We start from the raw sequence: 72,089 nt of genomic DNA on the forward strand, positions 1-72,089 counted from the left end.
TTCATTCGAGGACTTATGACTCAGTTATATTATTTAATTATTATTATTTGAATATTCATTTGAGGACTTATGACTCCGATTATTTACTAAATAATATTCTTTATTTTATTAAAGAATAATGTTTCGATAATCAAACTTATTTTCGATTATTCAAATAAAGATAGTACTTTCGTATAAGTATATTTTGGTTATTTAATATTCATTTCAAGTATGAGTTTTAAAACTTCTACTTCAAATTATTTATATAGAGATTATCCTTATGGGAATATTATTTAAATAATAATATTCAGATATTTTCTAATATATCGGGACTGATTTATTTCATTAAATCAGCATTACTCCAAACATTCTTAAAAATGTTTGCGAGTTTTCAAAATGATTTTAAAAGTTAGAGCGGATCCCAAGACTCATTTTTATATTTAAGATCTTCCTTTCAAAGGGGATGTAAATATTCGCTCAAAACCTGAGGGATCCGGCTCTGTGGTGTATTTTATATTCGCAACGAGGTTGCTGTTCTGGTAAATGAATTGATTACTTACCCAACGTTCGGGAAGTAAGTCCATATATTGAGTTGGCATAAGCAACATGGGCTCAGTGGGCGTCCATGAAAGTATAAGTGGCTCAGTGGGAGTCCATCAAATACGTAAGTGGCTGAGTGGCAGTCCATCATAAGGTCCTATTGCGGCCAGGGTGATGACCAGTGGGGAATTCGTCCATCTACTAGTAGAAAAGGTTTCTTATTGGTATCTTTGCCTGATCAGCAAGATATCAGGTTTATGCCAAGGTTTTCTCCTTTCCAAATTCATTGGATATTACAACTCTGTTTATAATTTTCATAACAGAGGTTTTCAAGGAGTGTATGAAATGTATATATATATAGGTGTATATATATATATATCAGAACTTAATGAAGTATCTCGTAACTTCATTATTTATAATGATATTTCAAAGATAGAATCTATTCAAGTCTTATCTTGTAGTCTCATCAGTGTGATGAACTTTTGAAACTGATTATAACTTGAACGGTGGTAGTTCAAGTAGTATTTGGAAAAGATATAAGTATATTGGAGTATCTTGTAACTTCATCTTTTAAACTTATATCTAGTAAATGATTATCTTATGCATGTCAAAGATTTTCAGAAAAACGTTGAGACAAGGTTAGATATATGAGATCACCTTGCAACGATATTTTTATACAGTTATAAACTGGAACTCTGTGTATATTATACATGTCAGAGGATTTCAAAGATTGTGAAAAGTATATATGTATATGTATACTGAATATTTTGCGACTTGGTCGCGTTAAAATAACAAACTTGGTTCATTACTTTTTGACCAAGACTTTCATTAGTACTATGAGAATGCTCATATATTGTTAATTATTATACACATTATTTCGGTGGGCTTGTTGCTCACCCTTGCTTTCTTCTTTCATCACACAACAACAGATAGACAAGATGAACAGGACTAAGCTCCCAATCTGTGAGCGGATAGGAAACGTTCCGCAGTTTCCTGTAGGCGTTGATGCCACTGTAGCTGAGGTAGAAATTACCAATAGTCTAGGCTTTCAACTTTTGTTGTACCAGACTTATGTATATTTATGAATTATAATAATGGAAAGGAAATATAAATTTATTCAGAAACCCTTTTTATGGTGAAATGGTTTATAATTGTGGAATAAAATGACATGCGTTATTTTTGGTATTCATCTCTGAGACTATAACTTGTGGTGTGTGTGTATATTGTGGGGTCACAGTACGCAGTAGTTGGTTGACTGTTAAGATTAAGTATTGATAAGGGAAATGGAACTCGTGACAACCCGAATCCCCGACCCCGGATTTGGGGGTGTTACATCATTCATCAAGTCCATGAAAGCAATAGGGGCGTTTTTCAAGACTAATGGCATGATGTAAAACTCATAATATTCGTACCTTGCCCTAAACGCTGTCTTTGGTACATCTTCCGGTTTAATCTTTAAGTGGTGATAGCTAGCTCTCAAATCAATCTTTGAAAAACAAGTGACTCATTTTAGTTGATCAAACAAATCATCATTTTTTGACAAATGATACTTATTCTTGATGGTTAACTTATTCAATTCTCGATAATCAATACATAGCCTCATAGATCCATCTTTCTTTTTCACAAATAAGAATGGTACTCCCCACGGGGACATGCTGCGTCGAATCACTCCTTTGTCTAATAACTCTTGAAGTTGAGTAGCCAATTCAGGGGCCATTCTATATGGAGCTGTAGAAATTGGTGACGTTCCCGGAGTGAGAACAATTGTATTTTCGATATCTCTATCAAGGGGTAACCCGGGTAGATCTTCAGGAAATACATCCTCGAATTCATTCACAGCTGAAATTTCTTCCAACCTGGGGGTAGAATTTTTTGTATCTATGACTTAGCGAGATATGCCTGGCATCCTTGTCTAGCATTCTTTTAGCTTGCAGCATAGTGAGAAACTTACGAGTTTGTTTCTGACCGCATAGAATAACTCTTTTATCATCGGGCCCTTTTAGAATAACTCTTTTCAATCTACAATTAATCTGAGCATCGTATCGAGTCAACCAATCCATCCCTAGTATCACATCAAATTCTCATAACTTAAAAAGGATAAGGTCAGCAATGAAGTGTTTTCCCTGAATCTCTATCGTATAATTAGGGCATACTTGACTAACGGTTATAACGTCTTGGTTCGCAATTTCTACCATCATATCCTCATCTAACAACAATCATACTAATCCCAACTTATTCACAACGTTCTCAGATATAAATGATCTAGTCGCGCCAGAGTCAATTTACACACAAGCATTCACAGTGTTCACTGGGAGCGTACATACAATCACATCATTATCAGCGATAGCATCCTTGAGAGCCATGTTGAAAGTATGTGCAGTAGGTTTGTTGTTGGTGTTGTTGGCGTTTCCTGAGTTATTATTGCCTCAAGCTGGGGGTGTCATAAGTTCGGGTACCGTACTTTACTTTGGGGCTTGGCGGCATTCGCGAGCGTAGTGACCTTTTCTTCCTCAACTGTGACAAGTTATAGCCTTCTCCTTGTAGTAATTCGCATAATGTCCCTTCTTTCCATATATGTAGCATATAAAATTCTCCTAGAGACACTGTCCGCCATGTTTCTATCCATAAGTCTTACAATCTGGAAAAGGAGGTCTTCCTTGAAGTAGATTTACTGTTTGAGGGGTTCATAATCTAGTCTCCTTACTTCGGTTGTCTTTGCGCTCAAACCTCCAATTGTCAATCCCTTGATCCTCTCATTTAATAGATGGTTTCTTTTCCTTTCTTCCATCAAACTTCCTCCCATAATTCCCATTATTGCTTGAAAACTTTCTCTTGATACCACCTTTGTCATTGGGATACAAATCATTCCCGCTTTCTAAAATAAAAGCATTATGCACAAAAGTCGCATAGCTAGAAATCTCAAGTACTGCTACTCGATTCTGAATCATGGTCGCAATTCTAGTTGGAATCATCTAGCTCTCTTCTCTTCGGTGCCAACATGATAAGGTATAAATCTGGAAAGTTCTGAAAACTTGTCCTTATATTCCGCAAAGTCATGTTTCCTTGCTTTAACTCTAGGAACTTTAATTTCATTTGTTGTTCCACATGCTTGGGAAAATACTTCTCAAGGAATAAAGCAGTGAATCTTTCCCACGGAATTACTGGGGTTCCCTCAATGGCTCTCTTAGCGTCCCACCAGTAATTAGCTCCTCCTTTTAACATAAAGACAGTACAGAAAGTTTTCTTATTCTCTTCCACTCCTAAAATTTCAAAGGTCTTCTCAATTTCTCTAAGCCAAATTCTACCCTCTATGGGGTCAGTCGTCCCTTTGAACTCGGGAGGATTTAAAAAATTGAAAGATTTGAAAGATACAGTAGACTGAGTCTGTTCTACTCGTGGCCTCCTAGGATCAGGGGGTGGATTCTAAGTATGTTGTTGTAGAAATGCAAGTAGAATAGTAGTAGGGTCATTATTATTTGGGGTGGATTCTGATTCTGCCCTTGATCTTGGTTATGTTCTTGTTGTTCTTCTTGTTGAGGTTGAGTGTTTCCACTTTCTTCCACCTCAGGGGTTGGTCTTGGGTTCTTTGGGGGTCTTCCTCTTTTATTTCTAGGTGGTGTCTTTTCACTAATAAGAAGGAAACATTGAGTTTGATTATATTAAACCCATAGGGTTTTATAGCAGTTATTATAACACCCTCCAAATCCGGGGTATAGATTTGGGGCGTTATTAACAACAATTACCAACTAAACCTGCACAAGCGGAATATAAATATAATAATTACCCCGAACTATCACTATTCAGGATCTTTTAAGGTCTGAGTTGAAAACAAGAACCACATACTACACTTTGTTACAAACCCAACTAAATAAAACATGTCTCAAGAACTCTCTTTGTTACAAAACTTTATTTTATCTACAATCTCACTACACAACTTTTATTCAAACTATACAAGACTTTTATTCAACCCAACATTACTACTTATCCTGCTACACCTGATCTGGCAATTCAAAGCTCTCTTCGGGAATAGGAAGGAACACTCTTGGTATAAGAGGGTCCCGCTGCTTGACTCGCTTCTTGACTATGCGGGTCCTGATGGGTTTCATTCTCTATCTTAACTGTAAAACAATAGGAATAAAAATAAAAAGGGATGAGCCAAAATTGCTCAACAAGCCTGCAACAATATATATAGTATAAAGAAAGAGAAATGAGTGAACCAATAAGCTGCTGGTTGGAACAACCATCTGAATCTGTATAGGATAGTAATTTGCCAATGCTGGCGAGTACCAAATGAAAAAGACTGGAAACAAGAACCAACATATGCACTATAACCTGCTGATCAGTCAGAATATAGTACGGATCTATACCCAACTGCATAGACCCAACCAATATAAGGAGTACTCAGGCAACTATGGCCTATTAAATAATGGTCTGGGTAAAACCCAGCCCGTATAGTAACCATCCAGTCCAAGGCTTAGCATCCGGAACAATCGGAATGCTATTGATATATCCCAACACCAGGATATACCAGAGTATATGTAACAAGGGTAAAGGAATTGAAATATGAATAGGGAATTCAATAAATTGGGTGAATCAAGCATTGAAATGAAATTGGAAACAAGCAATAATAATTGGATAACAGTGTATATGAACAATGATTATCAAAGAGAACTGATACGATAGAAAAGAAATATAAATCACTATTCTGAATTTAGAATAGGGGAAAAACTTGCCTTGCGCGTACTTAACCTGGTTTAACTCACCGCCTTCTGACCCTAGCTTGCTCTGCCTTGCTAACACTGAACAAATCATGGAAAGATAGGCGTTTAGATAACTTACTATATACGTGTATCTTGAATTGATAACACGCAACCTTATCGGTCTACCCATGCGTTTCTATCTGACTCGCATATATACACATACATTTATATAGCACATTTATTCACATAATCACGTAAAACACGTAGCACATAAAGCACATAATCAATTTCTAGACTTATAATTATTTTTAGAATCAATTCTGGACTCATATCTGCATTAATAGTCTTATATGATTTTATTATAAATTTTCAGGATTTATTCGGCTCAATTATACCCCTACTAGGACCTACGAACTATCAATTATCACCAAACCATTCTCTTTTCGGAAGAAATTATAACTTACAACTATTTTTATTCGATTCGTCTCATTTTTCTGAGTCTAGGGGTCTTCGTTTCGCTCAAATCGGACTAACGGTTGAATTATTATGAATTAAACAAGATTTAATTAATTAATAATTAATTATAAATAATTAATTATAATTAAACAATCCTTAATTATATTTTTAAATAATTAATTAATAATTATTATATTTTAAAATAATTAATCCCTAATTATTAGGAATTATTATTATTTATTACAAATTATTATTACTTATTCGATCAGATCGATTATTTACAAATAATCAATCGATTTAATTAACCGATACGCTATTTATCGAATAACTACGAATTACTCGAATTATAAACCAACTTAATGATTAATCACTCGTATAACTACGAGCTACTCGCAATTCTCATATAATTATCGAACTATTCTATTATTATTGCTACTCGTACGATTCGCTAAACAGATAATTACCGATAACTAGTTATACGATACGAATAATTACCACAATATTATTCGAATAACCAACGCTCGAATAATAATTCTAATTATCGAATCATTATTCGCATTATTAACTAATTATTAGATTATTAATTATATTACTTAATTATTTCTAATCTTTATTTATTAATTAATTACCTAATTATTAATTAATTACCCAATTATTAATTAATTAGATAATTAATAAATAATTAGATAAATAATTAAATAATTAATTAAATAAATAAATTCAAATTTATAATTTAATAAAATAATTCAGAAATTATTAATACTATTTTTCAGAATTAAAAACTAATTTTTAATTAATTTTTAGAATTATTAAAACTGATTTTCAATTACTAAAATATAAATAAATAAATAATTTAATCAGAAACACAAAAACAGGAACAGGGGTTGGACTTTTAGGATCAAACCCGGGTCGAAACCGGGTTGCAAACCGGGTCGTTCCCAACCCAATCGGGTCGGGAAGAACACCGCCCTGCAATCCCAGAATCCGACGTCGGCGGCTGATTCCGAAGAACCAAACGAAGGGCAACCAACACGATTACAGGCTCGTTCGGCTGCGTTTTTGTTCGATAATCAAGCCCAGCATCTCCCCTCGTCCACCTCCTTCTTCGTTTCGACGTCCCGACGCCGCAACCACAAGAACAGCCGCCATCGACGGCGGTTCTCCGGCGATACCAAAAACAACACCAACAAACTCAAACCCGGTGTCAATCGACTCCATAATCGACGATCTAAACGCTCGTGGTAACGAAATCATCAAACAACAATCAGAAAAATCAAACCCGAATTCAAGAATTAAACCCGAAAATACAAATCAAAAATCAAGAAATCAAACAACAAAAACGGTTACATAATCATAAACTACGAATCACCAGCTTCAATTTGACTACCTACATGAACGATTTGGACTCCGGAATCACCTTCAAATTCGCGATTGATTCTGCTGCTGTTCTTCACAAAACCCTAACCCTAATTCCCTTTTCTGATTTTCTTTTTATTTTCTGATTTTTAAGTATAATTAACTGATTTAATTAATAATAATTCAGGTATTTATATTTATGAAAATAATACCCCTAATTAAAATTAAGGGTCTAATTACACTCCTAATAAAAATATTTGGCCCGAATTTTTTATAATTTTTGGGTATTAATATTGAATTTTTAAATATCCAATAAATACAAAATAAATACTAAAAATTCCCAAAAATTGTGAAAATTACAAAAATACAAAGAAAAATGATATATGATAATTTCATGATCATATAAAAATAAAAATATAATTTTTGTGGGGTTTTTGGTACCCGAAGGGGTCCGGAAAAGTCGTTTTTCGCGAAAAAGGTGAATTTGTAAAACGTCTAGGGGTTCAGAATAGCGATATGGTATAGGGCATTTTTAATAAAATAGATCCAATGATTTTGTTTGAAATATGGGCTTTTAAAACATAGTTTTGAGCTGTACAGGTTTTAATATAATATATATAATTGACGATAAAACGCTCAATAAATATCCAAAACACGTTTGGATCAAAACAACCAACACATAACACATAGCAGTTAGGGTTTAACGACTTAACATATTTAATCACATAATAATACACATAATTTATCATTATTATAATATAATACAAGCGTAATTCCTCGGTCGTTACATTCTCCCCCCTTAACAGGATTCTGTCCTCAGAATCACACTATGCAAATAACTGAGGATACTTTTCTAACATTTCACTTTCAAGCTCCCAGGTTGATTCTTCAACCACTGGGTTTCTCCACAAGACTCTTACTAATGACACAGACTTATTTCTTAATACCCTCTCTTGCCGATCTAAAATCCTTATCGGCTGCTCTATATACGATAAATCTGCCTGAAGTTCTACTGGTTCATATTCTATTACATGCCTTGTATCAGGATTGTACTTCTTAAGCAAAGATACATGAAATACGTTATGAATGTGCTGCATATGGGGTGGTAGAGCTAACTCGTACGCAACCTTCCCAATTTTCTTCAAAATTTCAAATGGTCCAACATATCGTGGCTTCAATTTCCCTTTATTGACAAATCTGGTCAATCCTTTCCATGGCGATATTTTGAGCAATATGTGTTCTCCTTCCTGATAGTCCATATCCTTCCTTGTTAGGTCTGCATATTTGCTTTTCCTATTTTACGCTGCCTCGATCCATTTTCGAATAAGTTCAATCTTTTCTTTTCTACTCAACGCATTCGCTACAACATTTGCTTTTCCTGGATGATAACTGATTGTAACATCATAATCTTTAATCAATTCCAGCCATCGACGTTGTCGCATGTTCAGTTCCTTTTGCGTGAAGATATACTTCAGACTTTTATGATCCGTGTAGATTTCGCATTTTTCACCGTACAGATAATGTCTCCAAAGCTTCAATGCAAATACAATTGCTGCCAATTCAAGATCATGCGTAGGATATTTCTGCTCATGAGGTTTAAGTTGTCTCGAAGCATATGCAATGACGTTACCATGTTGCATCAACACACATCCTAGCCCGCGATACGAAGCGTCACTGTAAATAACAAAATTTCCTTGCTCGTCTGGCAGTACTAATACTGGTGCAGTCACCAACCGATTCTTCAACTCTTGAAAACTTTCTTCACACTTACTATTCCATTCAAACTTTTCACTTTGTCGAGTTAACTTGGTCAACGGTGTTGCTATTTTCGCAAAATCTTTGACAAATCATCGATAATATCCTGCCAATCCTAAGAAACTTCGAACCTCTGTCGGCGTCCTTGGTCTTTCCCAATTCAACACAGCTTCAATCTTTGCTGGATCAACTTGAATGCCTTCTCTACTGATGATATGCCCTATAAACTGCACTTCTTTCAACCAAAATTCACATTTTGAAAATTTTGCGTAAAGCTGCTCCTTTCGTAATATCTCCAATGTCGTTCTTAGATGCGCTGCATGTTCTTCTTCTGTCTTTGAGTAGATCAAGATGTCATCAATAAATACAATGATAAACTTATCCAGATACTTCTTGAATACTCGATTCATCAAATCCATAAACGCTGCAGGTGCATTTGTCAATCCAAAAGCCATCACAAGAAATTCGTAATGTCCGTACCTCGTTCTGAACGCTGTCTTAGGAATATCTTCGACCTTGATCTTCAACTGATGATAGCCTGATCGTAAGTCGATTTTCGAAAACCATGCTGCTCCTTTTAGTTGATCAAATAAATCATCGATGCGAGGTAAAGGATATTTATTCTTGATAGTTAACTTGTTCAGCTCACGATAATCAATACACAGTCGCATACTACCATCCTTCTTTTTTATGAACAATACTGGTGCGCCCCATGGGGATACACTTGGCCTTATGATTCCTTTGTCGAGAAGTTCTTGCAACTGCTTTGCTAATTCCCTCATTTCAATAGGTGCCATTCGATATGGAGCTTTCGAAATTGGTTCAGTCCCTGGCATCAAGTCAATAGTGAACTTGATTTCTCGATCTGGTGGAAGTCCTGATAGTTCATCTGGAAAAACATCAAGAAACTCACAAACTACAGGAATATCTTCAATCTTCGGATTTCCCTTATCAGCATCCCGTACATAGGCTAAGTAAGCTTGACATCCTTGGTGTAGTAATCTTCTCGTCTGCATTATTGATAGAAATTTCTGCTTTTGTTTCTCACCTTTAAATATTACCGTTTCATTTTCTTCAGTTTGCAATTTCACTCTCTTATTCGCACTCAATCTGAGCATTATTACTAGATAGCCAATCCATTCCTAGAATAACATCAAACTCCCCTAACCTAAAAGGTATCAAATCAACTGAAAAATGACATCTCCCTATCTCAATATCACAACTCGGGCATACTCTATCTACTGCAACCTGATCATCATTTGCTAATTTTATGACTAACATTTCATCTAACCACTAGATCTCACAATCTATCTTAGAGATAAAATCTTCATAAATAAAAGATCTTGTAGCTCCTGAATCAATCAATACTAAAGCATTTACGCAATTTACAGGGAGTGTACCTGCAACCACATTCGGACTCTGTACCGCTTCCTTCATTGACATATTGAAAGTCCTTGCTCTGGGCTGATTTTGTTGTGGTAGTGGAGGTGGAGGTAATGCTAAAACTCTTGGAATACTAGCGGCCATTGCAATTCCTCTGCAGTCTCTGGCGATATGTCCTTTTCTCCCACATTGGAAACAAGTAACTTCTGTTTTTCCCATTGAACATTCTCCAGAATAGTGTCCCCTGTGCTTGCACTTAAAACAAGTGACATTTGGCTTGTTGCAAATCCCCGTATGCTTTTTACCACACGTTCTGCAATCAGGTATAGGCGGTCGAATAAGCCTTTGCTGAGTTGGGGCAGGAAGTCGATTACCCATCCTCTGGTTGTTTTATTCCGGTCTCCTAAAATTTACTTTTCCTCGAGCTGGAAATCCCGGCCTTTTGTTAAAACGATTCTGAAAATTTTGTGGTCCTTTCTCTTTTTGAGCTGCTTCGCTTTCACCTTCAATAATCATAGCCTTCTGAACAACAGCCGTATAAGTTGTCAGTTCAAACACAGCTACCCTGCTACGAATCCATGGTTTCAGTCCTTGCTGGAATCTCTTGGCCCGCTTCTCGTCCGTATCCACTTGCTCTGGAACAAATCTTGCCAATTCAGTGAACTTGGTCTCATAATCCGCAACCGATAAGTTGTCTTGCTTCAGCTCCAGGAACTTGATCTTTATCTGGTTCTTCATAAAATGAGGAAAATATTTCTCCAGGAAAAGATCAGTGAATCTATCCCAGGTCACCACACCTTCTTCTTCCAAAGCTTTCTTCGATTCCCACCAGTAATTAGCTTCACCTTTCAGAAAGTAGCTAATGAAATCCGTCTTCTGTTCTTCCTCAACCTTTACCAACAAAAAAGCCTTTTCCATCTCTTTCAGCCAAGCTCTCGCTTTTGTAGGATCCATGGAACCCATAAATTCCGGAGGTTTTACTGACTGAAATTGCTTGAAAGTGACCGTAGGTGCTGCTGGTGGTACTTGATGTCCTGGATGAGCGGCTTGCTGTAACATCTGTTGCTGGAACTGCTGTTGTTGCTGCTGCATTTGTTGTTGCATCATCAACATCTGCTGTTGCATGAGATTAAACATCTGATCCATCTGGTTATTATTGTTTTGGCCCTCAGTGTTTCCATTTGATGAGTCGTGTTGTGCTTTTCTTTTAGGTGCCATCTTTCTGGTAAATAAACAATGGGTCTTCTTTAATAACAGTATATTAAACATATATTAAAATAGTCGATTTGGGAAAATAAAACAGCTTATTAAATAACTGAATAAATAAAACAGTATGATGTTTTTTTTTTTAAACATAAGGATACAACATGATCGTAAATAAAACAACATTTGTAAATATGCAATGGTCTGAAATAAATGTAAATGCTTAAATAACTGGAAATAAAATAAAGAAAACGTGCAAAAGATCATCTCATATATATAGGTAGAACACCAGCTACAGGTGTCAGTGCTTGATACAAAAACCTATGATATAACAGTCATACTGCTACTACCACTATCAGTCAAAGTCAGTAACTATACTCATACAAACTAGTCATAAAACACTATGTTGCCTCTATCTACAAAATATACATAATACCACACTCATCGATCTGCTAGTCTCAAAATCCTGGTGGCACGTGGCTCAACTCCTCCTGCAATGCCTCTAGCACTGCCTCGGTAAGTCCTAATGCTCTGCGATATGCTGTCTCCACACTAAGATCCTACTGTCTCAAATCAGTAAGCTGCTGAGAATTAATCTGGTGGATCTGATGTAGTCTCTCTCTCAGTATATAATCTGGTCGTAATGCTCTGACAGGACCATCTGCCTGCGTCTCATACAATCCAAGGATTTCTCTACACTGGTTCTGCTATCTAATCCTCTCCTCCCTCTCCGCCTGAAAGCGCTGGTAAGTCACTGTATGATGCTCACGAAGATCAGTGCTGGAACCTCGAGAAGGTAATAGTCCATCTACCACGATCTCATCCATAAACTCTGGCTGAGGAAACTGATAAACTCCCGAAACAGGTGCATAAATGGCTAATGGGGCAGGGATTAAGACAGGCTGCTCCATAGGTGCATATACTAGCGGCTCTGCCTCTGGCTCCATCTGTGGCATCTCTGGAATCTCGACTGGTGGCATAGGAATCTGAGGCTCTAAATCCTCCCACTGCGGAAGATCAACCATGTCAGGAATATCGAACATCGGAAACTCTAAAGGTGGAAAATCTGGTATCTCTGGCTCAAAATATGGAAAATAATCTGCAAAACCTGGTACCTCTGGGGGAAGTGGTATCTCTGGTGCTGGCTCAGGTGGCACTGGTGGAGGTAGTGGCAATGGAGGTAAGATCTGCTCTAACACTGGGGCTAATACCGGTGCATCCACTGGATCTGTCTCGGTCCTCTCCGTAGAGGATGATAAAGAAGCCATCTAATATACATAAAAATAATAACACAAAAACAATCAAATCACAATTCCTAAAACTCATAACTTCTAATCACATAAACAAACAATCCTAACACTCTTACTTCTATCCTATCTCATTTTTCTATCTTATCTTAGCCCTAACGTTCTTATTTTCAAAGGTCAAACCTAAGCTCTGATGCCAACTATAACACCCTCCAAATCCGGGGTATAGATTTGGGGCATTATTAACAACAATTACCAACTAAACCTGCACAAGCGGAATATAAATATAATAATTACCCCGAACTATCACTATTCAGGATCTTTTAAGCTCTGAGTTGAAAACAAGAACCACATACTACACTTTGTTACAAACCCAACTAAATAAAATATATCTCAAGAACTCTCTTTGTTACAAAACTTTATTCTATCTACAATCTCACTACACGACTTTTATTCAAACTATACAAGACTTTTATTCAACCCAACATTACTACTTATCCTGCTACACCTGATCTGGCAATTCAAAGCTCTCTTCGGGAATAGGAAGGAACACTCTTGGTATAAGAGGGTCCCGCTGCTTGACTCGCTTCTTGACTATGCTGGTCCTGATGGGTTTCATTCTCTATCTTAACTGTAAAACAATAGGAATAACAATAAAAAGGGATGAGCCAAAATTGCTCAACAAGCCTGCAACAATATATATAGTATAAAGAAAGAGAAATGAGTGAACCAATAAGCTACTGGTTGGAACAACCATCTGAATCTGTATAGGATAGTAATTTGCCAATGTTGGCGAGTACCAAATGAAAAAGACTGGAAACAAGAACCAACATATGCACTATAACCTGATGATCAGTCAGAATATAGTGCGGATCTATACCCAACTGCATAGACCCAACCAACATAAGGAGTACTCAGGCAACTATGGCCTATTAAATAATGGTCTGGGTAAAACCCAGCCCATATAGTAACCATCCAGTCCAAGGCTTAGCATCCGAAACAATCGGAATGCTATTAATATATCCCAACACCAGGATATACCAGAGTATATGTAACAAGGGTAAAGGAATTGAAATATGAACAGGGAATTCAATAAATTGGGTGAATCAAGAATTGAAATGAAATTGGAAACAAGCAATAATAATTGGATAACAGTGTATATGAACAATGATTATCAAAGAGAACTGATACGATAGAAAAGAAATATAAATCACTATTCTGAATTTAGAGTAGGGGAAAAACTTGCCTTGCGCGTACTTAACCTGGTTTAACTCACCGCCTTCTGACCCTAGCTTGCTCTGCCTTGCTAACACTGAACAAATCAAGGAAAGATAGGCGTTTAGATAACTTACTATATACGTGTATCTTGAATTGATAACACGCAACCTTATCGGTCTACCCATGCGTTTCTATTTGACTCGCATATATACACATACATTTATATAGCACATCTATTCACATAATCACGTAAAGTACGTAGCACATAAAGCACATAATCAATTTCTAGACTTATAATTATTTTTAGAATCAATTCTGGACTCATATCTGCATTACTAGTCTTATATGATTTTATTATAATTTTTCAGGATTTATTCGGCTCAATTATACCCCTACTAGGACCTACGAACTATCAATTATCACCAAACCATTCTCTTTTCGGAAGAAATTATAAATTACAACTATTTTTATTGGATTCGTCTCATTTTTCTGAGTCTAGGGTTCTTCGTTTCACTCAAATCGGACTAACGGTTGAATTATTATGAATTAAACAAGATTTAATTAATTAATAATTAATTATAAATAATTAATTATAATTAAACAATCCTTAATTATATTTTTAAATAATTAATTAATAATTATTATATTTTAAAATAATTAATCCCTAATTATTAGGAATTATTATTATTTATTACAAATTATTATTACTTATTCGATCAGATCGATTATTTACAAATAATCAATCGATTTAATTAACCGATACGCTATTTATCGAATAACTAAGAATTACTCGAATTATAAACCAACTTAACGATTAATCACTCGTATAACTACGAGCTACTCGCAATTCTCATATAATTATCGAACTATTCTATTATTATTGCTACTCGTACGATTCGCTAAACAGATAATTACCGATAACTAGTTATACGATACGAATAATTACCACAATATTATTCGAATAACTAACGCTCGAATAATAATTCTAATTATCGAATCATTATTCGCATTATTAACTAATTATTAGATTATTAATCATATTACTTAATTATTTCTAATCTTTATTTATTAATTAATTACCTAATTATTAATTAATTACCCAATTATTAATTAATTAGATAATTAATAAATAATTAGATAAATAATTAAATAATTAATTAAATAAATAAATTCGAATTAATAATTTAATAAAATAATTCAGAAATTATTAATACTATTTTTCAGAATTAAAAACTAATTTTTAATTAATTTTTAGAATTATTAAAACTGATTTTTAATTACTAAAATATAAATAAATAAATAATTTAATCAGAAACACAAAAAAAGGAACAGGGGTTGGACTTTTAGGATCAAACCCGGGTCGAAACCGGGTTGCAAACCGGGTCGTTCCCAACCCAATCGGGTCGGGAAGAACACCGCCCTGTAATCCCAGAATCCGACGTCGGCGGCTGATTCCGGCGAACCAAACGAAGGGCAACCAACACGATTCCAGGCTCGTTCGGCTGCGTTTTTGTTCGATAATCAAGCCCAGCATCTCCCCTCGTCCACCTCCTTCTTCGTTTCGACGTCCCGACGCCGCAACCACAAGAACAGCCGCCATCGACGGCGGTTCTCCAGCGATACCAAAAACAACACCAACAGACTCAAACCCGGTGTCAATCGACTCCATAATCGACGATCTAAACGCTCGTGGTAACGAAATCATCAAACAACAATCAGAAAAATCAAACCCGAATTCAAGAATTAAACCCGAAAATACAAATCAAAAATCAAGAAATCAAACAACAAAAACGGTTACATAATCATAAACTACGAATCACCAGCTTCAATTTGACTACCTACATGAATGATTTGGACTCCTGAATCACCTTCAAATTCGCGATAGATTCTGCTGCTGTTCTTCACAAAACCCTAACCCTAATTCCCTTATCTGATTTTCTTTTTATTTTCTGATTTTTAAGTATAATTAACTGATTTAATTAATAATAATTCAGGTATTTATATTTATGAAAATAATACCCCTAAGTAAAATTAAGGGTCTAATTACACTCCTAATAAAAATATTTGGCCCGAATTTTTTATAATTTTTGGGTATTAATATTGAATTTTTAAATATCCAATAAATACAAAATAAATACTAAAAATTCCCAAAAATTGTGAAAATTACAAAAATACAAAGAAAAATGATATATGATAATTTCATGATCATATAAAAATAAAAATATAATTTTTGTGGGGTTTTTGGTACCCGAAGGGGTCCGGAAAAGTCATTTTTCGCGAAAAAGGTCAATTTGTAAAACGTCTAGGGGTTTAGAATAGCGATATGGTATAGGGCATTTTTAATAAAATAGAGCCAATGATTTTGTTTGAAATATGGGCTTTTAAAACATAGTTTTGAGCTGTACAGGTTTTAATATAATATATATAACTGACGATAAAACGCTCAATAAATATCCAAAACACGTTTGGATCAAAACAACCAACACATAACATATAGCAGTTAGGGTTTAACGACTTAACATATTTAATCACATAATAATACACATAATTTATCATTATTATAATATAATACAAGCGTAATTCCTCGGTCGTTACAGTTATGAAAATGCAATATTGTTCCAATGTGTAAAAAAATTAGTCCCAATGGATTTTACTGAACTTGCTATATTCAGGGTCCTTTTCAAATAAATGAATTGATAAAAAAAACTTGTTTTATAAAACTTCTTTTGAAAACAGGGATAGAAAAGGTTTAAAATTGAAATCGTTGTTGTTTCGAAAACACACTTGGTTTAATAAACAGATTTCATAGTGAAAGAGCATTAAATATTGCTTGTCTGTAAAGCAGGAATAAATCATTCCAATTGTAGAGTAGATATTGTGAAACATTGTTTGGTTGTGTAACGGAAATAAATCATTTTAAATATTGAGTAATCATGGTAAAAGCACTTATTTAAGAAAATCTTGTCTATATATAGAAACAAATTTTTGGGTTGTTTCCAAAATAGTTTATAAAATGGTTTAGTTTAATCAAGTTTATACTCGAAAACATTTTATGTGTATGAAAACTTGAGTGTGGTTTAAAATAACGAAGACTTTTTGGAATCTCTATAATTTGACAAATTCATTACATTAAGATATACTCAAATGAAATAAAACAATAATAATATCATGCGAAGATATAAACAATAATATTTCAGGTTGAATGCAGAATCATTATATATATATATCTCATAATCATCATCAGTCTAGTACATCAATGCATAATATCAAGTTAGGCCCATAAATCAGGAATATCATCAATACATCTGAATGATCCATAATTGTGTGAAATATAATACATGGAAAGTCCCTACTACACAAATGATCTAGAAATAACAATTCAAAATATTTATGTCCAGAAACTCGGAACTGCAGCAAAGCAAAAAGGGTACAATCCCATCCGCATCTCAAAGTCATCGACTCTACTGTACTCAAGTCGGAAACATATATACATGTACCGGGTCAGCACAAAGGGTAGGAATGCGCAAGTGATAATATATTCCATTCCTCAAAAATAAAAGTCACGTCTACTAGGTCATATATATCACTATGGACCGAATAGCTCGTCCACCCTCCGCAAAAAGTCCTCTCTGGTCTAGTCAATTAACCTGGAAACATCAGTCATATCCACGGCTCCTAAACTCGTAGATGGTATCTCAGCAATCTCTGTCTGTACACTCGCAATAACAGTGGTAGCGGTCTGATGCATGATATCCGTAGAAAAACTCCTCCTAACAGAACCTGCCTCTGGTGAAGGTATAGAAGGTCTCTTGGAAATTAGTCACATCAAAGCATCTCGGGTAGAAAACACTTCCCAATACCTAACATATACCTCATCATACATCTTTCTAAGCTCCTCATACAGAAATGTCGGAACAGTAACCCCTGGGTAACCTCCCACATCAGCACTCAGCGATGGAAAAATCCCAGTGAATCCCCATAAGCTTGCAGTGGCAGGGGCAACAAAAATAGCAAGAGCAGGGGGTGCAGTATCACACACTGGCGTCTCAAAAGGAAATAGAACTAAACCTGGAGAAGGTTGGTCAAAATCCATGTCCAAGGGCTTAGAGACAGCAGGTAGCCCAACAGGTGCAACACTCCAGGTGGAAATATGCTAAAGATCAGCAGTTATTATGGTCTCAGAGTGGTACAAGTCAACGGTAGGCATAACTGGAGTACCTACACTCAAAGTTATAATCTATGGTAGCTCAAGATGAAAATGAGTCTCTAATTCAGTGGCCAAATGATCCTCCTCACAAGGAGACACAACAACATGTATCCCATCTGTAGCTGGAATCATATATGATGGTATCGGAGTCAAGTCAGATAGACTGGTGAAAATAGGGGTGACATCAGCAGGCTGGATCGCGGGCTCCTCAACAACAACAGGAGAACCAAAAGTCTCATCATGAAGCGGGGAATCAGTTAGGTCAATAATAACTGGTGGTGATCTCGGCGGTGCTGGTATCTCCTGAATAGACAAGTCCTCACTATTGCTAGATATAACTATATAGGCCTCAGAAGAGTCTATATCTGAACTGGAACCAACACCCTCTCCTGGAAAAGGAGTAGATGACCTATCTCAAGCGGCTCCGAAGTTTGACATCTGAGTTATAACAAAAGTAACATCATATGGTGACTTTTCAATATAGTAATCTTAGATAAAAGCTTCTAAGTCAAAGGGTTCATTATTTCGCAGATCCCTATCCTATCTTTGAGTTTTATATGCTTTATTAATTATAATTTACACTTAACTATACTCTCTCTCATAAGGTTATATTTCTAGGGTTCGTGTTCCTAGTAAATAAAACTACAACTCTGATACCAACTCTGTGGCACCCCCAAACCTACCCTTTTGTGGATTCAGGTTACCACGATATCAAGCTTTGCACACCTGTATTATTATTACAAACCATAATAAAATACACCATTCACTGTAAACGCCACTTCACAGATCTCAGGATCGAGTCTCTCGCACATACCTGTTTATTACATATATGATAGACAACCTACTACAAGTATGGGATTTAATACATTATTACAGACTATTATTATATTTAGCTAAATGGCTAAACACTGCCACAATGAGCGTGCTCCTTCCCTTTCCTCTACCTTTCCTGATCAGATAGGTCGTCAACCTCATTTTTCACTATTTTGGAGAATATAAGAATAGCAAGAGTGAGCAATCGGGTGCTCAACAAGTATAAATGACTACCAAATTATAAAATAATGACAATGGGTGCCAAGAGCAACAAAATTGTAAATTCAACAAGGAATAATCAACAACACTTCACAATTGTAATAAAGAAGCTCTTATCTGGCACAATTCCACTTCATTCAAGATTACTTGGTCATTTTCCATCCCTGGTACATCTATGAGGCGATCAACTACCACAATGTATCGTTCTCCTACGAATCTTACGCTCACCCTATCACGGCTCGTCGTAAGAACCTAACACACACTTGCTAGCATAAAAGAAGGGTTAACGTCTTAACTGTCGGCTGCACTCGAACCGAATAACATGTCCTCATATTGGATTGTCACAGTATATTACTATGGTTCAAATCCCACGTTGACCAGTATAGATGAATATATCCCGATTCATTTCTCACATCACATCACTTGTATATTCAGAAATATCACATATTCTGGATCAAATAATGAACCAGTATTCATTTAATAAGAATAACACTTTTGTTTCGATATGAACAATATATTGATAAACTTCAATCACAGGGATTATCTCCAACGATTGAGAATAATCATGTCAAACAAAATCTAAAATAGTGTGAAAGCATAAACAAATTCAACGGAGTTTCTGTAGGAATAGAAAGAAAGAATATTTGTTTGATTTATCATTCATAAATCTTGAAGGTGTCCAATGAATTGATAAAAGATAAATTCAAATTGGAAAGACATTAAATGATCGATCCGACTGATGAATTGATGTAAAACTTAAAAATAATTTACACAAACATAAAAATTTATATTCATCTGATATGAAAAAAAATAATTATCCTGAATGATAATAACAGTCAGGAACAGAAATACAAGTTATTATTTTGTTATAAATTGAGGATTTAACAAGGGTCTTGATTAGGAAATCCCATTGGAAGAAAATAATCACGAACGAGAGGTCTCCAATATTAAATCCGTAAATATTTACCATTAATAAAAAATATACAGATTTGTCAAAAATAGGCAGGGAGCAAAGAAAACTTGTCTTGCTTATGATATTTAGCGCATTAACAACAATATTTCACCTTCTCATTTTATTTAATTTCATCTCGGGAACATTTCTAAATAATAAATCACGTTAAAATATTTTAGTATAATTACCTCAAAATATATTCTCTTATAAACCATTAAGAGTATTCTTGTCAATAATTGGTCACTTAAACGTTTATTTTCTCGTATTCTAGTACTAGCAACTCGTATTTATTGAACTTAGAAATAAATTATTATCTATTGAGGGAATTACCTAGTCTTAGAAAAAATTACTTAATCCTATAAATAATCTATTGATATGCTTGATACTGGATAATATCTACCATATTATTTCTCTTTTTAAGTAGAGACAAAATCTGAAATTAACAAATAATAATTACCCACTAATGAAGATTCAATTTATCAAAATAGTATGCAATATCTGAAAATAACGCAACTATGGTATTTTAAAGGCCTGGAATTAATTCGGTTGTTATTTCGTTTTATAAAAAATTGTGATATATGATTTCGATTAACCGTTCTTTCTTATATTTATTTAAAAATTAAACACAATATAATAATTCTTCTTAATTCGATACTCCACTATAGGTCGGCTTACTATTTAATTATGCTCGTTTCAATATATATTAAATAATTCTCTTAAATAATTTTGTCAATATTTAATATTCTCTCATCACTACCAATTATTTAAATTCCAAATTATTCAAAACTACTCAATTCCACCATTTCCTATTTATAAAGTTCTAATTTCAATTCTCTTATTTATTTATCTATTTCTTTTTATTAATTTTAAGAAACCAGTTCATTAATTATTAAAAGACTGGTATGCCCTTACTTTCCATTCCTTCTCCCTCACTCTTCAACCCCCACCAGCAACCATGGAGGTCGTCGGAAGTGGTCACCGGCCATCGGATGTCCGGTCAAGTTCCACCCACGTCTGAAACCAACTTTCTTCCCCATTTTTTTATAACCCATGCCCCGATCTATACTTCTTCCCAATTAGTTTTTTCCAGAATCATTTCTGAATTCATTTTCTGATCAAACTTCGATCGATTATCTCTCTCTCTTCAAATATCTCCTCTCTCTCTCCCCTTCACTCTCTTGATCTCGTTTCTCTTTATTTCTTCCCTCTCTACACCGATCCTCCACCACCGTCGATGGTGGTGGCTCCGTTTTCCGGCAGCCCACACACACAACACACACAGCACACACACCACACATCACACACAACACACAGCACATCAAACACACTCTCATCATCATACATCAAAAAACCCCTTCATATCCCTTTATTTTCCGGAGATTACTCGCCGCCACCACCATTACCACCACCACTGTTGCGGTGGTTTTGTCTACTCCGATCCACAATCAATAATTCCTCTCCCACAAATTAATCCTAACCCCTCAATCACCAAAAACCCTCGATCAATTATCCAATTTCAATAATAAAACAAAAATACCAATATATTATATAAACCCTAATTACAAACAATGGGCTTAACCCATTTGTGGCCCATAAATAAAATAAAATCCCAACATAATTTTTATTACTATTTACGATTAAATTTAATCGATCATTTACATACTAATTAGTCGGATTTATCTGATAAACGAATATCAATCATATTGTATCACTAATAATCTAACAATTAATCACAAAAATCACAAACATCACCTTGTATACAATTTAAGGGACTTAGATACTTACCAATTAAAATAATGATTATAAAATCATTACCTTACTAATATTAGAGAAATTGATCCAACACCCAAATTGTGCTCCTTTTAATACCCCCTCTTAATCCTCTAGATTTTCCACCAAAAATCCACTTGCACCTTATTTTTGTACACAATTCACTAATTGATCACACCCTCACAATTTCCCCTCTTTTGTATTTATATATAATTATCTATAGTTCTTTGTGCTAATGGACTCAATGAATGAAAATTTGGGAGTAGAATAGGGATTATATAGGAGTGAATGTTAAGTAACTAATCAACTCACTAAGGTTAATTTTGGTTAAAAAAATTAGAAATTTTTAGTTTTCTATAGAATTACCTAGAGTTTATTAGATTACTCAAATCATGAATAATCTAATATTTATTTGCCACTCCCTTTAATAAATTTAATAATAAAAATACAACTATCTTCATAGTAAAAAAATTTCTAAGACAAATTATATCTTTTGATAATACCCTTTTTTATTTTAAAAAATAATAATAAATAAATAATATTAATTCGAATATAAAAACAAAATATAATATTCATTCGAAAGTTTTTTTAAAAATAATAATAATATTTATTCGATACATAATACCAAAAATAAAATATATAATTAGTAATATAGAATATATTTAATGTATCACTAACACATAATTATACAAATGCAATAATTAAAATATTGGAGAAGGTACAAATATTTAAGTAAACAATAATTTCTGAGATACTGAAGACATTGATTAAGTAATTTCACGATATTCTCGATAAAACAATCCTATAACCAACTTATAAAAATAACATTTCATCTCAAAATTATATTATTATTTTATTATTTAATTCGCTCAAACAAATATATATATGCTAATTCAGAAGAAAAATATCAAATAGTTCTATCAAACTAACCTTTGATATCTTATAAAAAAATTAATATAAAAAGTCTCTTGAAATAATATAAACAAGTTATAACAATGCGGTTCCCTCTTCCCGAGAATATGATTAACTAAATAAATAATTTACGAATACACATTTAAATTGACACACAATATTTAATGACACCAAAAAATAAATATCCAAATATTGTTGACTACTAATTGGTAATACTCTCACTTTAAAATTTAAAAGATATACACATTAAAGGATAAATATATTCAAAAGAGATAGATATCTAATATTATTTGAAGAATAACAATTTATGCAGCTCTCAATAAATACAAACCCTTTAAATAATCGATGTTTACACTCGCGATTCTTATGACTTAAAATATAACAAATAAACTAATTCATGCACTTACGCTCTAATAATAAATCGCGATAAAGATAGTTACTAACTTAAAATTTCTTGAGCGTTATATTTAATATAAAAATTAAATTGGTTAATTATTTTAAAATAATTAACTGAGTTATTTTATTTCCAAAAAAAATATTTTCTTCATTATTTTCAGAAATATAAATTTTATTAAATTATTTATGATTTATTTTATTTAATTATTTATTCATTTAATTATTAGATTAATTCATTCAATCGATTAATTCTAATTATAAATAGTTAAATAAAATCTAATAATCTATAATTGAGCCAAATAATGTATTAAAATAAATTTAAGGTTTTAAAAAAATATAAAGATATTGAATAATTAATTAATATTAATATTAATTGAATTATTCTTATTTAATTCCTAACATATAAACCGTTTGTCCGTTTAATACGAAACGAACGTGTTTAGACTCAAAAAAATATCCCGCTTCTATTAAAAATACTTTACATAAATCCTTTTATATCAAAAGTTCGCTTATTTTACAAGCCGTTCTGAGTTGGATAATCATTGAAAAGTTCTATTTCGACTCGATTTCAGTTTTAAATATACCGAGCCGAATATTTTAACAATCTGAATTACGTATTGCATGATTTATGTTATTATGTGTCATATGAATGATGTATTTACGTGCTATGTGAATTATGTGTGTACATGTTGTCAGATTCTTGTTTAATTGTTGTAATTGTGTGTGGGATATCGTATAGGTAGATGATAGAATTTTAGACTCGTAGTTCTTCAGATAAGTATCGTGATTAAAAATGTATTTTTTTATTATAGATTTGGGTCATTCAAGACGATCAGGTCCAGACTTTGGATAAAGAGCGAAATGGATTAGTATTGCATACCAAGTTTGCAGCAACCACGGGAGCAACATATTAAAGAATTTTTAGAACCGAAGTTGGTTATCTCATGATATAAGGGAATGAGACAATGTGTTATTGCGAGTGTGTGTAACTGCTAAAAAGAAAAGGCAAGTATTCTTTCTCTATTCTACTTTCTGAATAGTTAAATATTTTACTTATCAAAATGATTACTTCAGATAACGAAAATACTCCTTTCAGTATTCTACATTTCAGAATAGTTAGTTTACATATCCAGATGTGTTGAGTTTTAAATTATACAAGTATTTCTTTTCTATTCTAAGTTCGGAATAGATAAATATTCTACATATCACTCATATAAATTCTAGTTATGCAAGTACTCTTCTGATGTTCTAAGTTCAGAATAGTTAAGTGTTTTTACATATCCAAATTCTTGATTTATATATGTTTTAGATTTTGGGAAAAATGATTTCGTTTTAAAATTATTCCTGGCCATTTGAAATGGGGGAACAAAATTATTAAGATGTCGATTGATTGGGCTCCTTTCATAAATTGGTTTTAAGATTATATGGTTACTAGTTAGCATAGGTGGCCGATACACCGGTCCAGCGCGAGCTATATGTGCATTTTGGGATACCCTATAATTACGGTATGGTTGCGGGATACCAGTGTTATTTCATAACTGATCATGAGGAACATCATTGTGTATAATTGATTCTAATCTAAAATTGGTATTAACACCTATATTGTTGTTGACATCTAAACCGTCGTTGATAATCATAAAATAGATGTTTTTTCGTAAATTATTGTTGTGTGGTTTAGATCAAAAATTGATATTGATATTTTAATTTGCTGTTAATATAAAAAATTTGGTATTAAAATCTACGTTATTTTTTACTTCAGTATGGGATGTTGTCAGCATCAAAATTAGCATTGATATCTAAGTTAACCTTGATATCAAAATGAATATTAATATCATGATCGAGGTTTTAAAAAAAATTAATATAAATTTTATGATTCAGTCCATAATCATTGTTTCATATTGTTATTTATGATATTCCCGTAAATGCTTTTTTACAAGTTCTGATCCTTAATAAGTTTCAAATTATTGTTGAAGCAATTTTGCTCAAATATATCGAAATAATTTTGGATACGGTTGAGGAAACAATTATTGAATTTCTTAACTAATTTTCTTTTCTGGTTCAACAAATATTGTTATAATTTTCTGCTCCATTGCAGATGTCGGTTTTATATCAAAACACCATAAATATGATATATTGAACTTGCTGAGCATTTCTTTCGCTAGTACTTTTCTTTTATTTAACCTTTCAGTGTGGAATAACTTGCGAGATTTAGCCGCGTAGTTCAACAAAATTAGAGAAGGTGGCTATTATAAAGATGGTTGGTCCAGGATTTGCAGAATTAGAGTAAGTTCTATTGTATAAAGTTGTTTTATATATATATATCAGTGGTGTTATTGTATAGTTTGGCCTAGTTTATTTCTATTCGAAGTTAGACTAGTGATTTAAGTTTTGAGTTCAGAGATTTTTGAAAAAAGTTTTAGAAGAAAATAAAATTTTATTTATGGAATTTGGAAATTCTTGTTTCTAGAACTGTAAAGTAAAAGATCTTGGTTTAGTTAGGGTCGAAAAGTATATATTTAATTGTTGAGCAGTTGCTGACATTTTTTTATTAATTAAACATGTTATTTTATTTTGAGGTTTCGTCGGGACGACCAAATCTTCTGATTCCGGATTTAAGGGCATTACATTCATTCATGTGAATGAAACAGTGTCATCTTTAATAAACGTAATTGTACTATTGAGAATATTTTTAATTATTTTACACCTGTGCATAATTTTAAACAAACTCTTTCATTTCCCGTAAATGAATCCTAAGGCTAACAGTAGGGGTGAGTGTAGTGCGGGCGATGCGGTTTTCTCCTCAAACCGCAAACCAAACCGCACACGCGGTTTGATCAAATTTCGAAACCGCACCCACACTGCGTACCCTTAAAAACTGCATAAACCACATCACGAAATTGCGGTGCGGTGTGGTGCGGTTCACTGCGGTTTACTGCGGTTTACTGCGGTTTACTGCGGTTTACACTTTACAAGTTCGAAAAATTTAAATAAAATACAAAACTTAAATCTAATCAAATTTCCGAATAATATAACACAAATTCGTCAATATTCTTCAATGATACAAGTTGGAAATTATACACCGGAAAGTTTAACTTGTTTAGGAATTCAATTGAATTTAATTACAAAACAAAAATAATGGTTGACTCAGTTAGTTGGTTAAAGGGAGGAAAACTAACATCTTGGTCACATGTTTGAATCCCACGGAAGGAGAATTTATGATTATGCCTCTTGAGCCAGAGTCTGTCGCTTAAATGCGATTTACTTGGTTCACGTGGTTTCCAGGCTATTATGTGAACCCGTAGGGTTTACCCAGTGCGCACCCGAAGGGTAGCAGCTGCGGGTTACCTACGATAAAAAAAATAGTGTAAAAATGCAAAGTAAAAGACAGAAATAGTAGTTTCAAAATTTGGTCATCTGTTCTTGAAAGCTCCTCATGCAAAACTGACCCGAAAGGTTGACAAAACAAATGTACATTATTATTAAGTTTGACGATATAAATTTGTAAATAATGATCATGAATTGAGTTTAAGGCCAAATATTCTAATCACATAAGAAACAGTAAAATGTAATGTAGTCTTGGTACTAACTAATATTCCATTAATTGACTTGCGTCTTACATCACCAGAATACAATGCGATTTTTGTAATTTTTGCGTTTTTTGCGGTTTTCGTCTCACCCCTAACTAAGAGGGCGCGCATAGCATATTATACTGTTTTTTTTGGCTCACTCCCCTCCAGTTGGACAATATGTACTAAGTTCAAACATCCTGAATACAATGCTATTCTTCGGGATCGTCAAGGCACGACTTATTCCAAGTTGGAATATTTCTTTCTTACATACCTGAGTATGTCTGTCTTCCAACCTTTTACCACAAAATCAAAAACTTGAAAATGTACAAGGTAACTACCCTAGTACACTACATGATTACCTAAAATCCATCTTTCTCTGGCTCGCTCTTTTATTTACAAAAACAATATGGCAATAGGCAAGGGACGTACTAAGAGATCATCTGGAAGTTCTTGTGCCTCAGGTGTCACTACAGTGGTGTTTGTGGCTTTATGTGTTTTTGGTGTTTACATGCTATCCCCAGCTGGTAACCTACTTTCTTCGGACACAGCTAATCGAATGTCGTTCACCAGATATAATTTACAGAAAACCAATACTTCTAGTTTTCAAGACAATCCCGGTAAACTTCCAAAGGATGCTATTAAAACTGATGAAGATGATAATGCTAAGAATTCCTCTTCTGATCAAGTACTAGAAGTTAGTGCTGATGATCAGAAGCAAGATGGTCTGGCCCAGATTGTTGCCGACAAAAAAGATCAATTATCTGAGCATGCAGAAAACCTTGTGACCACTGCTGCTGCAGATCAGATTGAACATTTAGATACAAAAGGTCATCAGACTGAAGAAAATGTGAAGGGACAGGCCGATGCAGCTGTGGAAGAAAATCCACAAGGGTTGCAGGGTACAGTTTCTGAAGAGGAGCAGCAGAAACTTAATCAACATGAGGTTCACTTCACTGAGGAGAGTACCATGACACATAACCAAGAAACTGATCAAGAAATTTCCACAACAAAGTCAGATGATAAAAAACAAAGTGATTCTAAGAATTATGGGGCCAATCAGGGTGAGAGTAAGGATAGTAGACATATTCGAAAACCTTTGAAAGGTTATACACAAGTAAAGCAAAATGGAAAGAATATGAATACTCAAGAGGAGAACAAAAAGGAAACCTACTCTGAGAGCCAAGAAAATTTAAAAGACACCAAAATCAAGTTATCAGAAAAAGAAAACGAACAACAAATGGAACAACAGCAAAGGCAGGAAGAAGACTCGCAAAATAATGGGATTGCTACTGATCGTGAAGGGGCAACAAGCAAGGATCAAATAGAACATGACGAGGCAGCTATTGATTCCACTGATTTAAGTGATCAGCATAAGAGCAGTCAGGATACAGCCGAAGAAGAGAAGGTTCAAACTCAAAAGCAAGATGCCCAGAATAATCAGCTCCCTGGAACCAAAGAAAATGACAAGGACAATAAACATCATCAAAGGAAGCGAAGGAAAAAACAACGTAGGCCGTCTAAGCCATCAACTGTTGAAGATCATTCGGAGAGCGGATTACCAGAAGAGTCAAAAGACTTTATGGCTGAAGATCATTTTTTCCCAATGGGGGCGAGCAAAACACCAAAAGAATCAAACGAGACAACTAGTGAAGATCATTCTTTTCCAATGGGGGAGAGTGGAATACCAAAAGAATCGAATGAGTCAAAAAAGGCGTGGTCCACCCAAGCAGATCAATCTGATAACCATAACGAGCGAAAGAGAAGTCCCTCAGAATATCAAGATAGCAGCATGTACGGATACTCATGGCAGCTCTGCAATGTAACAGCAGGCGCTGACTACATACCTTGTTTAGATAATGAGAAAGCAATTAGTAGATTAACAAGTCGGAGGCACTTTGAACACCGGGAAAGACATTGTCCAGAGGAACCTCTAACCTGCTTGGTACCACTCCCGCAGGGGTACAAGACACATGTTGAGTGGCCTCAAAGCAGAGACAAGGTATATGTGCAATGGGGTTAAATATCAAGTTCCAAATATATCAAATGAGTCAGTGATTATAATGGGGTTAAATATCAAGTTCCAAATATATCAAATGAGTCACTGATTATAAAACTGACTCAAATGAGTCACTCATTTTAAAATTTATATAAAAAATATCACTCTATCGTTAATCAAAATTCTTAAAAATATTATATATTGAGTTTCACACATTTTTTATGAATGATATTATATTCAAATGAAAGGTTCCGAATTCTACTATTTTAGATAATATTTCTAGCTTTTTAAAATTTTATAACTATTTATTTTTAATTTTTTGATTGTTTTATTTTATTTAAATAAAAATAAATTTTTTTTGATTGTTTTAAAAATTATATTCAATGTGTTCGATGCATATGTTGGTTTCTGTAATCAAGATATTTGTTTCATATACAAATGTTGTGGCATGCAGATCTGGTACCATAATGTGCCTCACGCTTCCCTCGCACAATTTAAGGGTCATCAGAATTGGGTAAAACTATCTGGGGAATTCCTAACGTTCCCCGGAGGCGGGACACAATTTATACACGGAGCTCTCCACTACATTGACTTTTTGCAACAGGTAACCTAATTATTCATTCCATGACCAGTGTTAATCAAATAAGATAATACAATACTTTGTGGCAACAAACAGGCAGTACCAGAAATTGCATGGGGTAAACACACCAGAACAGTGTTGGACGTTGGATGCGGGGTTGCTAGCTTTGGTGGCTATCTTTTTGAAAGAGATGTTCTTACTATATCATTTGCACCAAAAGATGAACATGAAGCTCAAGTTCAATTTGCACTCGAAAGGGGCATACCTGCAATTTCAGCCGTGATGGGCTCTCAAAGACTGCCATTTCCAGGCAGAGTCTTTGATCTTATTCACTGTGCACGTTGTAGAGTACCTTGGGAACGAGAAGGTTCATCTCTATGTATATTGACGTGCATTATAAATTCCAAAATTAGATACAGCACTCTTACTTTATATTTAACCATTCTGCTTAAGGTGGTGCTCTTCTTTTGGAATTGAACCGAATGCTAAGACCGGGGGGTTATTTTGTCTGGTCAGCAACTCCTGTGTATCGAAAGGGAAGAGAAGATGTCCAGATATGGAAAGGTATGTTACAAATATCAACATCTAGTTTTCTTTTCTGTTTGATTAGGTGATTAGTTTTATATTCCATTCCATTCTCTCCAACCAAACAGAACATACGGATTCACAACTGAACTAGGGAAATTGTGAAAATAGAAAATCTATTTAGTGTAGCATTTTATTAAAAAAACTGACAGGCTTTCATTTTGTAATTTAGGATGTGAACACAGAAAAAGCTGAGCATCACTTGGTTAAATTATTTTATAGCGCTGCTAGGCTAACATAAGCTCTTTAAATATTAGAAATGTCTGCATTGACCGTATCTATATGTTGGGAGCTTGTTACCATCAAGAAGGACAAGTTAAATATGGTTGGTGCAGCTATCTATCGCAAACCAGAATCAAATGAATGTTATGACGAAAGAAAACGGAAGCAACCTCCAATGTGTAAAACTGAAGACGATCCAAATGCTGCTTGGTAGGGATATCTTGTTAATCATACTGCATTAACTCATATAAACGGTGAAGATCAAATCTTCTAGCTAATGCTGACAGTTGTCAGATGTTCATTCTCTGAATAAATTAACTATCTTCCAGGTATGTACCCTTGCAGTTATGCATGCACACAGTGCCAGTAGACGAGGCTGAAAGAGGTTCCCAATGGCCTCAGGAATGGCCTCGTCGTCTGCAGTTAGCTCCATACTGGTTAAACCGATCCAAGATGGGGATCTATGGAAAACCAGCTTCCGATGATTTTGTGTCAGACCATGAACATTGGAAAAGAGTGGTGAGCAAGTCCTACCTAAATGGATTAGGAATCAGCTGGTCTAATGTAAGAAATGTTATGGACATGAGAGCTGTTTACGGAGGGTACATAATAAATTCCATTAAAAACCACAAGTCCTTTTCTTTCGAAGATTCATTAACAGTTTTACTGAACAGTAAAACATCTATATGTAGGTTTGCAGCGGCACTGAAGAACATGAAAGTATGGGTACTAAATGTGGTGAACATAGATTCCCCAGATACACTTGCTATTATCTACGAAAGGGGTCTTTTTGGGATATACCATGACTGGTGCGAATCTTTCAGCACATATCCTAGAACATATGATCTTCTACATGCTGATCATCTTTTTTCCAGGCTGAAGAAGAGGTAATAATGCTTAAAAAAAAAAGAAAATAAAATTACTTCCACAATCCTTTTATCATAGAAACAAATTATAATTACAGCTGATTTGTCACTTGCAGGTGCAAGCTTGAACCCGTGATGGCAGAAGTTGATAGGATAGTGAGGCCTGGAGGTAAATTGATTGTCCGTGACGAGTCTAGTGCTGTTGGGGAAGTAGAGAAATTATTAAAATCTCTACATTGGGAGGTTCATTTAACCTCGTCAACAAATAAAGAAGGTATACTCAGCGCCCAGAAATCTGATTGGCGACCAGAATCATATCTGAAGCATTTATAGAAAATTAAGATTTTTAGAGTTTGTAGGGCGATTGATATTGTTATCCTCATTTTCTAGTTGATTTGCTGGAAGAAACATATGACAGGCAAGTCCATCTTTTGACCTTTATTTTTAGACCGTGTCTCATGTAAATCAGGACAGGTCTCCAAATGTATTGCAAAAAATAAGTCCCTCGACAAAGATGGGAATCATGGGTTCCCCACAGCTGACAAAACTGGGTGAAGATCTGTATCTAAAAGCAACAAGTTATAATGAGCATATAGAGGCACAAACAATCTAACAAGTTAGAATGCCAATTATCATGCACACAAATCAACAATGTCCATTTCTTACGAGTTACGAAAGTGTACCTACTGTCCAGCATAACAAATGACAAGGCCATTTGTTCAAGAATTAGATATGGATTTTTATAATGACAAACACTTGAAGTGGATGTTTGTTCTCTGAAACTGAAAGCATTAATTAAGAGAAATTAGGGGCTGTTTGGGGTTTTTTAAAAATTTAAGGTTTAAAGTTCAAAAGTGTCTGTATAAATTATTTATATGAAATAGTAATTTATAAGTTATTTAGGTATTTGTATAATTTTAAGTATAATTTATTAATAATTTCATAATGTTTTTGGTAAATCATAATTTATAAGTTATAATTTTTTTGAATGAAAATAAAATGTAACTACAAATTATATAAATTAATAATTTTAATACATGAATTTAAAAATAAAAAAGAAAAAGTTTAAAAATAAGGATAATAACTTCGGGATAAAACTATATAATATACACTATTTATCTTGATAAAAATAAAATTGTACTATTAATCCGGGTTAAAAAACAAAACAAGATATAATTAGATTGATTTAGTTTGGTCGATATAATGGTCACATATTAAAACATTATTATTTGATTAGAACAGGATAAAACAAAATTAAAATTGAAAAATAACTAAAGTACATGCTTAACAGGATAAGAGGTTACTACCTTCATGTCCCCGTTAGAAAGGGAGTCAAAGATGGTAGGACATTTTCCACCAAGCTCCGGTGTAACAGGTGTTAAATGCTTTGAAGCCGCAGACATGACGAGCCGAATTACGAACGAGCCGAGCCGAATAACAGGTGTTAAATGCTTTGAATAATTATTCGTTCATTTACGGGCTGAATTATAAAACCGTGTAATTCGTTAGCGAATAGAGCAGCATAAATCATGTTTTAACCGCGAATAAGTCGTTCATCTGGCACGCGAATTATTCGCTATTCGCCTGGCACGCGAATTATTCGCCTGACATGTTTTAACTAATTCATGAATGTAATAGAAAAATAATTTGTTAATGTAAGAAACTGAACAAGAAAAAAGAAAAAGAAATTCCGGATAATAATTTTAAATAATAAAATTAGTGATTGATTTGACAGACCATGTGAATTTGCTAACTGCGGTGTGCTAGGCTACTCTGCTAGTGCTACTGCTAATAATAAACAATTCAATTGCTCGGGCTAATTCGTTTATTCGCTAATTCGCGAATAATTCGCACAACCACATTAACCGCACAACTCGTCCAATTCGCGGTCCGTTCTCGATTTTCTATTTTCATGGTTCGGCCCGAACCAGCACGGCCCGTTGTTCTTAACGATCCGTTCACGAATATAACTCTGATCTAATCGGCCCGGAGATGATTCGGCCCGGCACGCTCGGCCCGATCGTTTGGCCACCTCTACGTGCCACTCGTGCATTCCCTAATTCGTATATTGGACCAAAAAAAATAATAATCATGATCATCAAGCCTGCTTCAGATCATTACTCTAATAATTTACTCCCTCCATCTCATATTACTGTTTTTTTTTGGATTTGTATTTAACTTGGACTTAAATTTATTAATAATTTATAATTGAACAAAATAAAAAAATTATATCACCGGAGAGTAAATTTAATTTACTATAATCTATAATTTTTAGTTTTTTGAAATAATATACGAGTAATGTTTAATCGTTAGTCAAAAGTTGGTAAATTTGACTTCTATAAAAGAAAATGTGACACATAATATGAGATGGAGGGAGTATTATCATAAGCTCCTGTTTTTATTATTTAAGCTCTAACTTTGATATTTAGACATTTTAATTACAACACTACCTATGATTTCTCAATAATGGAGTTAACTTAGTTTGTTTTCATTATAGGTACTTGTGTCATTTACAGGTCAATTAGAGCTTATTGTTCACGGAGCTTATCTATCAATTCCCATGTAAAATTATTACAAATATCTTACTAATATTTACACTTGTATACTAACTGTAGACAGATAAGACACAACACTTTCAAGATTCAACTGTTTCAATCATTTTCGAGAAAAAAGCTTCAAACATTCAAACTGAAATTAAAAGATTGTCGATATGCACAGGGAACCCCCTAGCTTTTAAAGAAACTGCGTAACTGATTACTGAGACCAAACAAGCAAATTTAAATGTGTAATGTCCAGTCTTAGATAAATAAAAAAGAAAAAAAATCAAAAAATACATTCTGACAGGCATAATCCAAAGATAGAAAATCGACATTTTTTTTTAATAAACAGTCGTGACTCGTGAGTATAGGTGCCTCAACTATCATAGTTCAAAATTATTATTTCTTTAGATTTCTAAAAATTCATCAACCACTTTAGCCGAATCATAAAACTAAACAGATCATACCAGTAAATATCAATATCTTATCCCATTTCTGCTGCAGTAATTTTTCAGCTACTTCTACTCCACCTTAAATGACTTTAATGGCCTTGCATAAAGGGGAATTTTTTGCCAGAAACGCCGAACACTCTGCTGCAAGTTCTGAAGGTTTTAAGACAATAGCATTTCCTGCAGATACTGCTCCAATCAATGGATCGAGGGACAATGCTGCATATAAATCGGCACTGTCTTAATTACAGTTGCAAATTGAAACCAGAATAAATACCGGTATTACAGAGGCTGAATATACTGCTATTAAAAAAGCCTCATATAGCATGTAATTGTTAGAAAATTAGGATTTTAGAGCTTAATTTAATTATGTTCTTGATGTTAATCCTAAAATCTAATTATTGGAAATTGTTCAATGATATTTGAACTTAAATTTTCATGTATGGTTTTAAGAATTTTTCTTAATGAAATCCATATGAAATGAGAGTTGAAAGTAGCTTGGAAAAGCTTGGAAAATTTGAGAATGTTTGTCCCACATTGAAATAAATAAAGGGGGTTGTGTGCTTTATATGGTATTACCCACATGAGTAGTATACAACTACTAAGGTGTGTGATGGTCCATTGTGTTGTTGTGTGCTTCACGCGCGCCCACACACACACGCGCGCGCCCGCCCCGCCACGCACCGGGTCGAAGGGCGATTTGGGCGAATGTCTCGGCGTCTCGCGTACGCGAGGCGACCTGGGCGAGGATTTTATTTATTTGAGAATTATTTTAATTCGAATTTATTTATCGGTGATTGGATTATTGGGCTGGGTTCTGGAATAGGCTAAGTAGTCTAAATATATTGAACCTGCAAATAATCTGATCTGTAACAAGTTCTGATATTAGAATCAGAACTTAAGAACTGATGAATAAAATCAGAACTTAACAAGTTCTGATATCAGAATCAGAACTTAAGTACTGATGAGTTAAATCAGAACTTAACTTAAGTTCTGATAATAATGTAGGTGTTAATGTGAAAAGCTGTTACAAATTATTTAAATTCAAAAGCTGATCAGTTTTGATTTTTTCATTAATGAATTCAAAATCTGATCAGTTTTTATTTTTTATTAATGAAGCAGTTTAATTCAGACATTAAGTGTGTTGACAGTTTCATTTTTCCTCTCCTATAAATAGAGGCTAAACTGAATGAATATAAATATACAACACACTACATTCTCATCTCTTCTCTTCAACCTCTCTGCATTTCTCTCCCACAAGAACTGAAGTGCTGATATTTTCCGGCGACTGAGGTGCTGGTCGAGGATTATTTGAGAATTATTTTAATTCGAATTTATTTATCGGTGATTGGATTATTGGGCTGGGTTCTGGAATAGGCTAAGTAGTCTAAATATATTGAACCTGCAAATAATCTGATCTGTAACAAGTTCTGATATTAGAATCAGAACTTAAGAACTGATGAATAAAATCAGAACTTAACAAGTTCTGATATCAGAATCAGAACTTAAGTACTGATGAGTTAAATCAGAACTTAACTTAAGTTCTGATAATAATGTAGGTGTTAATGTGAAAAGCTGTTACAAATTATTTAAATTCAAAAGCTGATCAGTTTTGATTTTTTCATTAATGAATTCAAAATCTGATCAGTTTTTATTTTTTATTAATGAAGCAGTTTAATTCAGACATTAAGTGTGTTGACAGTTTCATTTTTCCTCTCCTATAAATAGAGGCTAAACTGAATGAATATAAATATACAACACACTACATTCTCATCTCTTCTCTTCAACCTCTCTGCATTTCTCTCCCACAAGAACTGAAGTGCTGATATTTTCCGGCGACTGAGGTGCTGGTCGAAGTGGAGGTTTTGTTGCTGCTGTTAACATAAACTCCGAGCTGTTTTATCCTGGTGGAGATATTGCGCACATCCCAAACGCAGCAGGTAGGGGGCAATAATCTCTTCAAGAGCAGCCAGGATGTAATAACCCCAAAATTTTTCAACTTTTTGTAACCCTTGTGAATAGTGTTTTAGCTGAATGAAGAAACTTTTCACGCCACACTATGTAGGGGTTCTGTTATGGATATTCTGGGATATTATTAGTACTCTATGTAGTATATAAGTGTATGTAAAGATCGTCAGAATCCAATTCCGAACACTTTGGTTTTTCCCGGAAATCCACAAGATACGGAGAGAATTGAGTATAAGGTAACAGGATAAAAAGGATTTAAATTAAAGGATTATAATAGAGGATCATAAAAAGGAATATAATGTATTGAGAAAGGTTAAAGGAACCTAAGTAATAAGATCCCGGGTATGATCCTTCAAACGATAAACGAGAACGAAAGTTAAGCGAACCGTATAACAGATCAGCAGTCATTAGGCAAACGATTAGGAAGTTAATCAAAGGGATTAGTGGGAATGATGTCATCCAACCAATAGAAAGAGGACAAGGAAGGGAGGATGACATCATGAGGATGACATAGGCATGACATGGGAAGGAAGGAGGTGTGGTGGCTTTGTAACCACACAAATTCAAGGGCAAAAAGGTAATTGACTAAAGCAAGCACAAAAACCAAGCAACCAAGCCAAGCAAAAATCATTTTCATCAAAAATCAAAAAGCAACCAAGGCTTTGTTCTTGAAGCTCTCGGCTTTTTACTATTCATAAGGCAAGAACAATTCAAAACTCAAGATCCAAGCTTCCTAAATTGGTAAGATAATTCCCTAATCATCTTCATGCTTAGTTAGGACTATATCATGAGTTTAAGCCATTAATTCCTTCTCAATCTTCTTCATTTAATCAAAGAAGAAGACTATGAATAGTGTTTTCAAGTTTTTTTAACTTGAAGTTTTCTTGTTTTTCTTGAAGATCCAAGCTTTCCTAAGACTTCTCAAAGCTTCTTAAGGCTTCCTAGCTCATCCCACCACTTTAAGGAAGGTATACCATCTCCAAACCCTAGATCCCTATGTATTATAAGATGATTTTGATTAGTAGGATGATATTGTAGCTTGTTGTTGTGATTTAGAGTTTGGGATTTGGAATGGTAGTAAAATGGAATGGTAAATGTTGTGGTTTTGATTAAAAGAACTTAAGTATGGTTAAATTAAGCTTAGGCATAAGTATAAATGATTAAATTGAATTGGTTGGGGTTGTTATGATGTGATGAGGATGGATGTTGGTTGTATGTTGGATTTGAGGTTGGTTTTGAATGGTTAAAATTGGGAAATCGCGTAAACATAGCCGTCGTAACGTCCGATTTTCTTTGGACTGTTTTTGTGCATAGCATTAGGACCCGAGAACCCCCTGCTAGATTATGACCACTGCCATGTTTAGATAGCTCATGTTACGAGCTTCGTTTTGATATGTAGTTCGTTCGATTCCGATGCACGGTTTAGGAGAAACGACCGTTTCAAGTAACGGCGTTTCGCGAACGAAACTTTTTCCCTCGCCTTACTTTGAAACATAGGTTAAAGACCAAAAAGGGTTAATTAATGTATGAAACATTTATGGTAAGTGTGTTAGGCAGTTGGTAAGACACTCGCGAAGGAATCGCTTTAAAAATCGTAAAGGTTAAATTATTAAAAATAGTGGAGCCGCGGGTACCCGAGTGACTTAAGCAAATCAGTGAGCGCAAAATAAGCGTTAGAGTCTAAGTTAGTTAAAGTATAGATTTACAAGTGATTTTGGTTTAATTCCAACTTACTTGTTGTTTATAGGTTATCAGACTCGTCCCGAGCCTTTCTCACCCCCAAGTCGCTCAGGCAAGTATTCTATCCGTTATACTGTTGTTGTGATGTATACATTTGTATATGCATGATCTTGCGATAAATGCATATTGGTTATTTAGCAAATTCTTGCGATATATTGTAGCATGTGATATGGTATATATGCATGCCTGTTTCATATTCTTGAAATATATATCTGTTGGTTCAGTTGATAATACCTTTGCTAGAGAATAGCGGTAACTTGCATATACCCTTAGTATAGGGACCCAAAGGTGAAAATATTTTCTAAAACCGGGAGTCGAGGATCCCGAGTAGATTTTGTATATATGGATATGGATATATATATATATATTTATATATATATATGGTTATAGTTTTCCAAACTATTAATCGAATAAGGTTTATTCGATAACTTTAGCTTTATTTTATTATTGAATATTATTTTGAATATTCATTCGGGGGCTTATGACTCTTTTATATTATTTATTGAATATTATTTGAATATTCATTCGAAGGCTTATGACTCAGTTTATATTATTTAATGAATATTATTTGAATATTCATTTGAGGATCTATGACTCCGATTATTTGCTGAAATATATTCTTTATTTTATTAAAGAATAAGGTGTTAATAATCAAACTTATTTTCGATTATTCAAATAAAGATAATACTTTCATATAAGTATATCTTTGGTTATTTAATACTCGTTTCAAGTATAAGTTTTAATACTTCTACTTCAATTATTTTTATAAAGATTATTCTTTATGGGAATATTATTTAAATAATAATATTCAGTCATTTTCTAAATATTCTGGGGACTGATTTACTTCATTAAATCAGCTTTACTCCAAACACTCTTTAAAGTCTTTTCGAGTCTTCAAAATGATTTTTAAAGTCAGAGCGGATCCCAAAACTCATTTTTATATTTAAGATCTTCCTTTTTAAGGGGATTTAAATACTCGCTCAAAACCTGGGGAATCCGGCTATGTGGTGTATTTTATATTCGCAACGAGGTTGCAGTTTTGGTAAATGAATTGATTACTTGCCCAACGTTCGGGAAGTAAGCCCATCTAATTGAGTCGGCATAAGCGACAGGCCGGGGTACGGTCTATGAATGTGTAAGTGGCTGGGTAGCAGTCCATCAACGCGTGAGGGGCCGGGTAACGCTCTAGCGCGAGGTCCTAATGCGGCCAGGGTGATGACCGGTGAGGAATTCATCCATCTACAGTAGAAAAGGTTACTTATTGGTATCTTTGCCTGATCAGCAAGATATCTGGTTTATGCCAAAATTCTTTTCCTTTCCAAAATTCATTGGATGTTTCAAACTCTGTTCATACTTTATATAACAGAGGTTCCAGGAAATGTTTAAAGAGATATATATATGTGGATATATATATATCGGGACTAAATAAAGTATCTCATAACTTTTTCATTCAATAATATTTCAAAGATTGAATCTATTCAAGTCTTAACTTGTGGTCTCATCTATGGGATGTTTTTCTTAAAACTTATAATACTTTGAACGGTGGTAGTTCAAGTAGCTTTATAAATGATATAAGTGTGGTGAAGTATTGGTAACTTCATTCCTTGTTTTTACTTATATCTAGTAAGTAATTATCTTACACACGATAAAGATTCTAGTAAGTATCCATTTAGATACTTATATTATTGTTATCACTATGTATTATCTTGCGAGCTGTAAGGCTCACTCTTGCTTTATTTCTTCATCACACAACAACAGTTAGGAGAGATGGCCAGACTCCAGCAGACCCAGCGCAAGCGCGTGGGAAGCGTCCCGCGTCTTCCGGATGATGTTGTAGCTGCTATAGCTGCAGAGGTAGATCCATTGTAGTTCAGACCATCTACTTTTGAGAATCAAATTATGTATAATTATAACTTGTGGCAGATAATGGAAATTAACTGTAAATTTATCAAGTAATCATTTTGGGTTGTAATAACTTTTAAATGGTGGATTCAAAGACTTGTACTTATTTCAATTTCATCTCTGAGACTATAACGGGTTGTGGTGTGTGTTAGTATGGGGTCACAGCATGAGGTTATTTATTATTAATTAAGTGAAGTGATATTGTGGAAAGAAAGACCGTGACAACCCGGATCCCCGACCCCGGATCTGGGGGTGTTACAGAAATGGTATCAGAGCTAAGCGTTATAAACCTCAGAGATGATGCGTCGATATAATAACAAACTCACAAAGATAATAAGAACTCTTGCCAAGTTCATGGTCGGACTACTTAAAGTAGTGCTGACAGTTAAAACCCTTACGGGAACCCTTATAAGTATCATGATAGTAACTTAGCTCGTTTAATGTGTAGGCGCCTGAGATAGAGGACCCTGAGATGTTCGAGCGTGAGCACGATGAGGCATTGCTAGATGTTGAGGATCAGGAGGAGCCTGAGATGGAGGAGGATGAGGAGGACCCCTCAGAGGAGCCTGAGACGGAGGTCATTGCTATTTCAGATGAGGAGGACCCCTCAGAGGAGTCAGAGACAGAGGTTATTGCTATTCCAGATGAGGAGGACCCGGATGAGGTCCCAGTAGCTGAGGAGCGTGTTGGACCTATGGTAGTGTATGCTGGTATCCCTTTACCCACACTTCCGGTGGTCAGAGCCCCTACCCCTCCACCACTATCCTGGATTCCCGATGATGACAGCTCAGAGACCCATACTTCCGAGCCTAGGCAGACCGAGGAGGCACCCTCAGCGGCTCCGGATTCACCACCTCTTGACCCTGCCCACAGGCAGTCTTCGTTAGCTCATGGATATGTTCAGGATGTATTGAGGACCCGAGTGGCTGTTGCCGAGGGCCGACTAGATGAGGCCAGGAGGGAGTTGGATGCAGAGAGGGCGGGTAGGCGTACCCGAGCTTATGAGACTAGGGCTTCTATACCCCGATCCTTGAGGAGGGAGCTTACGGGGATAGAGCTCACGTCCCGAGCGAGACTCAGATCTCTCCAGGGGGACAGGCATGGTAGGATCTCCAGGCGGCAGGCCGACTATATCTTCCGTCGTGCGATGGAAAGGGTTTGGGAGCTGACCCGCTCCGGTGTGTGATTCAGGATTGATGATGGAATAGTCTAGTTGTCTAGTTAGCCGAGGCCTTAGTAAGAGCCAATTTTCCGGGATAGTTGACTTGTATATAGCATCCCTTTTTCTGACTAGACAGATAGACTCTTGTGTATCACTTTTGGGATAGATGACTGTAGCACTGTTGTACTTTTGACCAGATCAAACTATGTATTTCTCGCATTATGTATATATTTGTTTCCTTTCGGTTCAGTTCCATAGTGACGGGATCACTGTTTTTATCATTATTATTACTGCACTTCGTATTAGAACTTTCTTAAAATAATAGAATTGCGATATACGTTCTCCCCATTATAAGAGCTGTGCAAGGCACAATGTTGTATATGATTGTGACCTAACGTTGAATTTTCCCAATAATTGTTTTTATTATTATCAGAATCATGCCGCCAAGAAAGATTGGAACTAGGGCGAACCCTGGATCTGAGGACCAGGGAAGCCATAATCAGGACAATAGAAACCAAGAACACAGTGAAGAGGAAGATGAGGATTATGTGGAACAGGATGACTCCCTGTATGAAGAGGAAGAGGAAACATATGATGTTGAGGGATTTGAGATAGAGGCTGAAGAAGGAGAAACCGAGGTTGAGCAACCAGTACCAAACCCAGGCATGGATCCCATGGGCCAGTTCATGCAACTCCTAAGGCAGAATTTGGAACGTCAACCCAACCCACCCCCTCAAGGAAGTAACAATGCAGTGGCAAACTCTTTCAGGGCTTTTAAGTCCCTTAAGCCCCCTGAGTTCCACGGATCAGCCGACCCAGTTGAGGCAAGAGCATGGTTAAAGGAAATGGAGAAATCTTTTGAGATTTTGAGTACCGAGGAGGCACAGAAGACTGTATTTGCTACCTACCTTCTGAAAGGAGAAGCTAACTACTGGTGGGAGGCCAAGAAAAATATGGAGACAGATGCTATTATAACCTGGGAGAGATTTAGTCAGTTGTTTCTGGGAAAGTATTTCCCGAGGTTTATGGAAAACCAGATGGAGCTCAAGTTCTTGGAGCTAAAGCAGAATAACTTGTCTGTAGCAGAGTACGAGGCGAAATTTACTGAGTTATCAAGGTTTGTGCCGGAGTTTGTGAGCACCGAGGAAAAGAAAGCTAGGAGGTTTCAGCAGGGACTGAAACCGTGGATTCAGAATAGGGTGGCAATCCTTGAGCTTACGGACTATGCCACTCTGGTGCAAAAGGCAACGATTGTAGAAGTTGGAAGTGAACAGATGCAGAAGGAAAGAGAGAAGAAAGGAATAAAGAGGAAAAGTATGAGCATGGGTGGAGGTTCCGCAGGAAGGAGCTTCCCAACTAGATTTAATCGAGGAGCAGTGTCCCTACCAGGAAGGAACACTGGGTTTAAGCGGCCAATGAGTGTGAGTGTGAGCCAGGGCGGCCAGAAGTCAAGAATGTCCTATTCCAACCAGTCTCGACCCCCATTGCCAGCCTGTAACATATGTGGAAGGAATCACACTGGGGAGTGTAAAGAAAGGCCAGTAACCTGTTTTAAGTGCGGTCGGGAAGGCCACTACTCAAATAAATGCCCTTCGTCAGCCCCTGCCGTCGTTCCAACCACCAATTGTCATCGGTGTGGACGCCCGGGTCATTGGAAGAGGGAATGCCCAATGAACAAACCAGCAGCTTCGGGAGCAAGCAGGGCTGCTTCTAATAAGCCACCTACTGCGAGGACTTTCAACATGACAGTCCAGGATGCTATGAAAGATTCAGATGTGATAGCAGGTACCCTTTCTCTAAATTCAGTCAGTGCAAATGTTTTATTTGATTCGGGAGCAACTAAATCTTTTATATCAAAGGACCTTGCGCGTAAGTTAAGACTTAAGGCTGAACCCTTGATAGAACCCTTACAAGTAGAAATAGCCAATCATGAAATTATTCCTGTTAACCAGATTCACCCCGCCTGTGAGATAGGCATAGGGGAGCAATCTTTCAGTGTTGATCTGATTCCTTTTAAATTAGGGGAGTTTGATGTGATTTTGGGAATGGACTGGCTATCTAGCAACGATGCTCAGATAGACTGTAAAGGGAAGAAAGTTAAGTTAAATATCCCCGGGAAGAAAGAAGTTATATTTAGAGGAAAGAGGCAGACGCAGAAATTTTTGACTATGGCCCAGGCCAAAAGGATGCTACGAAAAGGAAGTGAGGCTTACCTAGCCTATGTGGTGGACACGCAGAAGGAGGTGCCCAACTTACAAGATATTCCAGTAGTCAACGAATTTGAAGATGTATTCCCACAAGACCTTCCGGGATTACCACCCGATAGAGTGATTGAATTTGTCATTGAGTTGGCCCCAGGGACGGCGCCAGTTTCAAAAGCACCTTACCGGTTAGCCCCGTTAGAAATGAAGGAATTAGCTATCCAATTGCAGGAACTCTTGGATAAGGGTATGATAAGACCCAGTGTGTCTCCGTGGGGAGCACCAGTTTTATTTGTTAAGAAGAAAGATGGGAGCATGAGGTTGTGCATAGACTATCGAGAGTTGAACAAGCTAACCATAAAGAACAGGTACCCATTACCTAGAATAGACGATCTGTTCGACCAGCTAAAGGATGTTGTTTATTTTTCCAAGATCGACCTGAGAACTGGATATCACCAACTAAAGATTAAACCCGAAGATATTTCCAAGACAGCGTTCCGTACCAGGTATGGGCATTATGAGTTCTTGGTAATGTCCTTTGGATTAACCAACGCCCCAGCGGCTTTAATGGATTTAATGAATAGAGTATTTAAGAAGTACTTGGACAAGTGTGTGATAGTTTTTATCGATGATATTTTGATCTACTCAAGGACTGAGGCAGAACATGCAAAGCATTTGAGGATAGCTCTAGGAATACTCAGAGAGGAACAGTTATATGCCAAATTCTCGAAGTGTGAATTCTGGCGGAATGAAGTACAGTTTTTAGGACATGTGATCAATAAAGAAGGAGTATTGGTCGACCCCTCCAAGATAGAGGCGGTCTCAAATTGGGAAAGGCCAACCACACCCACAGAGGTAAGGAGTTTCATAGGATTGGCCGGCTACTATCGAAGATTTGTACAGGACTTTGCGAAGATCGCAGCCCCTTTGACACGACTTACTCGTAAGACAGAGAAGTTTGAATGGACGGAGAAATGCGAGAACAGTTTTCAGAAATTAAAGAAAAGGTTGATAACGGCTCCGGTATTGGCATTGCCGGACGGAAAAGGAGATTTTGTGATATATAGTGACGCGTCGCACAAAGGATTAGGATGTGTGCTTATGCAGCACGGTAGAGTTATTGCGTATGCGTCGAGACAACTGAAGGAATACGAGGTTAGATATCCTACTCATGACCTTGAGCTCGCGGCAATAGTATTTGCTTTAAAAATTTGGAGGCACTACTTGTATGGAGAGAAGTGCGAGATTTTCACAGACCATAAGAGCCTCAAGTACATATTTACGCAGAAAGAGCTCAACATGCGCCAGAGGAGATGGTTAGAACTAATCAAGGACTATGATTGTGAGATTCTCTATCATCCAGGGAAAGCCAATGTGGTGGCTGATGCCCTTAGTAGAAAGGAAAGACTCAGAATGATAACGACTTCGGAAGAATTAATGAGAGATTTTGAGAGAATGGAAATAGAAGTAAAGGTAACCGGAACCGGAACTGAAAAGCTTTTTGAGATCTCAATGCAGCCAGAGTTATTGGAAAAGATCAGATTGTGCCAGGAGAAAATAATGAATGAAGGCAGAGAGTCAATGACTGGAGAGGAGATCCATACTGAGAAAGATGATAAAGGGATAATGAGGTACTCCTACCGAATTTGGGTTCCGAATGTTCAAGAACTTAAAGATGAGATTTTGGATGAAAGCCATAGTTCAAGGTATTCCATTCACCCAGGAAGTACCAAGATGTATAGGGATTTGAAGGAATATTACTGGTGGCCCAACATGAAGAGGGACGTAGCAGAATGGGTAAACAAGTGTTTGACTTGCCAAAGAGTAAAGGTAGAGCACCAGAGACCCAGTGGACTTTTGCGACCCCTGGAGATTCCCGAATGGAAATGGGAACAGATAGCGATGGATTTTGTTGTAGGCTTGCCAAGGACGAAAGCCAATCACGACGCCATTTGGGTAATTATAGACCGACTGACAAAGTCAGCTCATTTCATTCCTATCAATGAGAGATACACAGTCGATAGACTGGTGGACATTTACCTTAAGGAAATAGTGACGCGACATGGAGTCCCAGCGTCCATTGTCTCAGACCGAGACCCTAGGTTCAACTCCAGATTTTGGAGGAGCTTTCAGGAGTGTGCGGGGACCAAGTTAAATATGAGTACCGCGTACCATCCCCAAACGGATGGACAGAGTGAAAGGACCATCCAGACATTAGAGGATATGTTGAGAGTCTGTGCAATAGACCTTAAAGGAAGTTGGGATGATCACTTGCCGTTGATCGAGTTTTCTTATAACAATAGCTTTCATGCTAGCATCGGAATGCCGCCTTATGAGGCCCTGTACGGAAGAAGGTGTCGATCTCCCTTATACTGGGATGAAGTAGGAGAGCGGAAGATGCTCGGACCCGAAGTGGTCCAAAGGACCAAAGATATAGTGGATCTTATCAGAGGGCGACTTGTAGCAGCCCAAGACAGACAAAAGAAATATGCAGACCTAGCCCGAAAGGACAAGGAATATGAAGTAGGGGACTTAGTACTGCTAAAAGTATCCCCTTGGAAGGGATTAATGAGGTTCGGAAAGAAAGGAAAACTAAGCCCAAGATACATTGGACCTTTTGAGATATTAAGACGGATTGGAAAGTTAGCTTACGAGCTAGCCCTACCCCCTAATTTGCAACAAGTTCATAATGTGTTCCATGTGTCAATGCTAAGGAGGTATCATCGGGATGCCAGGCACATAGTGGAGTACGAGCAGGTGGATATGCAGCCAGATCTAACTTACGTGGAGAAGCCAGTAAGGATTATGGATAAGAAGGAGCAGGTGCTTCGGAACAAAGTGATCAAGCTAGTCAGAGTACTATGGCAGAATCATAATGTGGAAGAATCAACTTGGGAACTAGAGAGCACAATGCTAGAAAAGTACCCCCATTTGTTTTCTGTTTGATTCCGGGACGGAATCCTTTTAAGGAGGGGAGACTGTAATAACCCCAAAATTTTTCAACTTTTTGTAACCCTTGTGAATAGTGTTTTAGCTGAATGAAGAAACTTTTCACGCCACACTATGTAGGGGTTCTGTTATGGATATTCTGGGATATTATTAGTACTCTATGTAGTATATAAGTGTATGTAAAGATCGTCAGAATCCAATTCCGAACAATTTGGTTTTTCCCGGAAATCCACAAGATACGGAGAGAATTGAGTATAAGGTAACAGGATAAAAAGGATTTAAATTAAAGGATTATAATAGAGGATCATAAAAAGGAATATAATGTATTGAGAAAGGTTAAAGGAACCTAACTAATAAGATCCCGGGTATGATCCTTCAAACGATAAACGAGAACGAAAGTTAAGCGAACCGTATAACAGATCAGCGGTCATTAGGCAAACGATTAGGAAGTTAATCAAAGGGATTAGTGGGAATGATGTCATCCAACCAATAGAAAGAGGACAAGGAAGGGAGGATGACATCATGAGGATGACATAGGCATGACATGGGAAGGAAGGAGGTGTGGTGGCTTTGTAACCACACAAATTCAAGGGCAAAAAGGTAATTGACTAAAGCAAGCACAAAAACCAAGCAACCAAGCCAAGCAAAAATCATTTTCATCAAAAATCAAAAAGCAACCAAGGCTTTGTTCTTGAAGCTCTCGGCTTTTTACTATTCATAAGGCAAGAACAATTCAAAACTCAAGATCCAAGCTTCCTAAATTGGTAAGATAATTCCCTAATCATCTTCATGCTTAGTTAGGACTATATCATGAGTTTAAGCCATTAATTCCTTCTCAATCTTCTTCATTTAATCAAAGAAGAAGACTATGAATAGTGTTTTCAAGTTTTTTTAACTTGAAGTTTTCTTGTTTTTCTTGAAGATCCAAGCTTTCCTAAGACTTCTCAAAGCTTCTTAAGGCTTCCTAGCTCATCCCACCACTTCAAGGAAGGTATACCATCTCCAAACCCTAGATCCCTATGTATTATAAGATGATTTTGATTAGTAGGATGATATTGTAGCTTGTTGTTGTGATTTAGAGTTTGGGATTTGGAATGGTAGTAAAATGGAATGGTAAATGTTGTGGTTTTGATTAAAAGAACTTAAGTATGGTTAAATTAAGCTTAGGCATAAGTATAAATGATTAAATTGAATTGGTTGGGGTTGTTATGATGTGATGAGGATGGATGTTGGTTGTATGTTGGATTTGAGGTTGGTTTTGAATGGTTAAAATTGGGAAATCGCGTAAACATAGCCGTCGTAACGTCCGATTTTCTTTGGACTGTTTTTGTGCATAGCATTAGGACCCGAGAACCCCCTGCTAGATTATGACCACTACCATGTTTAGATAGCTCATGTTACGAGCTTCGTTTTGATATGTAGTTCGTTCGATTCCGATGCACGGTTTAGGAGAAACGACCGTTTCAAGTAACGGCGTTTCGCGAACGAAACTTTTTCCCTCGCCTTACTTTGAAACATAGGTTAAAGACCAAAAAGGGTTAATTAATGTATGAAACATTTATGGTAAGTGTGTTAGGCAGTTGGTAAGACACTCGCGAAGGAATCGCTTTAAAAATCGTAAAGGTTAAATTATTAAAAATGGTGGAGCCGCGGGTACCCGAGTGACTTAAGCAAATCAGTGAGCGCAAAACAAGCGTTAGAGTCTAAGTTAGTTAAAGTATAGATTTACAAGTGATTTTGGTTTAATTCCAACTTACTTGTTGTTTATAGGTTATCAGACTCGTCCCGAGCCTTTCTCACCCCCAAGTCGCTCAGGCAAGTATTCTATCCGTTATACTGTTGTTGTGATGTATACATTTGTATATGCATGATCTTGCGATAAATGCATATTGGTTATTTAGCAAATTCTTGCGATATATTGTAGCATGTGATATGGTATATATGCATGCCTGTTTCATATTCTTGAAATATATATCTGTTGGTTCAGTTGATAATACCTTTGCTAGAGAATAGCGGTAACTTGCATATACCCTTAGTATAGGGACCCAAAGGTGAAAATATTTTCTAAAACCGGGAGTCGAGGATCCCGAGTAGATTTTGTATATATGGATATGGATATATATATATATTTATATATATATATATATGGTTATAGTTTTCCAAACTATTAATCGAATAAGGTTTATTCGATAACTTTAGCTTTATTTTATTATTGAATATTATTTTGAATATTCATTCGGGGGCTTATGACTCTTTTATATTATTTATTGAATATTATTTGAATATTCATTCGAAGGCTTATGACTCAGTTTATATTATTTAATGAATATTATTTGAATATTCATTTGAGGATCTATGACTCCGATTATTTGCTGAAATATATTCTTTATTTTATTAAAGAATAGGGTGTTAATAATCAAACTTATTTTCGATTATTCAAATAAAGATAATACTTTCATATAAGTATATCTTTGGTTATTTAATACTCGTTTCAAGTATAAGTTTTAATACTTCTACTTCAATTATTTTTATAAAGATTATTCTTTATGGGAATATTATTTAAATAATAATATTCAGTCATTTTCTAAATATTCTGGGGACTGATTTACTTCATTAAATCAGCTTTACTCCAAACACTCTTTAAAGTGTTTTCGAGTCTTCAAAATGATTTTTAAAGTCAGAGCGGATCCCAAAACTCATTTTTATATTTAAGATCTTCCTTTTTAAGGGGATTTAAATACTCGCTCAAAACCTGGGGAATCCGGCTCTGTGGTGTATTTTATATTCGCAACGAGGTTGCAGTTTTGGTAAATGAATTGATTACTTGCCCAACGTTCGGGAAGTAAGCCCATCTAATTGAGTCGGCATAAGCGACAGGCCGGGGTACGGTCTATGAATGTGTAAGTGGCTGGGTGGCAGTCCATCAACGCGTGAGGGGCCGGGTAACGGTCTAGCGCGAGGTCCTAATGCGGCCAGGGTGATGACCGGTGAGGAATTCATCCATCTACAGTAGAAAAGGTTACTTATTGGTATCTTTGCCTGATCAGCAAGATATCTGGTTTATGCCAAAATTCTTTTCCTTTCCAAAATTCATTGGATGTTTCAAACTCTGTTCATACTTTATATAACAGAGGTTCCAGGAAATGTTTAAAGAGATATATATATGTGGATATATATATATATCGGGACTAAATAAAGTATCTCATAACTTTTTCATTCAATAATATTTCAAAGATTGAATCTATTCAAGTCTTAACTTGTGGTCTCATCTATGGGATGTTTTTCTTAAAACTTATAATACTTTGAACGGTGGTAGTTCAAGTAGCTTTATAAATGATATAAGTGTGGTGAAGTATTGGTAACTTCATTCCTTGTTTTTACTTATATCTAGTAAGTAATTATCTTACACACGATAAAGATTCTAGTAAGTATCCATTTAGATACTTATATTATTGTTATCACTATGTATTATCTTGCGAGCTGTAAGGCTCACTCTTGCTTTATTTCTTCATCACACAACAACAGTTAGGAGAGATGGCCAGACTCCAGCAGACCCAGCGCAAGCGCGTGGGAAGCGTCCCGCGTCTTCCCGATGATGTTGTAGCTGCTATAGCTGCAGAGGTAGATCCATTGTAGTTCAGACCATCTACTTTTGAGAATCAAATTATGTATAATTATAACTTGTGGCAGATAATGGCAATTAACTGTAAATTTATCAAGTAATCATTTTGGGTTGTAATAACTTTTAAATGGTGGATTCAAAGACTTGTACTTATTTCAATTTCATCTCTGAGACTATAACGGGTTGTGGTGTGTGTTAGTATGGGGTCACAGCATGAGGTTATTTATTATTAATTAAGTGAAGTGATATTGTGGAAAGAAAGACCGTGACAACCCGGATCCCCGACCCCGGATCTGGGGGTGTTACACAGGACTTCGAGCAAGGCCTGGTGACTCAGCTGTAATCATTTTCTTGGCGTTTTGTATCTGTAAACCTTTATTTCAGTCACTGTTGAAAGCTATGGTTTCGGGTACATCTTTCTTTCTCTCTACGTTATTTCAGTTACTGATTTTGTTTACCTGCATGTTTTGTTTTGTTAACTGTGGTCTTGGCCTAAACTTGTTAAATTCTTTATACACTTGCCTCTATGTTGCTATAATTGTTAGTGAGTTTCTCAACATTCTTGAAGAGATTATTGGTTATTTAGAATTTAGCATAATGGTTAACAAAAGTGAGGTTATCGTTGGTGGTGGTAGCAGTTCGGGTGTAACTGCTGGGGCCATTGATTGGACCACCTATAGTTTCCCACAGGCTGTTGAACTAACCGGTTTACCGGAGAAATTCAACGGTGGCATTGGCTTTTCTCGCTGGCAGAAAAGGATGAAGCTGTGGTTGACTATAAAGGGTCTGTGGCCGGTTGTGGAATATGAGAAACCAGTAGTGGATCAAGAGAAGGCTGACACAGTTAAGGCTTTTGCGAAGTGGGCTGAGAAGGATGGAGTGGCTAGAGCGGCCATTCTTGCGGCACTAACAAACACTTTGTTTGATGTCTATTCTTCTGATGCCTACTCTGCAAAACTCTTATGGGAGAAGCTGGACCAGACACATAATACTGACTCACAAGGTCTAGAAAAGTATTCTGTGGCAAGGTTCCTCGAGTTCAAGCTGGTGGACAATAAGTCCATGACTGAGCAGGTGCATGAGTTCGAGATGATATTGCATGCTTTGAAGGAGTCTGGAATGAATCTCCCGGAGAAGTTCAAGGTGATGAGTGTGATTGAAAAACTCCCGAAGTCTTGGGAAGAGTTCTCTCTCTCCCTGAAAAGACAGAAAGGAGAGATCACCTGGACCAACCTTATGCTGGACATCTCGGTACAAGAACAACACAAGTCCAAACAGGGACATGTGATGCCAACTGAACACGGTACCTCGAAGGTAAACATAGCAACTGTAGGACAAAAGAGGAAGGCTTTTGCTAAGAAAGCTAATAGTAATAAACCTAAGAGTGACAAGGACAAGGCCAAGAAACCCAAGGCAAACAAACCATGCTGGTCTTGTGGGAAGGTTGGGCACTGGAGTAAGGACTGCCCTACAAAGAAAGCGAAGAAAACCGAGGTAGCACAAGCAAATGTTGTGCTTGGAACCGCAAGTGGGCCTGTAGTGAACATGGTTGTTGGTGAGGCTACGGCTTCTGAAACCAACGTTGACCGGTATGTATCCTACAACCCTGTGATATTTTCTACCTATCTGTCAAATGAATGGTTGATAGATACTGGAGCTAATGTACATATTTATGCTGATATTAGTTTATTTGTATCTTATCAACAGAGTCATAGCCTGACTGTGAAGATGGGGAATGCTAGTGCTGCTCAAGTACATGGAGTTGGAAACGTGGATCTGAAGTTCCCTTCAGGACGTATTCTATCTCTGACGAGAGTGCATCATGTTCCCGACATGCGTAGAAATATAATAAGTGGAAGCTGTTTAGTTTCTAGTGGTTTTGAAATTTCGTTCAAGTGTAATAAAGTAGTTCTTATTCACACTGGTACATTCTTTGGGAAGGGTTACTTGTCAAATGGTTTATTTGTTATTAATGCGGATCCCGTTTTGGGAAGTTTGAATAATAATGTTATTCCTACTGTTAATTGTATTGAATCCTCAAATATATGGCATGCTAGACTAGGTCATTTAAACTTTGGTGCTCTTAAGAACATGATGAACTTAGAGTTGATTCCAAAATATACCATAGAAAAGAATTCTAAATGTCAAGTATGTGTGTCTGCTAAACAGATAAGGAAACCTTTTCATAACGTTGTTAGGGATTCAGACTTGTTAGATTTAGTACACACTGATATTTGTGAATTTGGTGGTGTGTTGACCAAGGACCAGTTTAGATACTTCATTACTTTTATAGATGATAGTAGTAGATATTGTTATGTTTATTTACTTAGACATAAGGATGAAGCACTTAGTAAATTCATTATATATAAAACTGAAGTAGAAAAACAAACTAGTAAGTTACTTAAAAGATTGAGATCTGATAGAGGTGGTGAGTATACGAGTAATGCTTTTAATGAATTTTGTGCAAACAATGGTATAGTTCATGAAGTTACTCCACCATACACACCTGAGTCTAATGGGGTTGCTGAGCGAAAGAACAGAACATTTAAAGATATGATTAATAGTATGCTTATTAACTCTGGGTTGCCTAAATACATGTGGGGAGAGGCTCTAAATACGGCTTGCCATATTTTGAATAGAGTCCCTCTGAAACACATGGATAAAACACCCTTGGAGTTATGGAAAGGCAGGATGACTAGTCTTAAGTATCTTCGTGTGTGGGGGTGCCTTGCTAAGGTGCTTGTTCCTGAACACAAGAGAAAGAAACTAGGTCCAAAGACTGTTGACTGTATCTTTCTGGGCTATCTTGAAACCACTACAGCTATGAGATTTTTAGTGTTAAAATCTGACATAGATGGTATAGTGGCAAACACGATAGTTGAATTTTGAGATGCGACATTCTTTGAGGATGTCTACCCTATGAAGACTGGAATACCTGAAACGACTTCTGAGGAAGATCCTACTCACACATCAAGTTCTATTCCTGATCAAGTGGAAAAGATGACAAATGTGGGGGCGGAACCTAGTAGTAGCTCTATTCCTAAGGAATTAGAGGAACCAAGGAGAAGTAAGCGTGCAAAAATAGTCAAGGATTTTGGAGGTGATTTCATCACTTACAATATCGAGGACGAACCTTTAACTTTCCGGCAAGCTATGGATTCTTCTGAGTCAAGGCACTGGAAGGGCGCTGTCAAGAGTGAAATTGACTCTATTGTTTCCAATGGAACATGGGAGTTGGTTGATCTCCCTCCTGGGTGTTCTACTATTGGGTGCAAATGGGTCTTTAAAAGGAAGTTGAACCCTGACGGCTCAATAGATAAGTACAAAGCTAGACTGGTAGCTAAGGGTTTTAAGCAAAAGGAAGGAATTGATTATTTTGATACATACTCTCCGGTTGCAAGAATGGTAACAATCCGAATGCTTATAGCATTGGCTTCAGTCCATGGTCTTATCATTCATCAGATGGATGTAAAGACGGCTTTTCTTCATGGTGAACTTGAGGAAGAGATTTATATGGATCAGCCTGATGGATTTGTTGCATCAGGCAATGAAAGGAAAGTATGTAAGTTGATCAAGTCCATCTATGGCTTGAAACAAGCTCCCAGAGATTGGCATAAAAAGTTTGATGAAACTATATTGCCTTTCAGTTATAAGATTAATGAAAGTGATAAGTGTGTCTACACTAAAGTTAAAGGTAATGAGTGTGTTATCTTGTGCCTATATGTGGATGATATTTTATTGTTTGGGACCAATATTGAGATTATTAACGAGACTAAAGAATTCTTGAAAAGGCATTTTGAAATGAAGGATATGGGTGAGGCAAGTGTGATTCTTGGAATCAAATTGATTCAGTCCACTGAAGGAATAACCTTGACTCAATCTCATTATATAGAGAAATCTATACTTGAGAAATATGGTTATTCACAGTGTAGAATCGCTAGTACACCTTATGATTCGAAAGTTGCCCTTGTCAAGAATACTTCAGGAGTGCTTGTGTCTCAGTTAAGGTATTCTCAGATTATTGGGAGCTTGCAGTATCTTGTTAACTGTACTAGACCAGATATTTCATATTCTGTGTCTAAATTGGCGAGATATACAAGTTGTCCAAACAGAACTCATTGGGATGCTCTTGATAGAGTACTTAGATATCTAAAAGGCACAATGTACCTTAGTTTACACTACAGGAGATTTCCTGGTGTGCTTGAAGGGTACAGTGATGCAAGTTGGATAGCTAAGAAGTCTGGTTCCAATGGAGTGACTGGATACATGTTCACCTTGGCTGGTGGAGCAATATCCTGGAAGTCAAGCAGACAGACTATTGTTACTCGGTCTACTTTTGAGGCTGAGTTGTGTGCACTTGATGCCACAGGGACGGAGGCTGAATGGTTACACGGACTTATGTCTGCAATACCTGTAGTAAGCAGACCGCTCCCTGCTATTGCTATTCACTGTGATAGTCGAACAACTATCGACAAGATTAGCAGTAAAAAGCATAATGCTAAAACTAAGAGACACATCCAAGTTAGACTCAAGTCTATAAGGGGTTTAGTGACTGATAGGATCATAGCTATAGAGTTCATAGGAACTCAGAATAATATAGCTGATCCTCTTACTAAAGGACTGGAATCTGCAGTGGTCCTTAAGTCAAGGTTGGGGATGGGATTGTCAACCCATCATAATTCATCAACAGTGGAAACCCAATACACATGAGAGGAGATCCCTCGAAGTGTATTCAATGGGTAATAACAAGCTGTAAGGATGAGTTGGTAGTACCTTTGCTACATAGATGATACTATAGTATCTGAGTCTATCCCCTGTAAACCTAGAAGGTACTGACACTGCCAGAAAAGCAAGAGTGTTAAAACTCTGAATGGGATCAAGTCATTTGACGAGATAGAGGCAGTATATCTCTGGAGATGCCCAGCTAAGCGAATGTAATTGTGTGGTCGCAATTAGAGGATAGGGTTAATCCTTGAAGCATTCGACGAACAGGATCGAGACATGACCATTAATGTCTCAAAGCCGTAGATTGGCACCATAACCTTTGACTTGTCGTCGTCTATGGAATATGGTTATACTAAACGGATTAAGATTCAAGGTGAAACATTCCATCTGAGTCCGATAGCCATTGAAGTAGAGGAATTAGGAGGGTTCAAACCCGGAAGGGTACCGACTCTGAAAAAACAAGTCATGATGGGAAATTGATCACATTTCTGTATGGATTTGTGGGGGATTGTTAGAAAATTAGGATTTTAGAGCTTAATTTAATTATGTTCTTGATGTTAATCCTAAAATCTAATGATTGGAAATTGTTCAATGATATTTGAACTTAAATTTTCATGTATGGTTTTAAGAATTTTCTTAATGAAATCCATATGAAATGAGAGTTGAAAGTAGCTTGGAAAAGCTTGGAAAATTTGAGAATGTTTGTCCCACATTGAAATAAATAAAGGGGGTTGTGTGCTTTATATGGTATTACCCACATGAGTAGTATACAACTACTAAGGTGTGTGATGGTCCATTGTGTTGTTGTGTGCTTCACGCGCGCACACACACACACACACGCGCGCGCCCGCCCCGCCACGCACCGCACCAGACCGGGTCGGGTCGGGTCGGGTCGAAGGGCGATTTGGGCGAATGTCTCGGCGTCTCGCGTACGCGAGGCGACCTGGGCGAGGATTTTATTTATTTGAGAATTATTTTAATTCGAATTTATTTATCGGTGATTGGATTATTGGGCTGGGTTCTGGAATAGGCTAAGTAGTCTAAATATATTGAACCTGCAAATAATCTGATCTGTAACAAGTTCTGATATTAGAATCAGAACTTAAGAACTGATGAATAAAATCAGAACTTAACAAGTTCTAATATCAGAATCAGAACTTAAGTACTGATGAGTCGAATCAGAACTTAAGTACTGATGAGTTAAATCAGAACTTAACTTAAGTTCTGATAATAATGTGGGTGTTAATGTGAAAAGCTGTTACAAATTATTTAAATTCAAAAGCTGATCAGTTTTGATTTTTTCATTAATGAATTCAAAATCTGATCAGTTTTTATTTTTTATTAATGAAGCAGTTTAATTCAGACATTAAGTGTGTTGACAGTTTCATTTTTCCTCTCCTATAAATAGAGGCTAAACTGAATGAATATAAATATACAACACACTACATTCTCATCTCTTCTCTTCAACCTCTCTGCATTTTTCTCCCACAAGAACTGAAGTGCTGATATTTTCCGGCGACTGAGGTGCTGGTTGAAGTGGAGGTTTTGTTGCTGCTGTTAACATAAACTCCGAGCTGTTTTATCCTGGTGGAGATATTGCGCACATCCCAAACGCAGCAGGTAGGGGGCAATAATCTCTTCAAGAGCAGTCAGGACTTCGAGCAAGGCCTGGTGACTCAGCTGTAATCATTTTCTTGGCGTTTTGTATCTGTAAACCTTTATTTCAGTCACTGTTGAAAGCTATGGTTTCGGGTACATCTTTCTTTCTCTCTACGTTATTTCAGTTACTGATTTTGTTTACCTGCATGTTTTGTTTTGTTAACTGTGGTCTTGGCCTAAACTTGTTAAATTCTTTATACACTTGCCTCTATGTTGCTTGCTATACTTGTTAGTGAGTTTCTCAACAATAATAAAGAGGCCATGTTAACAAGTTGAATAGACTCGCAGGTCATAAAGAAGACATACTGAAAGGGAAGTTCCAGGATGAAAATATAAGTACAAGCCCAAGAGGTTCTGGCTGTACTACTCCTTTTGATGGATAAAACAGCAACGGTACTTGCTTCTGCCCCAAATGCATCATTGGTAAATAAATTAAACCTCTAATAATGTGTTTTACCATAGAAAAGCTATAAGAAAGTATGTACACTAGTGAAAGATTTTTGGGAGGTGAAAACTGTGTTTTGTGAAGATATGATACCTTTGTACGGGAAATCCATTTGTCGATATAGGAAAGAGAAAACTTTGCAGATTTTTTCAGTACACCGATCTGCAGAAATGTAAACCAAATATAAAATTAGCCTAGGTGTTAGTCCAGTTGATATATTTATGCACGCAACAAATTAAAAATATGAGGAAAAATTTGATGCTCCATATGATTCACTAGAAATGACAGATTCTTACACAGCGACATTTTTATACTTCTCTAAAAGTCATACTAGTAATGTCTGACAAATTCATCAATAAAGAAACAAGCCAGCCCTCTGTATATGGATTGCAATGCAGGTGATGCTAACATGGTATGATAAATTAAATCAGAGCATGGTCCTGCTCTGACCTAAAGTTTATCCATCCATTTGCAAATTAGTTTCCAACCACTGGTTGAATCTCTTTTCTTCTATGTAATTCTCTGGTCACTGTGCCTGCCAGCAGCTGGTAGTAAATCAATTGGTTGCAACTGATTCTTACTAGTTGTTTTGTCTCCCTCTGCATAGACGAATTTGGCTTGAATACTTTAACCCCATTTTAATAGGAAGTAGTAGGGTTTGATTTGTAAACGCTGAACCATTATACTGTCACAGGTCAAACTTGTTCATTTCTTTATGTTGACAGCGGAATCTGGTAACAACAAAGATTGAGGTTTCTCGCCGGAACTAAAATCTGTAACGGTGGTTCTTTGCCGGAAAATCAAGCGGTGTATGGTTGTTTGTGGTTGTTTTAGGCGGAAATTGATTAGAGTAAGTGGTGGCTCTCTTATCAGCTCTCAACTTCTTACCCTCTTAATGTGTCTACGTACCCTTTATATAGGGATCAAGCCTGACGTAGTTCTTGTAGAACAAGAAATCTAATGGGCTTAGACTTCTTATTCCTAGGTCCAGTAGAAGCCCATCCAAAGTCCGTCTTCTGCTAGCTTTAGGAATGTCCAACTATGAGGCCCAACCGCGAAGGCCCAATGCTCGTCCATAATCGCAGGATTTCACGGATAGTGCATCTCCCTGCGCAAGGATAACACTCCGCTACAGCTATTTTCCTTGATGTATGGACGCAAGTATAGCCACGGTTCACCCCAAATGCCAGACGCGTCCTTGTCCCCCGAATGAGGATAACCCACCAGATAGCAGGACAGGTGATCACAAGCTCTTGGGTGCAAAGTGCAGGATGACTCCAAAGTTCTCCAACGAGGACACCCGTTGAATACAAGAACAGAGTTTCCAAAGCACACACCAAAGTTAACCCCGCATCCCCAACGAGGACACCCGTTGAATACAGAATGAGGCCTTCAATCATCAGGCATACCCCTGGAGGCCTTCAAGCTTTTTGCGGACATCCCCCTCCTTGACCGTCTCAAGGAGGGAATTCTTCAAAGAATACCTGCAACAAATACATTAATAAAAATAACTTCCATTGCTCCTCTCCATGCAAGCTTTGTCCTGAAATCACCATCAAAAGTGTATTGACCAAACACAGGACGCTTCCTAAGACTCTGGGCGCGCCCTCACCTTTATAAAACCAACCTTGTTTCTTCATCAATCGTTCCTTATAGCATGCCACAGCAACAAGACGCGTCCTGATAGAGACAGGCGTGTCCTCCAACTTCTATTGTCACAAGATCACATTTGCCAAGTACTTTCACCATGGTTGACGGGTCCACCTAGCTTGGACGCGTCCTTCCCTAATCATACATTCCCATGCTTTGTTGTTGCCAGACTATAGCACATCTTCTCACAAGTAGGCGCGTCCTTTATGCTGGACGCGTCCTAACCTCCTACAACGTGATACCGGGTTTGACCGCACGTAATCCGCATTTGACCCGAGTCAATTTAATGCCAAATTTTGGGTATAACAACTACCCCCCAAATTCCATTTGCAGTTAATAACAAAATTGGAATTTTTATCATTGAATCTGAGTAACGAAATTTGGCTCAAAACAATTAGACGCGTCAGGGCCGTAAGACGCGTCTTGCTTTCGCCTTATACCTGTGGCGCACAGCTGTCATCCACGTAGCCATCCTCCTCCTATAAATATCCTCCCCAACTCACAGTTATACCTTATTCTCTTTCTTCCCAAAAACCGCCATTGCCGCCCTTTTAAGCAGGAGTTTCAAGGTCCAAAAATCCGGCGATCTATCCAGCCATTTCCCGATTTTCTCAGCTTAATCAGACCCCCAACTTACGAGGTATGCAAATCTTCCATTATCTCTTAATTTCATTGAGCAAATCGACTAGAACGAGCAAAAAAAACTGTTCACATACATCATGTTTCTATGAACTGTTCTTAGCTTTTCTTGTATGTATATGTGTGTATATCTGTAATTGGGTCATATTTTGCTCTTTTGATTCCATAATTACATGTTTCTAGGTTCGTAGAAAAACTTCCCCCAAATCGATTACAATCGATTGAAATTCCACCACATTGCAACCATTTTAGACGCGCCTTTCCGTTGAGGCGCGTCCTGTATCTCTTAATTCAAGACATGTTTAAGCTATCCCAAACAAAGATAATATAGGGCCAGAGGGTTATTAGGACGCGTCACCATAACACGTTCTCTGCGATAAATTACTAGGACGCGTCTTCGAATATCTCTAGTAGCTTCCTTCATTATCAATCATTCATTTTCCTTTTCTTTCCCCTCTATCTTTTTCTTCTTTTTTTTTATGGACGCGTCCTCAAATGTTTATTCCTTCTTTTGCAGCTGGAGGACGCGTCATCTTCATCACCTTTCCATCCATTCAAGGTTCTCAATAAACGCCTTGGGATCTACTCCCCACACTTAATCTCTTTCAAACCTGATTTCCTTAAAATTCACAGGACGAGTCCCTTTCTTGAAGCAGAAAGACGTGTCTTCAACTCCCTCAAATCAAAGAACTCTATTATGTCTAATTCCAGTTCTGATTTCATGGATCATGTCCCCATAAGCTCAAGAATGAAAAAGAAGGGGACTAAAAGGAAAAGAACCACAATTCTCCATGCTAGAGCCGCCATCAAAGATTGGACGGACGATGAGATTATACCCACCACAAGCCAAAAGTCTCAACGCAAGACTGTTTCAGACCCAGGACGCGTCAAACTCCCAGGATGCGTCAGCCTCACAAGACGCGGCTCCTTCTCAGGACGCGTCCCCACACTGCGTAAGTGAATTTGAAAGGAGGGTTCCTGACCCCGAGACATACCTTGTATCCCCCCAGAAATCTGATTCTCCCCTAGAACATTGGGAACCTTCAGATGTTGAAGTAGATTATGACTGGGCAAGGCTTGGTACCCTGACTGAGGCAGAGAAGAATGCCAGAAGGAAAAAAGAAGGTAAGTTGGCCTGTGTAGCTCTCGATTCAACTGCAACTGACTTGGAGATCCATTGGCACATGAAATATTACGATATGGAGCGCATCTGGGCGCGCCCTCTTCGAACCATGAGGCCACATATCTTCAACATTGGGAACCAAAGGATCCCTAGAATGGTGCTTACTCCAAAATTGATTTCTCTAGGCGTGGGCGCGCCCCTGCACCCATACATCAAAAAGATTTTGAAGTGGTATAACGTTGCCCCAATCCAACTGTCTCCAAACTCATATAAACTAGCTTGGGCTTTGTTCATGATGTACCACAACCTCGGACTGGGCGCGCCCTCCATGAAGGAATTCAGTTTTTTTTACAGCATAAGAAAATCAATTTTGGGTTATCACTTCTTTGTAGTCAACAAGTGGCTAAATAACAAGGGATTTAATGAAGGCAAGATCAGCCATGAAAGGGATTGGAAAGAACCTTTCTTCTATATCTATGACGTCAAGAGATCCCGAGTTCGTTTCAACCTAGAACCAAGTAAGTGATTCCCAAAGCATGTCTTCATACATTGGACGCGTCCTCTAGAAGGGGCGCGTCCTCTCTTGATCACTTTCTTTAACAAACTTTTCCCTCCCCTTCTAACAACTTATCACTATCTTTTATCTCTAGACAAAAGAGTTCAGAAGGAATTAACAGGAAAAAGGAAAAAGTGAGCAGATAAAGTTCTTCAGTATGTAGAGAAGCACTTTAACCTCAAGGATATGATCACAGAAGACAACCTCAAGCTGGTGGGCACGTTATCATCCCGGGTTGGCTCTATCTGCAAGTTCCGTGAATTTCATAACGGCAAACCTGTTCTCACAACCTCAGAAAAAACCAGGGGCCTCAGCGCCGCGGAGGTGGTCGAGATTGACATTAATAAGCAATTCAACTTAGAACAAGGTAAGTTTAAGTGAGGGAGGACGCGTCATAAATGTTGGACGTGTCCACAGCTACACAATTAGCTCCCCATTCAAAAATATTAACTTACATAAGTTTTACAGATGCACACACACGCGTCTTCGAATTGGGCACGTCTTGCTCACAAGACGCGTCCTGTTTTTTATCATTTAGGATTTGTACTATATACCTATGACTTATGCTTTTCCCATAACTCATTATAGCCAATATGTCCTTAGATAGGGCGCGCAATATATGTAGGTAGCGTCATCCTCTATTTGACACATACATGCATTATTCATATTTTACACTTTCCTTGTCATATCCTCACGCATTTACACATTTTAATTGACATCTTTTCATGCCCTTTCTGTTTTTAACTGTATGCACTCATAATTTTAATATCATAATATGGGCGCGTCCTCTTATCTGGACGCGCCTTCTTTATTTCACTGACACCTTTTATGTTTATATCACAGATATGGCCTCTCTTCCCAAAGGATTCGCAATTGGAGCTTCCAAAAAATTGAGAGCCAAAAAACCAACTCATGTGAAACCTGATCTCAAGGCTAAGGATCCTACTCCTGCCGAGACACCTTCCCCTCCGCCAAAAATCATCGACACCACAGTGCTGGACATCCCCGAGAAGGAGGACGCGCCCTCAAAGCGTCAAAAGACTGTTCCTGACGACCAGTCTTTCGTTCTCAGATACCTAGGCGCGTCCTCGGTTGGTAACTTTTCCGAGGATGAAGTCAGAGGTTGGACTTTCAGGACTGAGCAACAAACAGAGGAAGCTATGGTCAGGGCTGCAGCCGAGCTTCACTTGCATGCCAGGCAGAGTGCTAATATGTTTGCAAGGCTCAGGGCGCGTCTTGCCGTCAGTGATACTGCCAAGAGCCAAGCTGGGTGTAAGGTAAAATCTTTGGAAAAGTATATCAATTTGCTTTCCCAAGAGAAGGATGCTGAGATCAAATGCCTGAAGGGGGAGAGGACGCGTCTTGAGGCAGAAAAAGCTGTGCTAGAAGGGAATGTCTCCTCTTTGGAGAAAACGATGGACAGTGTTATCGCACTGAATTCCACCATGCAGCTGGAGCTGGACACTCTGAATGATGACAGGCTGCATGATGGACAAAGGAGAAAAAGTTAGTTTACCAGCATGGCTTCCAGGCTGGGTTTGAAGAGTGGTGCTCTAGGTTTATTGCAAACGACCCAGAGTATACCTTTTCAAAGTTTGATGCAGACACCGAGATATGGGTCAAGGATTTCAGGGTCAGGGTCGCGGATCCCATCAAAAACAAGAGGATTTTTCTGGGCTTAGAGGAAGAGGACGCGTCCCCTACTCCTAATCCACTTCAAACTTAACCTCCTCCCGCAGGCGACTAAGACAAGCCACAGGACGCGCCTCCTGCTTAGGACGCGTCCTACATTTATTTATGAAGTTATTTTTTGAACTACTTTAGGGTGCGGGCCCCTTGAAGCCTTGCAAGTTGTAATGATTATTTTTGAACTTCATTCGCTTGCACTTTTATGAAGTTTCTCCGCCTTAGTCATGCAGATTTTTTTTTTACTTAAGTATTCTATTCTGCCATTTATATGGGCACGTCTTGTATTTGAGGACGCGTCCCCTTTGACATATTGTTATTTTTTCTACTATCACAGGTCAAGCAAATGTCCGTAGTGGGCGCGTTCTCTCTAGCTGAACGCGTCTTTATTTGTTTTGGAAAGTATATGAGCATGGCATTACGCTGTACTTGTGTATTTAGTCAAGACATAAGGCACAATGGGGCGCGTCCTAGTATTTTGACGTGCCTTACCTTCATCCCCAAAAAATACTTCATCCTTCAGTCAGGACGCGTCCTTAGCAAGGACTTGTCTTCCTTTTTTTAGTTATGTTTTGTCAAAATTAAAGTAACATTCAATCTGAAAGAGCAACAACCAAGATAACTTGGGCGCGTCCTTAGAAATAGTACACGTCTTAGTTCCATTTTTACTTGAGTTTTATTGTTCCTTTTGACAGCCACTACTCAAAGCGCGCCCTATGGCTAGGACGCGTCATGCAACCAAGCAAACCAAGCAAATAACTTTTCATAAATTTTTATTTATAATGCGCTCTGGTGTCAAAAGTGCACCAGTCCCTACCCTAGGAATGGTTTGAACATTAGGCTGTTGGGGTGGCTCTACGACTTGCTGTAATTCCTCTTGATTACCCCCCGGGTGTGGCAGTGGATCTTGCCGCCCCTCGCCTTGAGGTTGCGGCTGTGGCATGTTACCATCTTGGTTTTGAATATTTTCCCGCACGCGAGGTTCCTCTTGACCGCGTCGCGGAATTTCATCATTGTCTTGCATTCTTACTTGAATTCGCCCGCCGTCCTGGTCATGAGAACGCGCCCTGGACCCATTACCTGTAGCGCTGTGGGAAGCTACGGGAATAACGGCAGGGGCTTCTTCAGCGTAGGGTGCTCCATCTCTCCTACCATTGTAGGGTGCTCTTCCGTATTGATATCCCATCCTTCCTCGTCCATTCCTCTGATATCCCCGGTAGTAATTCTTGGGCCTTCCTCGCAGAGGGGCACGCTCGTGCTCGCGGTGCCGCACCCTGTCATCCCTTTGGAATGCAGGGGGCACACGCGTTATGTCATGGGGCCTCGCTTTTCCAGTGTTTCCTTCCTTTTGCCATTCTACCAGCAACATCCTCAAATCGTCGTCTTCCAACCTTATGCCAAGCCTCCTTTTCAAGGTTGAAATATCCCTTCCTTCCTCATCTTGATTTTGAGTGTTTTCTGCACGACGCCGCTCGTCCATCGTACGCCCAGACCTATGTGGGTATGGCACCACCTGGTTACCAAGGCGAGGCCTTCCCTACCATCGGTGTCCTCATCAACAAGCTCCACAATAGGCTATACATCATCAGAATATTCCAAGCGCCGCGGAGTAATTCGTGGGTTTTCCCTGCTGCCTTGGGTGTCTCCTTTAACTACTGGCGCTTTCCCCACGGCATGACCGTGACGGGGAAAATGACGACCTCTTCTCGTCCTCCGATGCTCCACCGTATTCAGCCTTGAATGAAAACTGTTAAGAGTATCCCCCATGCGGTACAACTGCTCCATGATATCAGCGTTGCTGATGAGAACTGGAGGTGTCCCCCCCACATCCGGAGCTCTTGGTGGATCCGCCATGTTTCTGGGAACGTAGGGTTCATGGCGAGTGTAGCCTCCCCCGCCTTCTCCTTCAGATCTGCTGTCACTTCCATCATAAGAACTCCCATCACGATTATAAGACATCTTTTCCTCCTAAGATTACGACCTTAATTAGCATCCCCTCCTTCTAGCGCCAATTTGTTGACGGAGGAATCTGGTAACAACAAAGATTGAGGTTTCTTGCCGGAACTAAGATCTGTGGCGGTGGTTCTTTGCCGGAAAATCAAGCGGTGTATGGTTGTTTGTGGTTATTTTAGGCTGAGATTGATCAGAGTAAGTGGTGGCTCTCTTATCAGCTCTCAACTTCTTACCCTCTCAATGTGCCTACGTACCCTTTATATAGGGATCAAGCCTGACGTAGTTCTTGTAGAACAAGAAATCTAATGGGCTTAGACTTCTTATTCCTAGGTCCAGTAGAAGCCCATCCAAAGTCCGTCTTCCGCTAGCTTTAGGAATGTCCAACTATGAGGCCCAACCGCGAAGGCCCAAGGCTCGTCCATAATCGCAGGACTTCACGGATAGTGTATCTCCCTGCGCAAGGATAACACTCCGCTACAGTTATTTCCCTTAATGTACGGATGCAGGTATAGCCACGGTTCACCCCAAATGCCAGACGCGTCCCTGTCCCCCGAATGAGGATAACCTACCAGATAGCAGGATAGGTGATCCCAAGCTCTTGGGTGCAAAGTGCAGGATGACTCCAAAGTTCTCCAACGAGGACACCCATTGAATACAAGAACAGAGTTCCCAAAGCACACACCAAAGTTAACCCCACATCCCCAATGAGGACACCCATTGCATACAGGAGGAAGCCTTCAATCATCAGGCATACCCCTGGAGGCCTTCAAGCTTTTCGCGGACATCCCTCTCCTTGACCGTCTCAAGGAGGGAATTCTTCAAAGAATACCTGCAAAAATACATTAATAAAAATAACCTCCATTGCTCCTCTCCATGCAAGCTTTGTCCTGAAATCACCATCAAAAGTGTATTGACCAAACACAGGGCGCGTCCTAAGACTCTGGGTGCACCCTCACCTTTATAAAACCAACCTTGTTTCTTCATCAACCGTTCCTTATAGCATGCCACAGCAACAAGACGCGTCCTGATAGAGACAGGCGCGTCCTCCAACTTCTATTGTCACAAGATCACATTTGCCAAGTAGTTTCACCATGGTTGACGCGTCCACCTAGCTTGGACGCGTCATTCCCTAATCATACACTCTCATGCTTCATTGTTGCCAGACTATAGCACATCTTCTCACAAGTAGGCGCGTCTTTTATGCTAGACGCGTTCTAACCTCCTACAACGTGATACCGGGTTTGACCGCACGTAATCCGCATTTGACCCGAGTCAATTTAATGCAAAATTTTGGATATAACACTTTACAAAGTCAAGATAACCTGTTATAAATAGTCAGTGAGTTAACAGTATTTATTGATCAATTTTGAAATAATGAATTTGGGGATCGCTCTACCTGCAACCAACTGTGTCCAGATTACCAAATGAGGAATTTTTTTTACTTAGTTGTTGAGAAACTTTTGGAATCCTTTCAATTGACATATGGGCAATTCTAAAGGAGTAATACAAGCAGTCGCAAAATTGTTCCAAATGATACATAGTGTGTTCTAATTAGTGGTGCACATATGAATGCAGCGGTGACCTCTATTTTTTATTAAGTACTGCTACCTATTACATACTTTCACATTAGCATTTGGGAAACAATGTTGATCTATCGGTATCCTAGGATTTACCATTTTGAAAGTACTGAAAGCTCTGTAAATATGTCAAACACAACAAATAGAAGGTTTACCACTAATACTACTACCAACTCTTTTTTTTACATGTAACAGACCAATTGAAATCTGAAGGGACTATGAATTTGTTGTAAAAGGAAGAGAGTGACTACAATGAATCTAAAGATAATCCAGGAGTGGAATTGTTTAACTAGCGGCCCTGCCGCTAAAGCAACCCAAGTGTGTATGGATTGGCATGTAGCTGACAGTTTGATGAATTTTTATGTAGCAAGCAAGCTAACTCAACAATAGAAACGAAGTAACAATCTAAGGTGCAGGCAAGTAAAAAAACAGAGAAATGGAAATAACTTGAATTAATTGATAAAACAAAACCTAGTTACAGGACAGAAAGACAAACTGAGATAATAAGAAAATACATAATTCATTCCACACCCTTTCTCTCTCTTCTCTGGCCTTAAATAATGAAAGTACTTCCCTACTCAACTGGACCTAATGGGCTGTTACTTTAATTGGGCCTTCATAACCATATAAGTCCACTGAAATACTGATAAATATTAAGTTAAAGATAACTGAGGTAACTATTATTAGTTACTCTGTTACATTGCCTCCTCCATAAAATGATCCTTGACCTCAAGGATCAAAATCCGGATACTGTTGCTGAATTTGCAAAGCATTTTCCCAAGTTGCATCCTCCGGAATTGAATTTGACCATTGAACTAGCCATTGGATAACGGCAACATTCCCTTGTTTCACCATTTTCCTGTCCAGGACCTTCACTGGATAGGCAAGCATTTGACCTTCCTGGCCTACCTGTGGCAGCTCACTAGTGACAGTTATATTATTTCCCACCTTCCTTTTAAGTAAGCTCACATGGAACACTGGATGTATCATGCTGCCAGCAGGTAATTGAAGTTTGTAAGCCACCTGACCTATGCGAGCTAGAATCTGGTACGGACCAAAGTATCTATGTGCCATCTTCAAGTGTATTCTTGTAGCAACTGACAATTGTTTATAAGGCTGGAGCCTTAAAAAAACCAAGTCCCCCACCTGAAACTCCACCTCCCTTCGCTTAGTGTCAGCATACTGTTTATATTTATGTTGGGCTTTGTGAATAGCTTCCTGCAAAACCTTATTCATGGCTTCTCGCTGGACCTGAAATTCTGCTACGACATCCACAGGTGACCTGTGGTCAGATGGTATGCAAATTTGTCGAGGACAAACCCCATAGAGAGCTTCATAAGGGCTGCGATGTATGGCTGAGTGATATGTGGTATTGTACCACCACTGTGCTAATGGCAGCCATTTATACCAGTTCTTGGGCCTCGAACCTACCATTGCCCTCAAGTAATGCTCTAAACAGCGATTTAAACGTTCTGTTTGACCGTCAGTCTGCGGGTGATATGCAGAACTCATACGTAAATTGGCGCCCATGCTGTTAAACAATTCTTTCCAGAACACACTTGTAAAAATCTTGTCACGATCAGAAACTATGGATTTGGGCATTCCGTGCAGCTTGAAAATGTTATCCAAAAACAACTGGGCTACCTGAGCAGCTGTAAAAGGATGGGCAAGTGCTAAAAAATGGCCTACCTTGGTGAATCGATCGATCACAACCATAATGCAATCTTTGTTATGGGATTTGGGTAGGCCTTCCACAAAGTCGATTGAAATATCCTCCCAAATTTGTGTTGGAACAGGTAATGGTTGAAGTAAGCCCCCTGGAAATTGATGTCCCGTTTTAACACGTTGACAAGTGTCACACTCCTGGACGTACAAAGTTACGTCATATTTCATAGCTGGCCAGAAGAAGAACTGTTTGACCCTCCTCAGTGTTGCTTCCTGACCTGAATGCCCACCCATTACGCCATCATGTAACTCTTGCAGCACTTTAAGGCGCATACTCCCCGTGTTACCCACATAAATCTTGCCTTGATATTTTAAAAGCCCTTTTGCATACTGCCAGTCATCCCCTTTTTCTTCACCTGTAGACAACTTATTGATAACCCCTTGAGCAAAGAGATCATTGTCATAACTAGCCATCACCTCATGTAGCCAATTAAGTTGAACCGTAGACACAGAATTAAGTTGAGCTTCATTGTTTAAGCCAGGTAACCTGGACAGGGCATCCGCTACTTTGTTTTCCTGCCCTTTTTTATACACAATCTCATAGTCCATTCCAAGTAATTTGGCTAACCATTTTTGTTGTAACATGGTTGATAATCGCTGCTCTAGTAGATATTTAAGGCTCTGATGGTCCGTCTTGACAATGAAGTGGTGACCCTGCAAATAGTGATGCCATTTCGTGGTAGCCATTACCAAAGCGAGTAGCTCTTTTTCATACGTCGAGTATGATTGATGCTTAGGAGATAGAGCCTTGCTTAGAAAGGCAATTGGACGTCCTTGTTGCATAAGAACAGCCCCTAAACCCACATCACTAGCATCAGTCTCGACTGTGAAGGGTAGTGTGTAGTCAGGTAACGTCAAAACTGGTGTGGTGGTCATGGCCAACTTTAGGTTTTTAAATGCTAAATCTGCCTCAGAATCCCAACAGTAAGCCCCCTTCTTTAATAACCTGGTGAGTGGTTGACTGAGTAACCCATAATTCTTCACGAATTTACGGTAATACCCTGTTAAACCGAGAAAACCGCGAAGTTGCTTGACATTTTTAGGGATCGGCCACTCTTGCATAGCTTTAATCTTCGAAGGGTCCGTAGACACACCAGCACTAGATATGATATGGCCCAAATATTCAAGTTTTTGTTGCCCAAAGGTACACTTGCTCCGTTTAGCGTAGAGCTGATGCTCTCGCATTCGTTCGAGGACCTTTTGTAAGTGCAGCACATGGTCTTCCAAACTGCGACTATACACAAGTATGTCATCGAAAAAAACTAACACAGTCTTTCTCAATTCTTCTTGAAATACCGAGTTCATTAAGCCCTGAAAGGTAGCAGGTGCATTAGTCAGCCCGAAGGGCATGACCTTGAATTCATACAAGCCCTGATGCGTACGAAATGCTGTCTTGAATATGTCTTTATCAGCCACCCTGATTTGGTGGTAACCAGAGCGCAAATCCAACTTCGTAAACCAGCAGGCTCCATTTAACTCATCAAGTAACTCATCAATGATGGGTATTGGGTATTTATTCTTTATTGTAGCATCATTTAAGCGCCTGTAATCCACGCACATACGCCACGTTCCGTCTTTCTTTTTCACCAAAATCACAGGAGATGCGAACGGGCTGGTGCTTTCTTGAATTATACCTGATTGTAACATTTCTTTGACTTGTTTTTCAATTTCCGTTTTCTGTACATAAGGAACCTTATAGTTTCGTTGGTTGATGGGTTGTGTACCTTCAAACAGGGGAATGTGATGATCCTGGTTTCTCAAGGGAGGCAAACCCTTGGGTTCGGTGAATACGTCCTTGTAACTATCAATTACTTGCTGTAATTCAGGAGCCGCGAAAGAATTATTAGCTTCAGCTTGTGTGTCGGACATACCGTTCATAAGGCAAATGTAACCTTGAGGGGTAGAGGTTTTACTCTTAAACAACTTTTGGAGTTTTTTACCACTTATTGACTGGATGCCTCCGGTAGGTAAATTCCCTTGGAGTTCAATCCTTCGCCCATCCTTCTCAATAATGATTCGATACTTCTTAAAGTCAAACGTGACAGGGTTAACCTGTTTTAACCAGTCTACACCAAGGATGATGTCAGAACCTCCTAAGGGGTATAATCGTAGGTCAGTAGCAAATGTATGCTCTTGAATGGAATAGGGCAAGGACTTACAAGCCGTATTAATCAGTTTAGTATTACCATCAGCAACTGTAACTGACAAGGGTGGAATAATCTCAGCTGTAAGCCTTAATTGCTTGACTAGTGACTCGTCTATGAAGCTATGCGTCGACCCGCTATCAATCAAAATATTTACCAGCTTGTTTTTCACCTTTCCGTACATACGTATAGTGCTCAAGGATTGGTTTCCCACTAGAGCATTAAGGGATATCTCACCAGGTACACACTCCTCATTCAACAATTCCTCCATCTCATTGAGTACTTTGTCCACTTCGTGTGAACCTGCCTGAAATACATCCTCCGTTTCACCAATCATCATGTAGAGCTTTGTTTTACAATCTTTCCCTGGGTGATACAGCTCGTCACAATGGAAACACTGGCCCTTGGCCCTCCTGTCAAGCAGTTCCTTAGGACTAAGTGTAGATCTGGCCTTTTTGGTCTCTCCTAGGAGTGGCGTTTTGACCGAAATTGGGATATTAGGCATACCTTGCTTATAATCTGTAGTGCCAGCCAAAATAGTTTTAGCAAACCCAGTCTTGGTAGTGTGACTTACAGGTGATTTACTTGTCTTACTTTCCTCCTGTTTGGCTAACAACACTGCATCATACAAGCTCTGAGGCTTAAACATTTTAACTGACCCCTTGATGTGGTCCTTCAATCCACTAATGAAGCTAGATACGAAGTATTCTTCGTTAAACCCCTTATTCTTTGACAAGACAAGAGCCCGTAACTCCTCAAATTTATCCTCATAATCAGCAACCATTCCTACCTGCTTCAGTTTATTAAATTGGTCTTGCACGTCCATAGTCTCCAAATCCTCAAACCTAGATATCACATCTGTTTGAAAACTTCGCCAATTATTTAGTATGCGGCCCACTTGGTAGTATCGAAACCAAACACTCGCCTTCCCTTCGAAATACAGCCCAGCCAATTTAATTTTTCTCTGATCTTCCATAGGAATGAACTCGAAATACTGCTCTGCCTTTAACACCCAACTCTTAGGATCAGTTCCGCTGAATTTTGGGAACTCGATTTTTGGAACAGGGTTGAAATTTTGGGTTTGTGTGTTAGGGCTCGGAGGTGGATTATGACTGGGGTGGGTATAGGGTGGTGTGTGGTTAGAGTAAGTGTATTGATTCTGGGGAGGAATGTTTAGTTGATAGTTATACCCACTCCCATTGTTGCCAATGGAATTAGGAGTGTGGGAATACGCAAATTGGGGGTAAACAGTGGTAGCCGTAGAATTTTGATACTGGGGAGAGTAATATGGTGGGTTACTCTGCTGAGAAGTGGGAAATTGAAGGGTGTAAGTAGTAAAGTGATGAGGCACGGAAGGTGGTTGCGTGTGTGTGGCATTAAACATAGCAGAAGTAGGCATACTAGTAGTGTGAGTCATAGATTTAGAGTATGAGTTCATTTGGATACCTGGTTGTTTCTCTGGTGGGGTTTCATGGTGAATTGTAGAACTACCTTCCTCGCCTCCAGATACATCTTCATCAATTTGAATCACTACGGATCCCTCATCTTTTTTCGACTTTTGTAACCCCATCAACAACTGCTTCAATTCCGCAATACTTCCCTCAATTCCTTCAAATTTATTATTAAACTCATCCCTTGTTTTTGTCAAACCAGTATTAATCTCCTCGAGTTTCGTATCATGTACTCCCAACCTTTCATCAATCGTTTTCAATCTTGTACCCTCCGCCATTTCTAGGGTTTTGACAGCGGCTACAAGGTCTGAGGGTCGACTGCTCTGATACCACTTGTAGCAAGCAAGCTAACTCAACAATAGAAACGAAGTAACAATCTAAGGTGCAGGCAAGTAAAAAAACAGAGAAATGGAAATAACTTGAATTAATTGATAAAACAAAACCTAGTTACAGGACAGAAAGACAAACTGAGATAATAAGAAAATACATAATTCATTCCACACCCTTTCTCTCTCTTCTCTGGCCTTAAATAATGAAAGTACTTCCCTACTCAACTGGACCTAATGGGCTGTTACTTTAATTGGGCCTTCATAACCATATAAGTCCACTGAAATACTGATAAATATTAAGTTAAAGATAACTGAGGTAACTATTATTAGTTACTCTGTTACATTTTATTGGCATTACATTGTAACTAAAGTGTCAGATTTAGATTTTTTTTCCGAAACTGTAAAATAAATGTAGACATATCTGGATCGCCTTCACTTAGGAATATTATTGCTAGTTGAGTGAACGAAGCTCGCACCAGCCCCGGGCCTTTAACTACTATGCCATAGGATTCAAACATTTTCCAGTATTTACAAGATTGAATCGGGGAAAATGCGTTGTTGCGCATAACATGTGAAGTCATGATGATGATAGAGCAAAGAGAGTTACTGTCAATTAAAAAAATTTCATAGCAGCTTATGGCCTAAGTTTCATAGAGTTCACATCAAATTTTATGATGAGGAACATAATAAAGAACTAATATTAATGTTATTAATTAGGTTATATTTATTTAGTTTAAAGATAAGTAAAGTATTTATCTCTATGTTTTATATGTGGGGCTATTAGTTTATTAAATAAGTAGGTTATTCATAATAAAACCCCACTGTTATGTGCCTCGTCCATTAGGGTTTTTATTTCTATATAAACATTATAATCCACACATTATTACTTAGTTTTGATTATACACTTTCTTGGAAATAATATTGATTAATTATTCTTGTTAGTCATATAATTCATTATTTTGATATTTTGTTC

General features: G+C 37.5%; 1 protein-coding gene and 1 long non-coding RNA gene across 2 annotated transcripts; one reads left to right on the forward strand and one right to left on the reverse strand.

The window, feature by feature from the left end:
* The first annotated feature begins 26,805 nt into the window (after positions 1-26,805).
* LOC141690424 (putative methyltransferase PMT24) lies at positions 26,806-31,532 on the forward strand. The gene is made up of 8 exons (XM_074495229.1): positions 26,806-28,674; positions 29,126-29,275; positions 29,348-29,618; positions 29,705-29,815; positions 30,094-30,268; positions 30,388-30,660; positions 30,751-30,945; positions 31,041-31,532. The coding sequence occupies exons 1-8, from the start codon at positions 27,082-27,084 to the stop codon at positions 31,255-31,257; spliced, it is 2,985 nt and encodes a 994-aa protein (XP_074351330.1). The 5' UTR covers positions 26,806-27,081; the 3' UTR covers positions 31,258-31,532.
* A 2,188-nt stretch (positions 31,533-33,720) lies between these two features.
* Positions 33,721-57,081, reverse strand: LOC141693647 (uncharacterized). The gene is made up of 4 exons (XR_012563170.1): positions 56,580-57,081; positions 56,377-56,445; positions 56,145-56,241; positions 33,721-34,129 (listed from the first exon to the last, which is right to left on the reverse strand). It is a non-coding gene; the product is annotated as an uncharacterized LOC141693647 (long non-coding RNA).
* Positions 57,082-72,089: the final 15,008 nt, after the last annotated feature.

Source organism: Apium graveolens, chromosome 10, assembly GCF_009905375.1.
Source record: "Apium graveolens cultivar Ventura chromosome 10, ASM990537v1, whole genome shotgun sequence".
Classification (NCBI taxonomy): Eukaryota; Viridiplantae; Streptophyta; class Magnoliopsida; order Apiales; family Apiaceae; genus Apium; species Apium graveolens.

Excerpts from the sequence above, each read along its gene's own strand:
- LOC141690424 (XM_074495229.1), top strand. The coding sequence starts at position 27,082 with ATGGCAATAGGCAAGGGACGTACTAAGAGATCATCTGGAAGTTCTTGT. Across the intron at positions 29,619-29,704 it reads AGTACCTTGGGAACGAGAAG|GTGGTGCTCTTCTTTTGGAA; the intron begins GTTCATCTCTAT and ends ATTCTGCTTAAG. Across the intron at positions 30,661-30,750 it reads ATGAGAGCTGTTTACGGAGG|GTTTGCAGCGGCACTGAAGA; the intron begins GTACATAATAAA and ends ATCTATATGTAG.